Source organism: Xiphias gladius, chromosome 11, assembly GCF_016859285.1.
Source record: "Xiphias gladius isolate SHS-SW01 ecotype Sanya breed wild chromosome 11, ASM1685928v1, whole genome shotgun sequence".
NCBI lineage: Eukaryota > Metazoa > Chordata > Actinopteri > Istiophoriformes > Xiphiidae > Xiphias > Xiphias gladius.
Window position 1 is genome coordinate 6,224,382 of NC_053410.1, and position 72,089 is coordinate 6,296,470.

The 72,089-nt window shown below is 40.8% G+C and overlaps 2 long non-coding RNA genes across 2 annotated transcripts; one reads left to right on the forward strand and one right to left on the reverse strand.

Annotated features, from left to right (window-relative positions):
* Positions 1-19,716: 19,716 nt before the first annotated feature.
* Positions 19,717-31,371, reverse strand: LOC120796855. The gene is made up of 4 exons (XR_005708428.1): positions 31,190-31,371; positions 20,970-21,120; positions 20,248-20,353; positions 19,717-19,780 (listed from the first exon to the last, which is right to left on the reverse strand). It is a non-coding gene; the product is annotated as an uncharacterized LOC120796855 (long non-coding RNA).
* A 346-nt stretch (positions 31,372-31,717) lies between these two features.
* Positions 31,718-37,656, forward strand: LOC120796589. The gene is made up of 3 exons (XR_005708396.1): positions 31,718-31,860; positions 35,432-35,489; positions 35,683-37,656. It is a non-coding gene; the product is annotated as an uncharacterized LOC120796589 (long non-coding RNA).
* The last annotated feature ends 34,433 nt before the right edge of the window (positions 37,657-72,089 follow it).

A 72,089-nucleotide genomic window follows, 5' to 3' on the forward strand; every position in this document is an offset into this window, starting at 1 on the left:
TCTGTTAGTTCTTTATAGTGCCCGTTAACCAGTATGCCAACTCTGGTAAGTGAAGGATTTTATTTTAAGATTTACACATTTGTCAATAGGGGCAAATATCCACATTTCTGTAAGTACAGTATCTTGTCAAATCAGTTGCTGATCAGTTTTGGCTATTTCATAATGTTACCTCTGCATTATATGGTGGTGAAGGTCTCTGGTTGACTGATGAAACCCTTTTAAAATCACAATGGTTTTACATAAACACATCCTATTCTACATTTGATTATAAATCTCATTTTTAATTCTCTTTGAAATTAGTATCTACCTTCACTTACAATGCATACTTATGCATTTTGCTTTTTAATATGGAGCAATATAAATAAAGAAATAAATTTGGATTTAATAAAAAAAATGCAGCCTTTAAAGCTGTACATATTTCTCCCCTTCGAATTGAGTTGTCAAATCTCCACAACACACTGTTGACTAAGCTTTAAGCTTCGTGTCAGATTATGAATCACCCCCCTCCTCACTTTTTCTCTTGCCACCTCCACCAAAATAATCAGGATAATTTCTATTCATTATTACACCTCCATTTATCTGCGAGACGAGACACGGGGAGGACGGGGTATAACTCTGAGGAATAACAATACCATTAAAAAGCCTGTGCGGCAAATATCAATCATTGTTGCCGTTAATGTCCCTCCAGCCTATTCAGATGGCCTCTCTCTTTTCCTAATGTCCACCCATCTGTGTGTGTGTAAGTGTGTGTATAAGTGCGCAAGTGTGTGTGGCTGTTATATTCAAAGCCCTTTAATCAACAATCGCTGCATCTGGGCCAGATAATGAATGGCATTGTTTATAACCTCACTCCTGTATCGGGTGATAAATGCATACGCGCCTAATGCTATCATTTGAATAAGAAATGAGACTGTGCTTTATTTTAATATCGAGGAGAGATTGCGTTAATATAAATTTCTTGGTAAAGTTGTGATGATGATAGCGAGGATGATGATGATGTTCCATTTTGTCAACCAGCCAAAGGATTAAACCATGGCAATAAAAATGTGAAGATTGCAGAATGAAGTTATGAAGCAATTGTTTTTGATTCATGGCCTGTGACAATAAGATATAAACAGGATTGGTTAATGGCAAAGGGAATTGCATTCAAGTGAAAAGTGGATTTATTGAGTCAAAAATTTACACACACACACACAAAAAAAAAAACAACCAAAAAGGCTCTGTGAGCATTACTCAAACGGTGAAACAGGTTTCGCTAAATCCACTTCAAATAATTCCTCGATCACATGAGCACTGATGCATCGCCGTGTTTATTTTCCGTCCTGACACATTTAGCAAAACTGCCTTTCTAGCTAACACAGGATCCCTCTGTGCGCTTTATAGTTGTAAAGTGATGGAGGAAAAGCAAGTCTGGCTCCAACGCCATCACAGTTGCACGGGAGCTGTTATGAAAATAAAATCACGCTCCGATTAGATGAAATATTGTATGTGTTGATTGCTAAATGGGCTACAAAGGCTCAGTGTCACACACATCGAATTTGGAATTCAAGTGCCCACAAATCTTCATGAGAATTACCCACCGGACATAATAACTTGATATTCCAGTAGAGTTGAACCAGCAGCTGAAACCTGAAATATCATTTGTGTAATTCGTAACAAAACAACAGTGAAAACACCCAAAATGTGCTGATCGTCACACTGTGTCAGGTGTTTGACAAAAATGCAGTGCTATGCATTTTATCAAATTTTTACTTTCATGACTGGAGATATCAAACAGCGTGGACAGTAGATACAGTATATAGCTGAGGTAGAAACAGTGCAATATGTTTTTCACACCACAGCCGTGTACAGTACCCACAAACTTCTCAGTCACTTCATTCCATTTTGAAAAGGTGACAAAAAATATTTATGCATTTTCACTGATATTCTGCACAGTACATTTAAAAAGGAAAATAGGAACCAAAAATCCCCCAATCCTGCATAACAGACTCCATATCATGGAGAAGAAGAAGAAAAAAAAAGAAAAAAGGCTGGCATTATTTCCTCAGTGACATTATCCCACTGGAATAGCAGTGGCGCGATGTTACAACCCCGCGTGTTGCCACAGTGGAATACAGATAGAGAACAGCTCAGCGTTCGCTACCCGGGGACTTCAGCTGTCCAAATCTTTGACAGTTTCTTAGCAGCTCCCGGCCCTTAAACTGTGAGAGATTCCAGCGACAGATAGGAAAACCCAACCCCACAACACACACACCCCCCCCCCTCCATATCAGGCAGAATCATTGATAAAGACAGCCTTTCAGGGATGACACTGATAGCTGCTCCAAAACCATTCGAAAAGTGATTTGCCTGCCATTTTAGCTGCTGCTGCCCTCTTTATGATGCACACGTGTCTGGGAAGACAACGACACTGCTTCCACAGGGGGGGAGAATTAGGTGAGACCTTAAAAGGCCACAAATAGGAGCTCGACTTTTCCTCAGCTTATGCACATGAAATATTAAGTGCAATTAATCTTCACATTATTGAACTCTGAAAATGTTCGAGCGGATCAAATTAAAGCGACTGCATGTTCAAAAATCCACACATGGCGTGTCGATTTGTGATGCAAGTGAGCATCTCCAGAATGAGAGCCGTCCTTTTAGTTGGTCCTGCTTGCAGAAATGCGTCACTCAACATTTAGATCAGAGGAGCTGCTGCATACTGTTCGCCAATCGGGACTCGCTCTGCACGTTCATTCAGTAAATACCCTTTCACCGATATCAAATTCATTTGTAAAACACAAGGAAAACCACCATTCTCATCCTGTGAAAAACTGAATAATGTGGGACCTTTAAAATCTTAAGAGCGAGGATCTCGACGATACAGATACACACTCTATGGCTATGAAATACCTACAAGTGTCTGGTACCAACATCTTCAGATATTTACCACAGAAAGGTTTAAATGAGTAATTACTGAAAAGCTGATTGCTGAAGACAGAAGTCAGTGCATTTAAGGCTTATAAAAGAAGAGCTAAAGTAGGGGCCAGTCCGGATGATTTCCTTTTATAATACTGGAAACCTAACGGCAGTGGTTTGTGTGGACAGACATTTTGAAAGCTGAGATATTTTCTCCTCTAAACTGCAAATTCTTCCACGATGGCTTTAATTTACGGCATCTGAAGGCCAACTCAGACATGACATGGAGGCACTGTCTCTACTCCTCTGTCTCCCTCTGCTCCCGCATCCCTTCACCCCTATTCTCACCTCCATCCCCATCTTCGGTCCAAATGAATGACGCCAGCTGGGGTCGGCTGGCTGATGCTGGGCCCTGCTAGGTGGCATTGACAGCTGAATTATCCCACAGGCCGCGGCAGCTGATTATCAGCGGAGAAGTCATCAGGGTGTCCCATCCTCCCCTCCCACCCCCCAATCCCCAATCTCTCTACTCCCCCCACCGTCCTCTTCCCTGTCCCCCTGTCACCCCTTGTCAAGGGAGGGACGCCTTCTCCAAGCCCGCCGCCCGGGTCCTCTTGACAGGTAATCTCAACAATAACAATTACCACCATTACTGGTGTCATAAACAAGTGGCCGACCCCAAGCCAGGGCAATAACAAAGGCTTTATAATTCACCATGCAAGGCCATATAAATACATGTCAACAGGTAACAAGTAATCTAGCAGAGAGGATGAGGGCTGGTGCTCCCAAGCACTGGACTGAATCAGTGTGTGTGTGTGTGTGTGCGTGTGCGCGTCTGTGTGTGTGCGTGTGCGTGTGTGTGTGTCTGCTGCAAGGAGCTGTAAGGATGCAGGAACAGATTGAAGTGGAGGCGGCAGACCCACATTTGAATATAATCACATAAGGAAAAGGATTTGAGCGTGTGAATGTATTTGATTGGGCGCGAGTCACATTTGTTTGATGTTTAAATGCAGCTGTGCGCAGTGAAGCAATTTTGTCAGGCTATTGATGAGACCATTTTATCTGGGACCGCCATTGATTTTGAGCAGGTTATTCGGTTTAGCAATAGAGACAATTCTTCACAATACCTCACCGTAAATCTTTGATTATCAGAGAGAAAGATGAAGCTCAAATGCATCAAATAAATATTTTTCTGTCTTGAACAACAGAGGCTTTATGAATTGTTATTAATAAAACTAATTTGATTTAAGAAAGAACGGATGTGAAATTAAGTGAAACACTGATGTGTTTCACTTAATTTCACTGCATCATAAATATATAGTTTTAACACATTTCTTATTTTCAAAATTTGTATCATTATTTGTTTTATTAATTTCAATATATTTGAAATCCTGCTCGATTCTTTAACGCCTTCGCGTATTTATCCATTTGTGATGGTATTTTACGCGGAGTCATCGTGGCCAAACGCCTCGCCACTGGAAGTTTGGGCCAGATTGCATCCTCTCCTCAGCAGAGCAAACAAGGCGTTGTGGCCCGGAGCGCTAAAATAATTTGAGACTCCCTAATGAGGAGAGCTGAGCAGCAATTAACACGTGTCAAAGTCGACATCATCAGGTGCCACTCTCATTTTCTTCCCAAGACTCAATGGATTTTTTTTTTTTTCCCCTTCTCCTCTCGTTTCCTCTGGTTTATTCCCACCCGAAGGCGACGGTGGAGAAAGAGGTTTCCATTTCTGATGCGGCGGCCGGACCGAGGCGCGTTCAACAGTCACGAGTTAACGCCACCGAGGTTGTCGCGCGGATGTCTCGCCTCATCCTTTACTCGTTTTCTGCCTTTTCCTTTTTTTGTTTTGTTTGCGGAAGGCAGTCAGATCATACAGGGCCAGTCACATTGGTAAAAGTCCTGCAAGGAGCGATGCTCCGAGCAAAGGAACAGGCGATGGGGCGAGAGGGGAGCCGGGGAGCTGCGTCTACAGCCGCGGCTGATGTTGCTTGGTTGTTTTAAAAAATAATAAAATTCAAACAAAAAAATTCGGAGAGATTATATTAGCATTTGAGACCAGCAACAAGTGAACTGGATAATTTTAGATAAATTAAAATGAAAACGATTAATTTTTTTTCCAAATGTGTGCAACAGGAGAAATCTATAAAATTTTATTATCCCCTGTTTAAGAGCATCATTTTGTATAAACACTGTGATTGAAAACAGCACTTATGTCTCCTAAAATAAACCAAACCTAAAATAGAATTATTATAAAGTAAATATAAAATTGGGGGGAAAATTGCTGAGTATTTTAAAAGGATACATTTATTTCTACTTACTTTTAAAAGAAAACTAAACGGTTGTAATTCATTTTTTGAATTTAGAAAATAAGGATAGAGAAAATGAGAAGCATTTCACATACTTAAAAATATAACCATATATCAGACAATAATACAAGCACAGCTGAAAATACTAAAATAAATATAAGCCACATTTAGCATCAAATATGTAAATAACTGCCAATCACAGCTGTCTTTTGTAATCGTTATGCATTTTATCATGGAATTAAAAACAGGTCATTTCACTTACATCTTGGCCTATTACACGCACTACACTCTGATGACTAAATAGCCATGATTTGAGTTTAAATTACCAAATTAACTTTCAAAAGAAATTATTGTCAAATTTATCTGTCAACAAAAATGGCTTTCATAAGCACCATTAAAACGGCGCAATTTTATTTTTATTTTTGATGTCATAATTTATGACAATTAAAAGTGTGGAAAGTCTTGATGTAAAACACAGATGTGTTTAACCGCCATCTTGAAAAAAAAAAAAGAAAAAACATTTCTTGCAACTGGAGCCCAGAAACGAAAATGCATCAACACCATCATTATGTAGCAACACTGCGGCCTCGTCTTTCAGATCATGTGTTAACCACTCTGAATCTTCTCTGCACTCACAGATGCAGGATGAAAAAAGGAAAAAAAAAAAAAAAAAAAAGAAAGAGAGAAGAAGAAAAAGGAGCAGGGAGTGTTTTGTTGCCATTCTTCTGACCTGAGCCGCTCATCTTCCTCAGTGCTCAGCGGGAGCTCGGCCGGCGCTTGCCTCGCCTACCCAGGGTCCTTTTGGTGTGTGCATGTCATTTGCATACATTTCTCGCCGGCTGACGAGGCCTCTCTCTCTCTCTCTCTCACTCATTGAAGCCCAGTCTCGCAGATTCCCTCCCAGAATCCTGCTGGTCCTTGCTGCCATGAATCTGTACCTGTGGTGGCGGCGGCGGTGGCTGCTGATGTCGTCATGCTGTTGTCCAAAAGCAACCAGGCGAGGGTGAGAAGATGGGGGGGGGGGGGAGTGAAAGAGGGGAGATGTATAGGAAGAAAGGGCAAGTGTTTCTGTGCAGTGAAAACAAAAGAGAAAGCAAAGGAGAGGAAGAAAAAAAAAACTGCAGTCGAGAGAGAGAGAGAGAGAGAGGATAAATGAGTCATCTGTGTGCCTCTCTGTCCCTCTCTCCCTCTGTCTCTCTCTCTCTCTCTCTCTCTCTCTCTCCCCCCTGTTCTGTCTACGTTTCTCTCCCTTTCTGACTCCTGAACCAGGCTCCATTTTGTGTTAAGCAGCTCCCTCTCATGACAGATCTCTGGCGGAGTCAGGGGTCAAAGTTGAGAGTAGGGTCAGCTGTAACACAACATGCAAGGGAACTCTCTCCCACCCTCCCAAATCTCTCCTCTATCATCCTGTCCCTCTCGGCCAAAAAGCGCTTCACAAGCTCCAGGGTGATGAACTATTGCATCTTTAAAGTAGAAGGACAAAGATTATTGTCAACGATTCCCATGCAAAGACCAGAACCAACAATGCATTGCCGGGGATTCAGACTGAAAAGACGACTACGTTAAGAAAACAAAAAACAAAAAGAAACAAAAAGAAAAGGGGCTGTGTAGGTTAAGGCGTGTTGCTTCAGGTACGATCCAGGACGTCCAATTTGATTAATAGTTCCACAAGCGAGAAGGCTTATCAGACACCAAGGCACTGCGCAGCGGCGGGTAATACTACAAGTGTCAGAAGTTAACGGAGTGTCATCGCATTGATTGAAAGGTCAAAATACAACATTCGCTTCCCCAAAAGAATCTAGCAGAAATTTGTGTTTGGACACAGTCGACAGGAGTGGCACCTTGCCACATGGTGTTGCATTGTGTTGTGTAAAGAGCCTAACCAAGATGAATCTTTTTAATAGCAGACGATCCGGCATATTTTTTTTTTTTTGTTGGAGCCCTCTGCTTCGGCACCCCCACTGCATCGACACAGCGGTCTCACTGGAATAAATTAGAGGGCTGCATTTTTCACGACGTGCTTATGCAGGTCTGAACACGGTCTTCGTGTGTATCTCGATACTTTCCAACTTCCCTACCCAAGGCAGCCCCAGGCCCACGAGTTCCGCCTGAAGAGGTAAATCTAAGGTCACAGATATTGTGTTTTATTTTTACAAAGGGCTAATTGAACAGCTGGGCACTATAGTTTTTAGCAAGTATTACTCAAACAGAACTAAACAGTACAATGGTTAGGGACTATTTTCAACTGTGGATTAAATACACATTTGCTAGAAACATGTCATCCAGTGCAGGTGTGGCCCACTGATGTTATTTTAAATCGTTTTTGGACAACAATGGATGTTTAATATTTATCTAATATCACCAGCCCTTATCATTTAAAAGTTTGGTATGCACCCATCAGGGGGAAGAACTGATGGAGACATAAACCGGACACACCGAACGAATTTATGTATATAGCACCATTGTAGGCATGTACTCCCACACACACACACACACACACACACGCAAAATGAATCAACACGTATAGTACAAACATATGCACAAACCACATCACTCAAACCTCGACACCACTGAATGCAAGTGGATGGCAAAAAAAAAAAAAAAAAGAGCCAGAGAGGGAAAAAAATGATGAAGTCGGACTTGAACATCAAACAATAAACAGTCCATTAAGTCTGTGGGTGGAAGGGTTTTGGGGGTGGGGGGATGGAAAGGCAGATATTGGGGAGGAGGGGGGTAGAGGAATGATGGGAGTTTATTTAAAGCATGGTGACCCCGTGGCCGAAGGCTGCCTCAGTGCAGGGATGAATAAAACTTTAATGGCTCATAAAACACAGCGACTCCTTCTCCAAGCCGAGCTTCACAGCATTTATTCCTGCTGGACCAATCAGATTGCTTGAATCGCCAAACACAGAGAGGGAAAGAGAGCGGGGGAAACAAAGAGATGGAGAGAGTGAGAGAGGAAGAGGGGTGAGAAACAGAGGAGGGTTAAAGGAATAGTTCAGCATTTTGGAAAAACTGGTTTATTTCTTTTCTTTCCAACAGTGAGATCAGAAGATCGATATCAATCTCATGCCTGTGCGTTAAGTACGGAGCCGGAGTGATCAGGGCTAATCCACACACATCTCCTTTGTTAAACCTGTAAACTAACAGAAGATTAGAAAACCACATTTTGAGATTTGTAATTCCGCGCAGCATCTCGGCCCTGGGGGCTATAAACCATCAGTGATCACAACTTTTGGTTTCGGCGACTGCAGGGCCTCGATGGCAGCGAACCCGGTAAACCTCACTGTAAAGACAGGACTTCAGGAGTGCTGTCGCAAAGAAACAGTTGCAGCACTTAACTCCCACTAAAGCCACAAATTACTGTATCTGCATTTCTGTTTGTGTTGTGGCTAAACAAATAAGGTGCAACACGTAAATTAGTGAGCTGTGGAGGGGTTGGTGGGCGGCCTTTATGCTAAGCCAGGCTCACTACATCCGGACTCCAGCTAGGTCATTAACACACAGACATGAGATTGATAACGATCCTCTGATATTATCTTTCTTAACAAGAGCGATATTTCCAAAACTTTGAACTCCTCAGGGTTCAAGGGAAAAGGAGTAAGTACAACTCAGTTGCGGAGGCAGGAGATCTGAGAGAAGCAAAGAGAAGTGGAACAGACCTAAAGACAAGAGGAGAAAAGAAGAAGCCACCGATAAAAGAGGAGAATTAAAGTTGTGTCAGTTGGAAAAAGAGAAACAGAGAAAAAGGTAGAGGAGGATGAGAAATGATAGAGACAGTAGACCACAAAATGAGAACGTGCTATTTATCCTGGTAGAGTTTCACACAGATGTGTAAACACACACACACACACACACACACACACACACACACACACACACACACACACACACACACACAGCACCTCAATCTTTTTAGCCCAACACTGCGAAGGTACAAACTATCACCAGTGGTTTAATCAAACCCATGTGAACTGTACTTTCTGCCAAGCACCGTTTGCCTCTCTGGAAACGGGCCTGTGACAGCCTGAAGCTGAGGTGTCAATCCTCCGGCATCACCCCGGGACGCTGGGATCTGTAAACAAGCAGCTGTCACCTTATTCAACGCTCAGCCATTTTCTGAAACCACCACTTCGCGCAGTCTACGTTTCCGGAAAGAGGTTTAATGTAATCACGGTAAATAATTATCGCGATCACCTTATGTGCACATCACAACAATAGATGCATCACCATTTACCCCTAAAGCTTCATGTTGAAACTTTAACGAGACCATGTCTTAATAAAGTGCGTTAGAAACCTGTTTTTTTTTTTTTTTTTTCCCCTTGTTGTCCATGTGCGGAAAGTCAAATCATTCAGACATCCAGAACCGGATTACTGATGCAAAAGTGGTCGGAATCATATTTGTTGTCAAAGTAAATGCGTGTTCTGCTGTGTGACTGTACAAGGTGAAACATTTACCCTCCCTGCCCCTCTCCCCCCTCCTTGTTCAGCCCAGCGGGTGTCATTCTCAGGTCACGAGACTGTAAATATACACAGCTAGACCCCAGAGTCATAAATCAGAGCCAACAGGCTGAACTCCTACATGCGCAGATAACATGAGACAGACATGGCACGTCTGCTGGAATAAATAATAATAGCACATATTCAGCTTATAGTAAGAAAGTTATTATAATAATATTGACCTACCTAAGAGTACTGCTATTGTTACACACACACACACACACACACAACAGAAATATAAGAAGCAGTGTTACTCCCACTGTAACCTACTGTGCACTATTACTGTGACTACAACTGTAACATACATTTTTAATTGCCACTTTTCCCAGGAAAAGGCCTGATAAAACTAACTGCTATAAGTGCAGCAAACGTTGTAAATACCACTGTTATTGCTAGAACAATTGAGACAAACACTATTGTTTATTTAATCTCAGTTATCAAAAAAAATTTAAATACAATCAAATTTGCGTTATTCAAATGAAGTGTGTAAGAAAAAAAAAAAAAAAAAAGAACTAAATCAAGTTTCACTCATTTGCTTTGGTCAGAACTTTCAGCTGCATCTTCATTTGAAAATGGAATGATGAAGACCATAAAATGCAGCCGAAAGCCCCATAGAGGCCGGTTTATTGGACTTTGAGTTGAGATTATTTTGTCACACATGCTAATCCTAAACTCAGGAAGGGACTTTTTAAATGCTACCAAATCTTACATATAAAACTGATATATACTGACACCTTACTATTGTATTAGCTACCACTATTACTATAAGAAACACCATCACTACTACTATATACTCAGATATCATTACTACCACTACTTGTACAACTACTACTACATAAGCTTGCCAAAGGTCATACACATGTCAGTGTGATGGAGGAAAAAAAAAAGTTGAACTCTGGGATGAATCTGTTCAGGCAGCTCCACGGGCTGACCGCAGTTTTTGCTGATGTTTATCACTTCTTCGGTTATGTTATTGTTAGAAATATCCATAATACATGATGATTTTTGCCATGGCAATGTGTATAAAGTCTTGTTGTCTTTGTGCTAGCAATACTCACCAAGATGAGCTCAAATACTGTCTATCAGCTGTCTTTGGCATTTCTGAACGTATCCTTGTTATCTCAGTCGCTATATTTATTCAGACAGGGTGCGATTGAAAACACAGAACAAATAAATCGACAAGACATTTCAACTGAGGACATCAAAAACACCCGGAGGCTAAATATCGATGATGTTTATGGAGAGTCCTAAAGTAAATGTAACTTAGCTTGTCGAAGCTTGACTTTTTAAACGCCAGGTTTCAAGCAATATAACTGTGAAGTTTTAAACATAGCTTTATTAATTACGCATCTCTCGTTCGCTCACTTCTCAAAGATGTTTCACAATCCAGAAGGTGTCCCTGCTTTGCTTCACGGCAACCGACATCCTTAAAAAAACAAAAAAAACAAACAAAAAAACAAACAAACACCTTTATACCTATTCTTGTAAAAGCCAAAAGCTGCCACCTTTTTCTCCTGCATGTCTATCGGGTGCAAAATGTGAAAACACGAAGAGGTTAAGAATGCTTTGTAATAATCATCATCAATAAAGGTTCGGGTTTGGCAGTTTTCAGAGTAATGAAGAGCAACTTACACACATTGTGCGCAAAACCATTGTTTCTTAAGTCCTTTGTTGAGCTCTGTTCACAGAAGTAGACAAAATGGGGGGGGGGATGCTTCACTGTTCAACTATGAAGAAATGTTGGAAAGAAATAGTATCACAGAGTTTTTAAGTATCCAATTTAAATAACTATATCGGTAACACTATCTGTTATCTATTTTTTAAAAGATTTTGATTTTCAATTTGTACTCAGTCAGAATAATTAATAATTCCGATCTAGAGATATCCACATAAAACAAAACCTTGGTTAGAAATAGATGTATATTATTTTGAACAGGATCTACGAAAGACAACAGTACACCACACTTGGGATTCTTTTTGGGAGGTAAACATTTTTCTAGTTAATTCGGGTTTATATTCCTTTGTAATTTCTATTGCACATCCAGAGCTAACAGTCACGCATGAAGCCAGGATAAATAATTGAAAAGATCAACCAGTGCATTGAGGGTATAGTGGTCCAAAACCATTATTACTCTTGTAGAATCATCCTCCTTTCTTAGGTCAGTGTGAATATTATTATTTTTTTCACAAAGTTAACAGTCTAAAATGTAGCTTTGTGTCTTTTCAGGAGCGCAGACCTGTATGAGGCATGCACAAATGTACAGTACCGGCCAGCTGCCTGGTGTGAGAACACGTGCAACTGCTGGTAAAAAACAACACGTGTGCTCCAGCAACTTTCAACAATACAGAAAAAGTTCAATTCATTTCCATGGCTAAGGCACGGTCAATATAATCTGCCATTACTGTTACATTAACGTCAACTCCTGTCCACAAAAATCGGCTAAAGACCCTCTGTCACCCGGCATTAAATAATGACTGAGTTCTAGTGACCTCACCAGAATTAGTCACTATACGCCGGAGTTCCCATTACTAAATTACACAAAATAATATCATTGATTATGTCACTTTTAATGGCGACTCTGTGGATCAAAGGTGTTAAAGTGGATACGAATGTATTCACTATTCAACACCCTGGCAACAGCTGAGACGAAATATCTCAAGAACGAGCTGACCAACTAAACTTTACATCATCTCCTGATATCAGGGGGCAGTTAACTCGAACCGAATTACATTTACATCATTCCATCTGTGATCTCTGAGGCGGTAAATGTTTTTCCAGGCATTAACACGTCATCAAAGTGTCCGAAATCCTAGAGGGTTTGATCCTCTGGATCTCTGGAGGGTCCATGGACACAAAGTCTACAATTATCTCTCTGTTATGTCAAGTGTGCTTGAGCCAAAAATTGCTCGCCTTGGATTGTTCAGTGCTATCAGGTTCCCATGTGAAAACACAGGGAATATGACATCACTGTGTCACTTAGCTAGCTAGCTACCTCACACACACACACACACACACACACACACGCGCGCACACACGCACGCACAGAGTAATCCCTGGTTTTAAGCATGTGAGGCCTACACAGACTGTTTGTCTGCCCGCCTCTCCGCTGACTTCCATTACTGAGCCAACCAGGGGGGGTTTTGGGAAAATGCAGTGCCCTCGAAATGTGTCACCACAATCACAACCGAATAATCAAAAGGTGCCACAAGAATATACTTGGAGTTTTTAATGAGAAAAAGGTTTTGACATTCTTTAAAAGAAACCAGAAATTGATGAATGCAGCTTTTGTTTGACACTGATTTTTGACCTCTGTACAACTCTGGTCTCCTCTACTATACAGTACAGTAAACGCCTACAAAATACAGTATATGAAAAAGATACTTCGTAGAACGTTTGCTTTTGCCACACACCAAAAAGTCCATGTGTATCTGTACATGTATGTTAAATGTAGCAACACCGAATTTTCAGTGGGCAGCAAGCCTAACCTTTTACTGACCAATGTACAGTATTTGTGTTGAGGTTGCTGGTAACTGATGTTGCTGATGCTTATTTTAACCATTTTCAAGCCATTCTTCTTATAGTAACAGAGAGTAAACAAAAAATGTAAACGAAAAGGTCGATATAGCCGCTGCTCGTGTAAGGCCTTTGCATTAAATAAAATTACTTATTTTATTATTTTTTCAAATCAGATTTTCACCTGGATTTTAGTATCATAAAATTATTTATCGAGTTTTCACACAGAAAAATCAAACTTCTGGCTTTTCGAAATAAAAAACAAAACAAAAAATAAGGAGCCCTACATTAGTAGTGTACATTGATTCAAATAAGGGATTAATTTTCTTTATCATGCTATAATTATCCAATTACTATTAAAGCATAATATCAGCCTGGCACGTCAGTCTCGCCCAAAACTACGGAGCAGAGGACAAAATACCTGAAACAGCCTAGAAGGCCCACAGCAACTAAACCAAATGTTGTAAAATTTCCTTAATGTTTTAAAAAGGCAAAGTGAACTAAAGGAGGCGTATTTGAGCAAAGCAGCCCGAATTATTTTGACTCTTTTTTATGCTATCTTAAAAGAAACAATAATTTCCATCAGTCTTTAAATTATAATTGGGCTTTTTTTTTTGTTTCCCTCCCACAAAACTGCTCTCCCATTTCAGTGTAGGTCTCACCTACTGGTCTGCTGTTACAAGTGTCAGCTACATTCATGAGTTTCCATACTACTGATGCAATTAGCAAGGCTGCCACTTATGAACAGAACACAGGTGAAAACAGGAAACAGTTAGGAGAGGTGAGAATTAGACAGAAGGAGGGAGTTAAACACAGTCCTCATATCTGAGAGAAGCCTTGACTGTAAGTATAAAGGAGAAAGTAGAAGACAGTGTTGTTTTTGCTGCATTAACTGGAATCAAGAGACACTTTCTCAATAAAATCATAATTAATCATTTCATTTAAAATTTTCACATGCATTCTGTTACTCAAAGTGAAATAATAATAGTGTCGTGGTTAAAGTTATTGGGTTACAATGATCAAGGCATAATGTGTTTTTGGGTTTTTTTTTTTTTTTTTTTGCAACAGCAAATACAGACAGAAATCGATGTAAATACATATTAGACGAGGAGAAGATGATCGTGGATCCTGCTCACTTGTTTAGATGATCGCAATAAACTCAGCTTCTAAACATCTCAACTGCAACGGTCCATTTCTGGGATTGTCGTATGTTTGAAATAATACTAACATGACCTTGTGTAAAACTTAAGAGGAGGCTAAACCAATGTTGTATCAAACCATATATCATAATCTTAAAGAGGTCATTATTCATCCCTTCTTCATCTTAACAGTAAAAGTTTCGCTGCTCTTTAACTGCCACCATCAACTGCAGCGTAATAAAACACACACACACACACACACACACACACACACACACACACACACACACACACACACACACACACACACACACACACACACACACACACACACACACACACACACGTGAATGGCACAAACACGTAGTAATAAATTACTAAGCAAATGCAAATGACACAAACTATACTGCATGAGCTTTGCGGCTATCGTTGGAACTTTGTTCTGTCACTGCTGTAGAAACACGTACAGCAGTGAAGCGACAAGCCAGTGTTTGTATCCTGCTTTAAACCGTGACTCCAACCCCCTACCTGTCCGCTCATTGTCAGTCTCCTGAACAGAAACATTAATGTACAATTTCTTAAAAAACAACAAAAGTGCACTGAATACAAATTTGATGATTGGACTCAACCAAGCAGCAAGTCAAGCTAGGTCAAGTTTACCATCATGTGTATCCCTTCAGTTAAAACTTTCACATGTCTGATCTCATGATGAGCTTGTGAGGCAGCCAAGAGTCACTGTGACTGATCTAGATGGTGGTTTAAATGGAAGAGCTAAAGAGAAGAAACTGGAAAAGGTCACTTTTTTTATTCATTTATTTATTTATTTTTTTCTTACAACACACAACTTTCACTGTGTAGAAATCTGCCAACGTCAAGTGACTCCACTCTTTATATATTGTTTTATGATCCAACTTTATTTGGAGCGTAAAGATGGTGAGAAGAAGTAACCTGACTCTGAAAACAAAAAGCTGTGCTTATTCCAATCATGACCTCAGGACAGAAAGTAACTCCGTTTAGGTGTTTACCTTACTCTGGTTACGATAACATTATTAGAGAGCATGTAAACACACTTTACGGGACATGACACTGACCAGACATGTTTTTCAAATCAGTTCTTTTTTATTAAGGAAAAGGGTTTGAACTACAGTACTGATGTTTTTCATATTTCGATACAGCACTTGTGAGTACAATGGGACATGACTAAACGTGCCTTTGTTGATAAGATGCAAAAAGAGGACAAGCTCTTAAACCCTTGACTGATTAGGACAGGCACATGAATAAGCACAAAATTAGATTTTAGATTTTAATTCAGAAGTCAGCGCTTTATACTGTCCAATTTTAGAGTGACAGATCCTCTATTAGAAGTACTACAAATTGAGTTAAGTGTCTTTAAATAAACTAAGCAGACTAACTGAATGTTAGACATGGTTTATAATCACAGTGGAGACTCAGTAGAGGGCACTGGGCTGGTCATAGCTCTCTCACACCTTGTGGCTCAGCAACTCTAAACTCTGAATGTGATCTTTGACTAACTTACACTTGCTCACACACACACACACACACACACCTCGTCTTTGTATTGGCTTTGATAAAAGGGCTGGGAGGTAGGCAAGGGACTAGCGGAGTGTGTCAGCTCCTGGAGTAGGCTTACTGTGCTGGGAGATGCACTGGGCCATTACACAAGACCTCTGACCCCGGCAGGCACCCTGAGGTGAAATGACGCGGGCCTGGTCTCACTCAGCTGGAACAAGGGGAGAGGAGGGAGGCACAGGGTGACTTGTGTGTGTGTTTTTTTTAGTGGTTGTGTGTATGCATGTGTGTTCATACATCCACTGATGTGTGAGCAGTGGTTCATGCATCCCGGCACAAACACAGACACACCACCAGCTCGGTCCCAGACACAGAGCTGCAGGCCTGTCCTGTGGCTATGCAGATGTGATGGGGGGGGCGGATGTAAAATATAAATTTTAATCACAGCCACCTCCCTCCAATTACCAGCTAGCAACCCTACCGAGGGGTCTGTCTGCTGCTGGGATCGGGGAATGACAACGCACACATACCGAAAGCAAGACAACTTTCTTTTATGCATTTCATAGATGCAAACTCTGTAAAGGAATAAAGAAATCTGTTTAGGTTTGGTGGATTTTTTTTGTGCCCACTGTTTTGCAGTGTCACTAGTATAGTTATCACAGTCTCAGAAATGGAAAGACCGTCGCAGTTAAGCTCTTGGCAATGTAGTTGTCCATTTGTATTTCTGTAGAGGGGCTTTCCTATGTTCCCGTGGATAACTCGCGAAATGTGCTCATTTAATGTCATGTTGAAAGATTTCCAGAATCTACAAGGGAGTTTAATTGCAGCTATGTAAAACACCAACAGTAAGCATTAGCTTTTGCTGCAAGTCCATTAGAATCCTCCCAGAGTCATCATTCGGAGGCAAAGATCAATTACAAAGGATGAGAGGAGAGCACAGCTATGCCAGGATACTTTGCAACCACAATGCAAATGAGACTTTTACTGAATAACTCCGTTTTTATTAGCTGAAAAATTCTTGTTCTGCTGTTAATATTGTTCTTTCTACCGACATTAAATCCGAAAGAAACAAGTTAACAGCTGTTCTCCGGAGGCTGTTAAAGTAAAGGGAATTTTTTGCCCTGAATTTAGCCTTTGAATTATACAGTAAAATGGTTGGGATTAGGATCATGCTAAGCATTAAACCAGGAGCTCACCAGACCACAGGCTGCACAAGGGAGGTTCACAGGATCTACACGTCAGGACCTGACCGTACTTTGAATGTCCTGTTTGTTTTCATAGATGCTTGATATTTTTGTGAGCAGTCATGGTGTGAGAAAAAGAAAGAAAAAGTAGGACTGGATAATGTGATATGTCCTCTGATGAAACCACTCCAGTGGCTGCCAAAAGGAAGTGGGATTTACATGTGCAGTAAGAGAAGGACCGCTTCTGAGACTCATGGCAAAAAAAAAAAAAGTGCCTTGGGTATCATTAAAGGTTGCACAATGCAGTTCAGAACAAAAAAAAACAAACAATGAAAAAACACCACTCCCAGAGAGAACTGAACATCACTGGTAATATTTCGCAGATTAAGAAGATGTGAGGATGAGCTCTCACATGACGTGCAAACCCACCAACAAACCGTCAAGCTCACTGCTTACCCCTCTGCAGTTGCACACACAATAGATACACAGACATATTTACATAAACTCACACACAGACACTTAATATAAAGGATTCATAATTAGCGAGGAGAGTCTCTGTCCTCTGGGTCCACATCCCAGTCACCCGGGGTTGTGACGAGTCCGTCTGCATTAGGATAACTGCCCCCCCCCTTTCCTCAATTCATTACCATACACTGGTCTGTTCTTAGCAGCAATTAAGAACAAAGGACTAAAAAGCATTAACCGTTATTTAATTATCTGTTTATTTTTATTCATAAACTAGATATACTTTGAAATCAACAATTCAGATTTTTTATTGGTCTTTATTGATCAAATAATTCGTTTTCTTAATCATTTTTACCTATATATGCCTGTGTTTGTATTAGTTTTTTTCTTTGTATTTCTTATGTGTGAACAGAATTGTATTGTATATGAAATACTGTTTGGACATAATCTTTTCATTTGATCATGTTACTTTATTTTAAGGTGTATTCACATTATGCGTTTGTAGAGTTATATTTAACTAATTAAATTAACTAACTAAGTAGTCGGGTCAATAGTAGGTAATACTTCCATAACTCTTAATTTAAAACAGTGCTTAATCAGTCATTAAACCCTACTGATTACTGTAATCAGCAACATGATACAGCAGAAATCTGTCAGTTTCTGGGCAATTTGTGCTGCAAAAAGGTCATAGACTTATCGCCTTGTTTACTGCAGAAGCCATGTATATATTCCCCTTCAAAAGCATCAGTTGGGTTCACAAAACAGAGAGAAAATACAGTTAATGAGTAAAAGATTTGGCATCTTAATCACCAATAATTTGAATTCACTGATGCCAGTTTTTACAAAAACATATTCATCAGAGGAAGTATTGGCTCAAAAACACATTTGAAGCATTTCCTTGTAAATGAAAGAGGCTGAAAAGTTCAGTCGCCAACTCTCATTACCCACACAGACACACACACACACCCACCCACCCACACGCGCGCGCGCAAATGCACACATTTATAAAGCTACACACTCATCATATCACTGTTGAAAGCGTTTACATAGGAGACAAGTTACAAAATAGGTGCTGACGTTCATATGTAAATACAAACCAGGGCAAGCCTTTGTCTGCAAGCGCCCACACACTCCTTTGTTCGACTCCAGTCAGATACACTCACTCAGAAACAATGACGGGGGGGGGGGTCTAACCGTTGTGGCTCTAACCATTGTTTCCCACCAGTGTGTGTGTATTTGTGTGCATCTCATGTCCCAGTGCTTACATCACTTAATAAGAGATCCCATTAGTACTGTGTTAACCAAGATGCCAGTAAAATTGCCACCAATCACAACTAATTTAACTAGTTATGCCCCAATTTCACTCTTAAATTTGTGTACTGAGGGAGTTATACACTCAGGAAAATCTAAGGGGAAACGGCGAGAGGATCAAGCTATGGATTTGAAACTAAATGCAACTTACAATGGCTTTTCTGTCTCATTCAATCGATATAAGGGCGGGTTTAAGTGGGTAGGAATTTTCTCACATGGTGTAAATGGCCACGTTTCTGTACGATTATTAAAGTCATTTGGAGAGGCTCTAAACATCACCGAGCAATTTAAAAAATACTCAAGGACACATGAGGTAATTGCTTCAGGGTGCCGACTGGCTTCGACGTGACAGTTGCGACTTTAAAAGATTTCCCACATACCACCCGTCCATGCGCACACACAGAAAATATACACTTCCTGCACACGTATACGTATAGATCCATGCAAATAAACACATATGCACATGTGACACATATATACATATACATATATACACACACACTTATACACACACACGCGCACACACAACTTCCAACTTCTCTCACGTCACAGATCTGTTTTGACCTCGCTCCACTGCACACACACACACACACACACACACACACACACACACACACACACACACACACACACACACACAAACACTCGAGCAGACTCCCCTCACACACCCACACAGCCATTATAACCAGCATAAACAAGAATGACAAGTTGAGATTAATGAAGGGCCCAGCAGTGACAAACCAATTTAATTGTCAACCATGATGGCTGTTGAACTCCACCAGTGTATTTATACAAGGTTACCGTAGTGCCTTAAAATGCTGCTAATTGATCATGACCAATAAGTAATTAGAAAAACTGATAGTGTGTCCTTGCTCCGCGCGTGTCAAAGGCACACACTGTCACAGGGGCACTGAGGAGGGGCAGGCAAGCCTGAGAATAATGAACAAGAAGAGAGAGATTTGAGGTAATGTGTGACATTTTATTGCTAGAGTCATGTCAGTGGTGAGGCTCTATATTGCACTTGCATAGGCAGCAGATAACGCAGTGGTGGCCAATTTGCTTGTTTTTTAAATTTTGTTTCCACTCAGTTTTATTCCTGTCACAATGGAAGACAAGTGATGTGATTACGTACATATTTGAAAGGCTGAAATTTCTCTTGGATTTCTGAAAAGAATGTGTAAAAATACAGTACACAATTCTCTATAGGGTTCATCCGTGCGCATACTGTATCTATGTGGACGTACTGTGGTATTTGTGCAAATTCTGAGCAGAAACTGAATTTAATATTGAAAACTGAGGAAATACTGTAAGCAGTAAGCCGTGTGCAAAATGGTTGCGTAGAGTGGCGCAGTATATAACTTTGAAGGTGTGGTGATTTTACAGTACTTGTCCCATACCTTTCAAAACAGCTGTACCGATCACAGTGGCACGTGACACAAAATGGCTCACCAAATGGAGGGGGAAAGTCCAGCCCGGCTGTCCGTAGGAATATAACATTGTTGTCTGGGAGGTTGAAAAGTGGCAACATGTGGCATGCGGCATTAGTATACCATAGGCGTACCAAATAAAATAATGCAAATCCAGCTGCTGAGTTTGACTGACTTCTTCAGCATAACCGTGGCCTGATGGACAGCGGATTAATGCAACATAATGTGAAAATGCCACAGGATTATTACTTGATTTGTATTCACATTTAACAACAAACTGCAAGCAATTTTATTAAGTAAAAGGACTAATAAAGGTTTCAAGAATTTAAAGTTTAATAAGTTAGAAGTCACCAAAAACAGTAAAACAAATCAGCTCAATACTGAAACCAAGAAAATGAAATACAAACTGCAGGGATGTTAACAAAGAGAAGAAAATGGCTGACTGAGCATGTGGACTTTGAATCTTACATATTACACACCTGAAGTACAAGGATGAATCTCGTTCTGAACTTTCAGTTTCGCACATCAACAATCATGAAGAGAGTGTGATATCTGAATTTGAAGAGATTCCAGACCCCTATAGATCTGATTGTCATGGTTCCTTTTTAACTTCACATATTCAACCTAGGTTCAGCTACTCCTTCTACTACTTCTTTGGAAAAAAAAAAAAAAGGAATCTCCTACCATCTTACCTCTCGTTCTTTCTCCTTGCCAGCGCCGGTCCGACCCCAGCCTGGTTCCCAGGAGGTTTTACTGGGTTATTCTAAACACTGAGAGCTGACAGTGGCCTTGGCTCCCTTGCTTGACTTCACGTCCTCCGCTGGCAGCCCAAGGCCTGGCTCACTGGGAAGGAATGTGTGAGAGAAAGACAGTGTAAATAAATACTGTAGGGTTGAACAGTGACACCGCAACCAGAGGAGACCCCAGTGTTGGAAAGGGAATTTGAAGAAAAAAAAAAAAAAAAAAAAGAAAAAAATCTTACAGCTGGAGAGCAGGCTGAAAACCATTTGAGCCACCTGTTGTATTTGTAAAATGGATATTACGCACCATTTGTTTCTGATATAAATATTTAAAATCAAATCACTCTTTTTGTTTCTCACACACACACACACACACACACACACACACACACCATCTAGTCTTGTCAGATCAGTGGACAAATATAAATTAAATGTAAAGTTAAATGTTGAATATACACCTGCATGTGTGTACAGGTGTATATTCACGGAAAAATAATATTGACACATGCTGGTGATCAGTCTTCCTTCTGTCAAACTGATTTGTCAAACTAAGATCGCTAATTTTTCTGATAAGAAATCTAACTGATACTGTACGCAGACACACACACTGATGTATGGTCCTTATTATGGGGACTAGGAAATCCCAGAAACTAAACTCTGCGACCAAACCAAAAGGTTTGCATTTCCAGTGCATCTCAAGAACTGTGAAAGCTAGATAAGCCATTGCTTTTTAAGTAATGAGAGATTAAGAAGTGGTTGGAAGGTTTGCGTTGTAATTTCTGCATCAAACAGGACAACAAGCTGTTGTGTGAATTTGATGTTTGAATGTTGGAAAGGACATGTGCAGAGGTGGAAAGGGACACCGACAACGCCAGAATGCCAAGACAGTTTCCTGCAGTCTAAAATGAATGTTGTTAACAAGTTGCAGCAGTCTGAGGCTTTTGCTTGACCACTTAGCGAAAAATCAGCACTGCGTGCAAACCAAGGCACAGTTTGCAAAATGGTTCAAATCCACTCAAATAGAAAGCTAACTCGCACTGGCAAAACGTTTGGTGTCCAGTGTAATCACCAAAATATTTACTAACCCAGTTCAAGTTGACACAAGTAAACTTCGTAAGTTCAACAGAATAATCTATTTAAAGAGGTACTAGAGTAGGTCATGTATGGGGAAATTGTAGAAAAACTCCCAGCATTTCCACAATCAAGATTGGCTCAACTCGCTTGCAAATAGAGCCAACACAATCTAATACAGATCAAACCAAATAAAAATGTGAATTAAGAGGTAATAAATGACAAACATAAGTCATACTGTTGTGATATTTGCTTCCTTTTTGAAGCAGAGATTATTGCTTTACAACATACAGGGTTTCGGTCCTGTGGGCCAAGCACTGAAGTATTAATGACAAGAAACGACTGAGTACAAGAATATTTTTGGAAGTTTGGACATGAGAAGGAAGTGTGTTTGGAATGCACACCATCCTCTTCAGTCTTTGAGAAGGTCAAATAAAGGACAGCATTTGCTTTCCAAAACTGCATGTTATAAGCTGTAAAATATCAATTCGATGCCTACAATTGGGCATTCAGTTATCAACAATTATAGGTAGAATCTGATGTCAACAAAAAACATGACAGTCGCTGCTGGGATAATCATTCCCTTCGTTGTAGTAAATCTTTGTACATTACATGTAGCTATTGCTAAGTCAGGAATAAAGAAGCAAACTAATGCTGCAAACTTTATTGCTGGAGAACCACTCTGTCTGCAGTGTGGCTGCTAAGTGGCTTATTCATGGCACTGTGGTTACTCAGTCACTGGGTATCAGCGGTGTGTGTATAAAAGCTTAAACTGAATGAGACCTAAATCAGGATATGGATATTTGAACTAACAGTTTGCAATGCCAGCACCTTATGCCCATATTAGGTCACGAATGATCCAGCAGCCACGTGCACGGACTTCAATGGGAACTTCAAAAAGACCCTTCATCTCTCTCCGACTGTTTATAATGTAAATGACAACTTTTAGTGTAAATCATATGTCATACTCTGCATGGAGCATGATTTCTGTGCCACACTTTAAATTTTATTGCCAAATTCAATGTTTTGTTTGGGTTTTACACATATCGCTGCTCAGTGAAGCTACCTCTGAGTTTATATTAAGAAAAGCGAGAAGGTGTTACACCTGGAATGTGTGTAAGAGTAGATCACAACTGATGAGTAAAAAAGAGAAAAAAATTCCTCGGTATTACTGTAGCACCTTTTTGGGATGTTAGGAAAGAAAACCGGGTCAAATATGAGAGAACCAGACATTGAGATGTTAATGTTAAGCATGGGCTCACATCAAGTATCCTGAGAGTTGTTGGAGCAGGAGTGAATAATGTGATTTAAGCCATAAAACTGCACCAAAATACATAATGATGTATAGTTGCTCTCTTCCAAGTGATCTGTAGCGAGGGCCTCACAGGGCTTTGCAGTTGTATTGATGTGGATTCTACCATTTCCCAGCCAGCAGCTCCTCATACCTGGAAAGGAGAGCAACAGTCTCAACTGGTATTCGCATTTCTTCATGTTTTCTGAACTGCTGAAAAGGCCTGACTGGTTCACACCGAAGACCACAGACTAAAACTACCTTGGATTTTTCTTTCTTGGTTGCATTTGTTGTGGCCCTTGATGCCAAAGAGCTTTATTCATTGAAAAAGATTTTTTCTTTTTTCTTTTTAAGCTGACACTCCAGTTTTCCTCTTTTTTTTTTTTTTTAAATTATCGAAATCACTCAACTTTGAAGAATGACAAAACTTTGTACCATAAAAATACTTCTGAGTTCACATTACTTTTGCTGTTTGCAAGATTTGTTCTGCTATAACTACGGGATGAAACAGAATGAAACTTTTCCGCTACATAGTAGCTCAGACCCAAAAAGGTGTGACTGCATCCTTAGATGTTATGAATGCTGATGAACCAAAGTGGCAACGCTTTCATTTCTAAGCAGGTGACACACGTCACCTAAATGCCTCACTCACTGTTAACATCTTTGCCAATAGGTGTCAGATGTTGGCATTTAAACCTCAGTGAAATTAATGATATCCCAACAGCAAATGCACAGCATTTACATGCGCATGCATTGCTAAAAAAAAAATATGCTCAAGAATTGCTTTCGACCCTCCCCATTTTCCCAAGTTGTCTTGGGGCCTGTTGTTTGTGTAAAGGCTAAATGATATCTGGGGGGCTGGGTGTGTGCGTGCCTTTTGGTACGGGTGGGTGTGGAGGGGTAAAAGGTGTTCACCCTATCACTTGCTGAGTTGATACGAACCTCTGCAGACACCTAGGCTGAGGAGGGAGGGTGTGACCTCGCCCCTGACATAGGAGTTGGCACCTGTCACACTCGTTAACACTCGCACACACAAACACACAAAGATATGCATGTATAAATGAGTATTGCACAAAGGCACCGTCCAAAATGCTTACATCTACAGACTTGCACAAAACACAGACAAACACATCCTCCCCAACACTGTCTGCCACCTCCAGCTCTCCTGTTGGCAGCCGGCTGGCGAGCACAGTGGGCAGTGTCAGATAAGGGGATATACACAGGCTACGTTTCAAGGTAAGCTGTGTAACAACAGAGGAAAGCAGGGAGCTGATTAAAGTCTTGTCAGATAAATAAAACATTAGGACATCCGTTACGAGAAACCCAAGTAATTAGTGAATGTCTTAGGTTTAAGTAGAGGAATGTACGGTAACAACAGCTGCAGAGGAATCCTTTAAAGACAAAACTGACACCGGAGGAAATTCAAAGTAATGGAGAGGGTCCAAAATTACCACAAAGAAAAAAAAAAAGATTAACAATCAAACCTCGGCAGGTTTTGGTCATCCAAAGTACACACTTCGAAAAATACAGAATCTTACAAATCCTTCATCAAGACTGAACGCTGAGGACCAGCTACGTTAGTATGCGTCTAAGATTTGCACAATTGAACATGACTTAAACAGAAAAAAATGTCCACAGAGTGTATCCAGACAGGAGGAAGTTGCCCAGAATTCCATATTTAATGACATAGTAACATCTTGTACTGAGAACACATCTTAATACATATGTTTTTTAATAATCTGTTTCAAATTGCTGCTAGTAACTATTAGTGTTTCCTTCCTATGTTGCCAATAAAAATGGGTTGTATCAGAAGCCTCATACAACTGAGGAAAAGTAACAGAAAATGAGAGGTGAAAAGTGAAAAAGATAGATGAGCCAAAACCAATTCAGTCTCTGTAGCTCTCTTGACGATCCAAAATAAGCACTTGACCAAAGCTAACATCACAGACTGGAGCTATATTTATGGTGCAGATAAAATATTTATATAGTTAGTCATAAAGTCTGGTCCTGGAAAACAGCTGCAAGGGTATTAGACACTGAAAGATTTTGGGAATTAAAATATCTCATTTTGTCTAACAGGAAACGCTAGTTCACGTGGTTTGTTATTCAGGTATACAGCATGAATAAAGTTTTAAGCAACATCAATGCAAACATCTCTCCCATTAAGTTTTCTAGGGCAGTTTTTGTCAATACTAATCAGCGACAGTTCCCGCCTAACATATCATTTGACTTGGTTTATTTGTGTTTCTTTAGTTTTTAGGTGATCAATTATTTATCAAGGTGATACGACAGAAAAAAAAAAAAAAATGCAGATTTGTAAACCAGCAGAGGAACAAATGTCAGAAAATAAATGAGTGAATAAGGATAAGAATTCAACATCACACACAAACAAAGCCAAGAGCAAATATAAATACCAACAGTGCAAAAAGCATGATGAAAAACATATTTTTTGTATATGTGTGGGAAAAAAATGATTTTACAGGCAGATATTTGAGCCAGAAACAAGAACGAGAGCAGTTCATACTCTAAATAAATATGATAGCGGCCCTTAATAAGTGACGGAGGAGCAAAACATCATGTCACATTGCGAGCCAATTCCAATGAATGATACAACACAGTAATTTTTTATTCCCTGGGGGTAATTTTCTCACATGAGAACTTGTCAGATATAATCTTTGCTGCCAGATTTCAGGGGGTTGGACAAGCAGCCAATGCACGAGTTTTAAGTGTTGGGCAGAATTTAAGATGGCAGGCCTAAGATCCAGGAGAAGAGTACGACTTCTTCATCACTAACATTGAAATCCCTCTGCAGACAACTATTGAAATTTGAAAGGGATAGAATAAGAAATAGTAAACCAAATAGCAATGTAAGAAATGTAAAGTACAAGCAGTAGTTACGTACAATTCATTTGCAACACCAAATATGTTTTGGAAAAAACATAATTGCGATCTTGCAGTACAATATCAATTTGTAGTGACTACGACATTGTTAAACTTATTTTTATGGTTTTATGTTTAGGCACTAATGGTTAAAGTTAGGGAAAGACCATGGTCTGATTTAAAACAGAAAAAGTTCACACTGACTTCAGACAAAACTTATTTATTTACATTTCGCCATCTTTTCCTAACCTGAACCAAAGCCTAAACCTTAACCACAGACCGGACTCTGGATGTGCTTCTTGCCTCTGGACATAATCCAGCCAGTGATTATGTTGTCACTATAATGTAACTGGGAATATAAATGCACTTTTTCTAAGCGACAGGGTTGTTTTGTTTTGTATGGTAAATAATGTTAAAAATTCATGATTTCACAGTTTTTGTCTCACGGCTGGAAAAGATAAAGCACACTGCACAGAGCACCATGCTATATCTGAGCGTTCAACCTGCGATTACTCAATTTGTGCTAGGAAAACCAAAAAAATGTGGTGCCCACCTAACAAATGAGAACAATTGATTCTGAGATGCCAAGATCAAACACCTTTAAAAATATTTGTCAGAGTGGTTGAAAAAAAGAAAAAAAAATTAAAAAAAATTCTCTCCTTGAAAAATCTTCGTCTCCCCTGACTCACTAAAACTGCACAACCGCCCTGCTTTAAAAACTTGATCTTTGGTAAATAATGGATTGTGGCACCATCGAATACAGAGAAGTGGATCAGCCTCGTTATCCCAGACTAAACATTGGCGCCTAGATGCAGGGATAAGTTATGTCTATTCTGGGCTACAGTTTCATGATTTTGAATGAAAAGCAGTGAATTAGAGATAAATAAATCATAGTGTGCTATCGGTGGGTGGTGTCAGTTTTTGGTGTCAGATGGATGGATCCAAGGCACAGCAATTTCCAGATTAAAGTTAATAATTGATCATAATTTAAAAAGCACTGGTTCAAGTGGTCACAGTACACACAGTAGATATCCATCTACATTGCTAACCACATGTCTAGTCTTTGTTCATGCTTGCTAGCATGACAATGTTACAGGACTCTATTCAAGACCAAAAGAACACTACGTGTTGACACCCTCTACAGTCTTTTTCCAACTTTGTGACAACAGTTTGAGGTACACCCTTTCCAGTTTCAACATGTTTAGGCCACTGTTCACGAAGCTAGGTCCACAAAGAAGAACTTGTCTGGCCTGCAAAGCGTCCTGACCTCAATGCCACACAACACCTTTTGGATGAAGTAGGATGCCAGGTCTGTGAACCAGACCTTATCACCCAACATGAGCGGCAAACCTCACTAACACTCTCGTGGCTATATGGGAGCAAATCCCTGCAGCCAGCTTCCAAAATTATGGGTCCATATACGTTTGGCCATGTAGTGTATTCAGACAAGCAGTGCAAAAGGTGGCCTGGGTAACATTATGCTTATAAACATCACAGGGTAGGAAAAAAGACATTTAGACTGGGTTTGCCAAACATTAAAAGAAAAAAAAAAAAGGGTTTTGGATAGAAATAAACACGTTTAAGCTGTGGACAACATCTAAAATGTATTTAAATTACTTACACTTTCTAAAAGTTGCAGACTTATGAAGTCTGCGTTAAAAGCATCTTTGAAGGACATCTCTTCATTGTAGACCCAGTTTTCTGTTGCAGTGGTTCATAGGGAGATCTCATTTAACAATGCCCTCTGCTTTCAAATGCAGCACAAAATGAGACAAAATACCACCAAGATCCAGAGGGGCGTTATGGAAATGGAGGAGGAATCAGGTCATGTTTGATTTTATGCACAATATGTACAGAGGGAGGGGGGATAAAAAAAAAAAAAAAAGAGCATTAATGCAACTATTAAGACACTCTTATCCCCAGTCTTATTCATTAAACATACAAAGTTCTCGCACTCATGGTGGCTCCCATCCTCAAGATGAAATTCTAATGTGATATTAAGAGAACTGGGACAACGGCATCCTATTACCATGAAGCCGAGGCAGGCAGGCGGCCATGTCCTCTGTATGTAAACACGAACAGAGCAGAACACATTACAAGATGCAAACTCTGACGCTGTCTCACAACTACCATGGAGAGTACAGCTCTCAGGAGTGCAGCAATTCTCTGGATCTGTGTTAACACAGCTTGTAAGTTTGTTTGTACAAGTGGAGGCTGAAGTTGCAGCTTTTGTCTTGAGTGAGGATCAGCTCTCAAGAAGCACTCGTGTTACATTAAGCTGATACAGAGAGATGAGGGCATCCAGACACCATATTTTGTTTTTTACGAAGGTCTGAAGGTGTTCAATCAGCAAATACTGTGGCAAAGTAGTTCTATTTTTCAAATATTTCTCATTTCTGTCTAGTATGATTTACTCTGTGTGTCTAAATGTGGAGATGAACGTACACAAAGTGTGAGCCAATGTAACAGTTTCCCAACCTCTCGTCACCTTCAGAGTGAAAAGTTTATCACCTTGGAAACACATCCACAAGCAACACGATCTCACATTCTTACCCCCCCCCCCAAAAAAAAGAAGCCAGTTAGATGAAAAACAAACATGTTTTTCAAAATTCTAAACAGAATACAAATCTCACAAAGTATCACCTGTGTCAAGCCCATCCAGTTGACTTGATTTACCAAACATCTGTTATCATGGTATTTCTCGAGAGGAGCAATAGAGTGCAAACAGACTCTAGCAAAGGTAAGCAGATTTTTTTGTGCAGGTGAATATAAAACTTAAAACTACACTGATCAATATTATCATATAAAAAACTGTTTAAGTGTAACGTGAAAGGTGTCGTTCGTAGTGAGAAACCCGCAGATAGTTGTCACCAGACTCAGCAGTTCACTTCGGCTCTGCGGACAATTTTAGATTCTTTCAGCTCATCGCTTCGTTTTACAACCCACAGCTTCAAGCTTTGGTTCATTCTCGCCACTCTTATCAACCTACTGTAGCACTTAGTAGCAAAAGAGCCAGATGCTTACCTCAAGAGTTAGTGGAGACCGAAACAGAGGTACAAGGAGTTTGAATATTTGACTTACATCCAGGTGGCTAGAGGCAAGGCCTGAAATGTTGCTCCCTGTTCGCCATATCAATTGTATAAGGCGATAATGTGCCAATGTTGTATATGTAACATAACATTTATTTCTGCATTTACAAATACAAGCTCCATTTGTGACTTGGTCTCATCCAGCCCCGATTCGAATCTTTGCTTGCCAAATGCCCTGCCACTCCTGCTCCCTTATGAGTGCTGCTGTTAAACCATGTCAGAGCACCACCACATATCCAATTGCACATTAACTGAATTCTTTTTGGTGTTGCACTGTGGTTTCTTATCTGAATAGCCCAACGTCACCCCTCCAAGCAGACGAAACACTGGCCCAGATACAGAAATCAGGAAAAGACCACCTTCAGCTTCACCTTCAGATCACCCTCTCTCCTGGTTCCCTGTCTACTAGTCTGCATCTTGGAGACCTGTAGTGGAATCAATGACCATATCCAAGTGTCATAGTGACGGCCAAATGTCGGCCTGCTCTACTGCAAGCCATTCTTCCACTTCTTAATTTATTATGTTTAGATTAAATCTGGTGAAATTCAATATTTTAATTGAATGTTTAGAGCCTGAGTGTTCAGTGATAAATTTCCATTGACGCCATGCACTCCACTATCGTGTTTCTTGGCCTAATTACATTTGCATAAATGATGTTCGTCATTATTATCACGGCTTGGGTAGCCACTGGAGGGGTGAAAGGAGGAGCTGTGCAGTGTGAAGGGCTAGGGCCTGCTGTAGGGACACTGGCATCGGTGACTTTTTTTCTTGTGATGACCCACAAAAAAGTGCTGAGAATACATATTTCTCCGATGTGGAGGGAATGAGTGAGCTAGGTTTTCATCTAAAAGAGGTTTCCAAGAAGCGAGCATTGGTAAATCAAGTCTCAGTCCCAGAGCAACCACTGAGGTGAATGACTAAATGGCAACAGCTCACCTCAGACAGAACAGAGCCTGTTGAGGCAAACTATCAAGTCTGTGACCTATTGTCTGAGATCAATGAAAAATAAATTTCTCTCATCTTGATAATGTCTGGCAAACCCAATTTAAAGAGAGTACAGTTTATTATGTGTTGACCTTTACTTGTTATTCATTTATCATAGTTACAGACAGGAGAGCTCAAGGGAAGCTACACACTATTTCTTGAAGGGTAAGGTGCAAAGTTTCAAAGCCTAAACCTGCATTAATCAGTATTTTTGTTATTGACTCTAGAATGAAAGGCAGTGCCGAGTTAACAAAGAATAACCACACATCTCTGCAGCTCTATGAAAATTCTTTTTTTTTTGTGCCTCTGTTAGCTTATTGTTTTGTTTTTACATGCTGCAGTTTAACGGTGTGGTTTTATCTCAGTCTTAAAAATCCCTATGGCACTGGGTCCAGCACTGTGATGACCCCTTCCTGCTTCCTTGGCCTGGTTTGCCTCGCCTCTTTTCGCCTCCCCTTTCAGGACGAAGCCCAGCAGAGTAGAGGTTCACCTGGGCCGTTGAGCTGGGAAGCCTTTAAAGCTGGCCTGTTCAGTCCCACACTCTCTTAAGCTTTCCACACAGTCCCCTTTATTTGGTTGGTTTGCTTTGTTAGTTTTGTAGCACACGACAATTCTTCACTCATTCATGAACCCACATACACTACTTTGCCAGATTTTAAACACAACCTTGATTTATTTATGTAAATAGTAATTAAATGAGCCAGCTCATGACACGTGCCAAACAACAGAGAGCAAAAAGCTACAGGGAGAATGGTGAACATAGTGGAGCATTTAGCCGCTTAAGAGCCAGATATTTCCCTCAATTGTTGGTGGAGACAACAAGACAGAGTTAAAAGGAGAATAAATATGGAACTTACATTTGTCAGGTGGGCAGAAACACGACTCCAAGTGAATGCTAACATTGTGCTCCATGTCTGCTGGATGTTTGCTAACGCACTGTCATGGTGGCCAATGGTTAAGGATATGGGGGGAGGGGGGGGCTCAGGTAAAAATTAGTTGAGTCCTCATGTTGGCCTGTATTATATCACTGTGGGTGGCAACAGAGCAGAAGAGCAGCAACGACCCACACCTCACATAACCAACCCTTATATACCCTCCCAGTAGAAAATTGAATCACCTGGACTAAACCACCAGTGGGGGAGCTCACTATATACATACATATAGACTTGTCCAAATACTTATTAAATAGATATTTAAAAGTGCAAAGTCCATCACAAATCAGCAAACAATTGTTGAACCAAACATTCATGTAACCACCAGCTTCAGGAAAGCAAATGTCATCAAAACCACAGACATGCCCCTGCCTCCCCTCTCCTCAAATGTGGTACAACCAGGAAGCATAAACAGACATGAACTCCTCAGCAAACCCTGCAATCAAACTGATTTCCTGTGACCGCCACAAACAGCAGACGGACTGGAGAAAGAATCTCCACAACGTAACCTAAAACTACTTTATAAGCTGCTGATTTGGTGTATCTGTCACCTTTTTTGGATGTTTTTCTGCACCTTACTAGCCAAGACAATTGAGGTAAAGAATGGGAATTTCTTTTGGCCACCTACAAAAATGTAAGTACATTGGCTTCCAGGACACAGCCTGTTTCAACTGTGCAGCAGAAATCCTATATCAAGTTGGGGCAGACAATTTTAAGGACAATGTATGTACCACAGCAACCTCCCATTGACCCACACCGGGCCTCTGTCTGACTTGACTAAGTGATGGCAGTCAGTAAGGTGATCCCTGGTAACAGTAACACCACTTGTGGTCATATGTACACAGTGCTTCAGAGCTCTCAAGTGGGTGTCTACCACTGATGTAGGCAGGGTGTGGGAACAATGTGTTCCTAAGGAGGAGACTGGGATGACAAGAAATGAGCAGAGCGATGAGAGACTTGGGTGATGGCAAGGGCGGCAGCTATTCCAGCTTTTAAACAGGCTGAGGTTACTTGAGGCCTTTAAACATACGAGTGATTGGTTGGCCACAGCAGGCCTGAAGTAGGGGCTCGGGCTGACTCGTTATTATTTTTAACTGATTACTGCAATCTACTGCTCCACTCTTGCTAACTTATTTTATTCATAAACAAAACTTTTTCCCAACATGAACCATGTTATAGTGGTGGATGACTTTGGCAGAAAGCTGAAGAAAACAAATGACTGATGACACACCTTGGAGGGCACAACCGAGTTTCCTAGAAATTATGTTTACATCTAATTTGCTAGAACATATAAATTTTACACAAACACATAATTTTTTTTTTTTTTTTTTTTTTTTTTTAAACAACATAATGAAGGATTTACTGAATACATCTGCGGAGTCGCAAAAACACTGACACTGAAAAACAAACATTGACAACAGATTTCATCTGGTGAATGTTTAAATAGATAACTGTTTGCTAACACATTAACAGTTTAGCATCAAAGCTGTATCAGCTTGGTTTAGTGGCTCTCTGGATTCAACAGATACTTTTTTTTTTTTTCTGTCCAGGTTGGGACAACCCTTTGAGTGGCACAGATGGGTGAATTCAGATTTGTAAGCCAGGCTTTGTGTGCGATTTATGATCTGCAGTTTATCCAAGTACCAAGTGCAAGAAAAAAAGAACTGAATGTAAATAATGGAGTAGAAGTCTGAGTTTTAAAGGGACAAATTTTTCAGCATGACCTCAGCACAGGCTCTTGTTTGTATAATGTTCGCTGCCTCCTGATTAAAAGCCTGCTCAGATTTTCACCCAGAGGACTTCTCAAGAGGAGTAGCCCTGCTTCAGCTTCGTTGACCAGATCCTATTAAGAACTGCCTTGTAAGAGGTTTTCTCCTCTTCACTGCGGAAATAACTGCTGTAATGTCTCCCCTTCTTCACCACTTTGGAATGCTCTTCTCTGCCTCCTCCCAGCCCCTCTCAGTTTCCCTCTCTTTCTTTCTCTTTGCCCCCATGCTGAGAAAAGTAAGTGAGAAAAATGATTAAATCATATTTTGTGGGGATGGGGGATGGGCAGAACAGACGGGGGCTCTTAAAACAACACTAGGTACATCGTCAAAAGGCAATTTTGGCACTTAGGTTACAGCCACTGACGGGCCGTTACACAGCGCCCCATGGTGTGGGGCTGGTGGTTAAAATATGAGTGAAGCTGAGAGGACCTCCTTATAGTGATTGAGGAGCTTTCCCCACAGTTTGAGGCAAGCTTCAGATGGGAGCTCAGAAAGATTCAGCGCACACTGCTCTGCTGGACAGGATAAACCTGTCTCCCAGATTCCTCCAAAAACTAGGCCTTTGGTAGATTATTATGCGCTTGGATTAAAAACTGACTATCTTCCATTAAACACGATGGATCATGGTTAATTTAAATACTCATGAGAGAACAAGTGTGCTCGCAAATTCAGGTCAACTTTGATAGACTCCAAACACATTTCCAGATGGAGAACTTTTCTTCCAGTTCAAGGGAAGCCAGGCGTTCTCATTCCCCAACAAGAGCAGGGAAACTGATAGCATAATTTGTCCGCTTAGGGAAACTCCTGTCGCCACTAAACCTTTTTTGGAATTAAAGCCCATAGAGGGTGGAGATGCCCAGGGGACGCTGGTGTTGTCTGAAAAGTCGGGAGTAGAGTTACTAGAAAACCCCATCCCTTGAGTCCGACCCCCACTGTGACCCCCTTCCCACCCCAGGGATGGTCTGGTGTAGGCCCATTCAAGTAAGGAATGAACACAGTGCTTCATGGCAGTGAGAGGGCAAGTGTTGCCATTGTCAAAAGGGCCATCCAGCAGGATATCAGGAGGTTAAGTGTCCTGCGAAAAGGTCCTATTCTTCCAATTCTATCTAAACTGCCATCCCACCGCTCAATAGATTTGCAGGCCTCCTTCCCTCTTAAGATACACTACACACACACACAAACTATACCACTTTCTCAAAGTCTCTAAGGCACTGCTTTGACATGACCTAATAATTTGATTGGATTATGGTGTTCTTTCTTTATGTTTTTCCTTTTCATCACTGCCAACTTCAAAGCAGGGGCTTGTGACAGGCGATTACAGTGAGAAGCTGTCGCTGGCCGACTTCAAACGCTGCCATATAATGCCACATTGTCATAACTAGCTACCTGGGCCCCCTGTTATGATGTGAAGATGATATGCCCCCACTGACCTCGAAGTGCCCCATTATAACAGGCATTCCTTTTTTTTTTTTTTTTTGTGTTCCAGGCTTTTGACATGGGTTGAATGTTTGAATTAACTTGGACGTCTGTGCTGTAGGCATATTCTACAACAGCTATATGTGCGTAATGGCCCCTTCAGACACAACGCGAATTGAGTTGCGCTCACTGCTGTTCACAGCACGTGCGCTTTGCTTGATGCAGTGACAAACTGCCGTGGTGCGGCGCAAGCCATTTGTAAATAATGGGTTTCAGAGCGCAGTTGTCGCATTGTCTCTGAAAGCCCCATAAGTCTATATGGTGAGGGGGGGAAAAAAAACATATGACACAACTTACTGAGTTTTTGAACTGACAAATTTAGAAAGTTAACACAGTTAATGAAATTGTTTTATCTTTTCTGTTAGCTTTCAGCACAGCATCCATTACTGCAGTAGTCAGTTTTAATGTGTTTTAAATTTATTGATTTAATGTTGCATAAAGCTCATAAAGTATGAATGCAAACATATGATTTCCTTAAAGGGTTTGCAAAGAAAAAAAGAATGAGAACCAAATGCCACAGCTGTGTGGTATTTCATCAACATCAAAATTTAAATGCAATACTCTTCTCCAGTACACCACACTTTATTCACAGAACATTTTCAGCTACAGTACCTTGCCTTCAAGCTGGTGCCATCTGAGTCTTTCTATTGATCAGTCATGACGGATAAATTACCACAGATACTACTTACAGTATTTCATCCTTATTTCTAAAAAAAACTTCATCGATATGACACATTTTATTTTATTTTGGGGATTCAAAATTGTGCATGTATATTGGTCAAACTATAATTATCTGTTCATCTGGGCAAAATTTTAACAAGCTTTGTGGTTTCTTTTAGCTTGCTCAGATATCCTTTTGTTTTCACTGCCTTTTAAGTAGGTGAAATAATACTCTCTCTAATTACTCTTTCTGTTATTGTAGCTGTCAGTCATTTGACTTTTTCTGAATAACTCTGATGCAGCAAACTCAAGTGCTCCAGGTAGGTGCTTGAAAAGTTGCAATTTAAAATGTATATTGAAGTTATAAGTATTATGTTATTTGGTTAAAGCAGCTCCTCTACTAATCAAATCAAAGCTTTTTTTATTTTATTTTTTTGGAATGCACTAGCTCTCTTTTCTTTCAAGAATGAGAAATATATATGACTGCCTATCTCTGATCATTGTATTTTTCAGGTCATTCGTATTCATCCAGGAAGTCACTCAAGGCCCAATGAAGATGCACATGTAGACATTTCTCACAACTATTCCTTCCATATTTGTCACCATCCTGTCTTTCCCTCACTCTCTCTCTCTCCCTCCCTCCTTCCGCTTCAACTCAACTTTCCCCTGTCACAGCATATTAAAAGTGGTTTACATGTGCATGTCCAATGCGATGAATATGGATGTGACCTCTTTCTTTGGCGCCTGGCCGCCCGCCTGCCCTCTCGCCAGCACCCCCCCCCAGGCACAAGACACCACTTCTCAATGAGCACAGCATGCATGGGAGACAGAGTTTTGCCCCCACTGGAACACACATGCGCTCACACACACACACACACACACACTAAGGAATTAAACTCATAATCATAGCGGCACATGCACGCATATATATACATACATGCATGTACGCATACGCAGGAACACACACCCGACTCTCATGCTCTCACTTTTTCTCTGCTGCTTCTCCACTGACCTTTCACAATGTGTTTTACATAAAAATAAAAGAAGAAGGGGGTGGTAAAAGGCTGAAGACTGAGTTGAGGGAGGATGCTGATTTATAATTCATGTTTGTGACACCTCTAATGAAACACTGAAATGGCCTCTGGTCCATGTCTTTATATGTGGGAGTTCAGAGCTTCCAGGCATGTAGATACATGCATTTTCGCACATGTTAGGAGGTATCTCTGCCCTGGTCTGTGAAAGTGTGTTTTCTCATGTCTTATGTCATAAGTCTCTTATGAAATACATACTCATATTTCACATTAGGAGTATGATTTCAAAAATGAAAACTGTAACTATTTAAATGCAACATACAATGAAGGAAAATTTGCTATTTGGCAAATGTAATTTTTGTTAATGACACTGCACCATGTACATTATTTTTATTTTTTTTCAGGGATTCAGTGTGCCTAAGGATCCAAAAATAGTATCTTTACATCTTTAAACATAAACTTGGAGTGTTCAATTTTCCTTTTTTTTTAATTTCTGTTTTTCTCTTTAGATATGTTTTAATGTCTTCATCAATTCTATTTTTTTAATTTCCCTTTTTAATTTTTATTCACATTTTATTTACATTTTCACATTACTAATATGTTGCATGTGCTAGTCCCTCCATGTCTTACTGTTTATATTTCTGTTTTTTAATTATCGGGTTGTAAGTGACACTTGAACGATTGATTGACTGATCTTCTTCACACCACAGTTTCCATGTACATTATCCACTGACTTCAAACAAAGAAACACATTCTAAGAACAAAGGAATCAACAATATTCTTATTATTTTACATCACGTTGTGCTGGAGTAAAAGTCAAACCTGTTCATCGGTGACAGCACCAAAAAAATTAGCGCTTTGGTATTTTAACAACAAAACATAGAACAATTTTTGCACATGTTTTTCATTCAAAGCCCTGATTCAGTCACTTTAATTGGTGTTCGGTTATCTTGTTAAGACTAATTAGACAATAGCGAAGGTGATGCTGGGTTTGGCAATTAGCGCACAGGAGACAAGCTCGGGCTAATCATCTCAGGCTTCTTAGTGGCACGTGAGATGTGATGCTGGCACATAGTGGCACACCCACCACACTGAAGGGGGGAGGGAGGTTAAACATTTGTTTTATGATCAGAGACAAACCTGGTGTGTTAAATTGAGACCAGAGGGGGTGTATATATTTAGAAGGGAATATGCGTTAGTATAGGTCTTGCTCCTCTGCAGCTTAGGATATAAAGGAGAAGCTATTATCTCTCTTCTTTATTACTTCAACTCACATGAAACATACAGAGATTGGAGAGCTTGCTTGGGAAATGAACAACTACCATCTGTTTCCTCTGTGGCACACAAAGAGAAGGAGACATTACAGTCACCAGAAAGCTTAACAAACCCAGAATGTGGAGGTTAAAGGTTTGCCAAAATGAAACATTTCATATGAAGGTTAAAAAAAAAGTGTTTATTTAAGCTTAGTTTTGATTTTGTCAGTCTGGATTTATTATTCGGTAAACTGTGCACATGTTACTGTAAATTGTTTCAAATAAAAACATGCAAAATATGGTAGCAATTTTTAGAGCAATCAAGTTAAATTCATCAAAACAAAAAGTGTTTTCTTTAATTTTTTTTAAAGCCTATTCATTTCACATTTAATTTATGGGCTTTCAAGGGCTGAAGTTGCAGAAATATTGTACAAACCTCATCACTTTAATGATTTAGTAGTTAACGGTTGCTTTTCAGCAGTACAGTCAAGTTTTGTCAATGGTACTTTCCCAGATGAAATATACCCATTTCCAAAACCCAAATTTCCTAAAAGCTGAATGAGTAGGATGTGGAACAGGAGGGGGGAGGGGGAAACTACACATTGTAGCTATTAATGTCCTTGAACTCTGGTCTTTCCCAAGCCTGATGAACAATATACCCTCTATGTGGGTTCGTGACACCGCAGGGACAGAGGGAGGACGCTCCGAGTGCTGTGGCACCACTAGACCAACACAGTGTCATTGGCGAGCATCTGGGGTTGAGTCATGAGTCAAGCACGTCTTGCCAATCTATGAATGTGTGTATACATAACGGAGGGGGTGTACTACTGTACAGTTGCTCATGTGAGGATGGAAGGGTGATTTCGGGGCAGGATGTGGTTCAAATGGACAAGGGCAAACGAGGCCCTTTTAACTATTGCTTATTCTCTCTCTCTGAGACACAAATGTGCATACACACACTATATATGTATGCAGAAATAGACATGCCTCAGTATCTGGTGGGGATGCAGAAGAATAACTATGCAACCTGACAGATTGACGCAGAAAATGCACACACGTTACATACTGTACATACGCTATACACACGGAAAAGTACAAATCTACTGCATGCTCACGTGTGTATGAATGGATGTGTGTACACGTGCACGTGCACGTGCGCACACACACACACACACACACACACACACACACAACCATCTATATTGACTATCATTTGTCAAAGGCTGGTTTTGAGTGGGGAAAGTTCAAAACCCAAATTCCTTTGGCCACGATTTGTTTTCTTTCCCATTGATCACCAAGCAGCCGCTGACTGATTCTCAGCATAGCCAACATAGCCACAATGTTTTCTTAGCATTTCAGACATGCAGACAGACAGGGTGAGAAAGGAGAGGAGGTGAGAAGTGGGAAGGAGAAGGCAAAATGGAAAGGCAGGGAAAGAGTTTGTGGGAGGGGGAGAATTGCTCTCTGTAGTTTGCTATCCAGAAACACGGCACAGCTGGAGTTTGATAGTTTGTGGGGCAGATATTTGATCAAAGGTCCCTGAACCAAATATGATAATCAGGGCAGCGTTATGCTGCTTCCACCTTTAGCCAGAAAAGACACTGCACGACTGCAAAGGGTTGCTTGTTAGGAAAGTAAAGATTTTTTTTAAGCTTTTGAGGAAATTACCAATGATTAATGGCTAATAACAGTTTTGTTTTACTGGCAAATGTAACTGAAAAAATGTGTTGGTTTTTTTTTTCTAGGTCAATATATTAAGTAAAAGGGAGTATGCTTTCCTACAACTGTGTGAATCAGGGATACTGGAAGCTACCATGTCTCATCTTTTGTCCTCTGGTCCTCTTCCCTTCCTCAATCAGCTCAGTAAACCTCCAAACTTCTGTCTGGCTAAATAGCCAGGAGGCTAATTTAACAAAACCTCCATTGTTGATGTTGACGTGGGACCGCTTACAGCTTCTAGTTCTATTAATTGGTTCTACTTGATCTGTTAGCTTCTGTGCTAATCAGATGTGCTTATAACAAGACACTGATGGATAGGTGTTAGCTAACAAGCTAAAATGATCTAAACTCAAAATCAATCAGATGTATCGGGAGGGAAATGAGCTGGTCCTCAACAACAACAACAACAACAGCACAGAAATCGACCACATCTTTTTAGATCTTTTAGAAACACACCACCACCAAAACCCAGAGGCAGATGACCTAAATAAGGTGCCATATCTCTATGCTAAAAGAGCTAAAATATACATTAGGGGAAGGACATTTCCAATGAATTTGATGGAATAAATGCAGAATTTCCTGCATTTGTTCCCTCTGTCATTTCCTCCACCAATTCATCCTCTGTTCCCTTGGCACCAGAGCCACTATCCTCCTTCCTCCATCTCTCCAACCCCTCTTTAATAAACGAGCGCTGGTGGTAATTGCCCAGTCTGGGACAACGTCATTACTCATTCAGATGTCCAATAACGCTGCAGCACCCCCAACACACACATGCAAACACACACACACACACACACATAGGATGGAGGCTTAGTCTGCACATGTAGATCTATATCATTGATCTCTCACCCTCTCCCTCCCATACTTCATTTTTCATATTCAATGAGTGACTTGTAGATTTGGCTGCTCGATACAGATATGTCTCAATTAAGAGGAGCCAAGGGTCTGTATTGACATGTATGTGGACTGGTCGAGCAGCCGAGTAGCACTGAGGGCAGCGATCAAAAAGCCCAACCTGACAGAAAGTAGCTCTAGCACTTACTTTTGATTCAGACAGCAGAGTTTTATAAGATTTGGTAACTTGCAAATGATGCCCGAATCTTCAAAACTAACTAATAGCTCAAAAAACTCACTTCTGAAATACTATGCACTTAATTCTGACACAAAAATTCCCACTTTTTTCTTAGTTTAAGAAAGAACATTCAGAAAGTATATTATACGGTATCCCATTTTTCCCCTCGCTCTCATCCTCAACCCTCTGCCTTCTGATTTCATGCTCATGTGAAGAGTAGCGCTGGCCTCATTCATGTGACTATTTAATGCACCTTTGTCCCCCTCCAAGTACAGTAATAGAATGAGAATCTATTTCCTTCATCAATATCAACACATCTGAGGAATAGAGGCTCAGGCAATACCATCCTGACAAAACTCAATATGTGTCCCAATTTAAACTGGACTTGGGGATTTGTGGTTGTGTTCAAACATAATAATTTAATGCGTTTTCTCCTGAAGCTGCTTTAGAGACAATCTTGAGGGACAAGTCATAGATCACAAGAACCCAGTGGTGGGGAGTTCAAGGGTCAAAGCCACAACTTCCAGACAAAAACAGACTTGCTAAACCTGAATATGGATTCTGAAGGGGGGCAAAGCTAGAAGTGCACCCCAGTGCAGCCCACTGGGTCCAAGTAGCTGATGAGATGTGGTTTCCATAGTCTTTGTTGTCAAACTTCCCACAGCACCTGAGGGAAAACAGAGCAGCCTGGGAAAAGAGAAAGTGGACCCGTAATTGTGTGTCCGATGGAAGGGTACACTGTACGGTGAGTGTGAATGTTCAGTGTTTATGTAAGTTTGTTTTTAAGACATTATTAGGCAATCAGTGTTTCAAAATTTAATGCTAGATTTTTACTCTGTTTCAAAAGAATAATACAAATTAAATTTCATTTATGTATTCTTTATTCAAATTTTCATTATTGTCAATGAAAATTCAAAAAGAACCTAAGTATTTGCCATGATAAGAGGCTCCTACCCCTGCAGTTTTTTAAAATTCGCTGAAATGCGCTCAGACAGACATACTGCTGTCTTGATTAACATTACCTCTGCATAAAGTCATGAAAGTGTTGTATCATATCAACTCAAAAAGTCATAAAAACCTGAGCACACTCAAAAATGAATAACAAGAGGTTGGTAGTTTAGGAAACACTGGAGTGGGTTTGTTATAGTGAGTTTCAGCGCAACACAAACAAGACAGAACAAACATCAGTGCAGCATATTAACTATGTCTTCTGTGCATCTACCCAGCACTTCTGGCAGCTGGAGTTTGATTGTTTGTGAGGCAGATAATTCACCAAGAGGTCTTGAATCAAACAGGAAACCAGGGCAATGAAAATGAGTTAGGCTTTGCGTCACAAATCTCACACGCCATACTCACGGACAAAGTGCTCGTTTTTTTGTTTGTTACTTGAACACAGAATTCAGAACGGATTGGGAGAGGAACAAAGAAAAGAAGAGTCCGTCTTCAGAAAAACCCTTGAGCCACAACATAAAGGGACCGATGGTTGTGTAAAGTGTAGGAATGTGCCATCTTTTGGAGGGGGAATGGAGAGAGTAAAAGCACTCTGCTTCATAAAAAGAATGTATATACATATATTGGATAACTGTACATCTTGCTGCTGTAACTCATAAATCTCCAAGCTGGGAGTGTAAAAGGGTCAGGATGAAAGACTTGATTGGCTTATTTTGACTGATCTTCAGGGGAAGAGTTATTTTTGCCTGTGGATAGACGTTTCTGGCAGACGCTGGGGAATTCAGGTTCAGCCGAGTGTTAATATTAACCGTCCATAACAAAAGAGTGTTAGTCTGAGGAGAAAGGTGGTGTTGCTTGACACTGTGCAGACACCTGCATGATATTACAGCTGAAGAAGTGTACATTGTGTATGTCTGTGGTTAAATATGTGTTATGTCTTTCACTTAGACTATATAGACCCTTTGCAGGACTTGTTTAGTTCATTTACACTCATATATGGTCTGCCCGGGGTTTTTGGCTCTGATGCGATTGTACAAAATCAAACTTCCTACCACTGTGCACCTCAGTGTCTCTGTACTGTGTTATAACGATGAAACAGAGCCAGCATATGTTTTGTTTAAACAGCAACATTATTAAATCACTGATTGCATTTCATGCAACATGACAAAGTAGAACAACCAAGCCTCCTTATCTTTTTATCTACTGACCAGAAGGTCTCAAGGCCTCGGTTTCTCACTGGGTTCAGTCCAGTGTTAATAAAAGTAATAGAAGAATCGAGAAAGGCTTCATACACACAGGAAACACAACGTAGAAGCCTTCTGGCTCTGAAACCATCAACAAACAATTTTTTGAACTTTCCCAAAAATATTCATCATCATAGTTTAGAATACGAAACAAAGAGACTTGATGTTGACTGCAGCTCCTCATTCTGACCACGCTTCACTCTTCACACATATTTGCTTCAATTCCCCTTTCCCGTTCTTCCTCTCTCTCTCTCTCTCTCTCTCTGTTTTACAGGCTTCAGGAATGTGAGGTCTCCTTAGTGATTTATAAACATACACATAATAAATGGGAGGCTGTAGTTTAAGCAGTGATGAAGCATTCTCTCTCTGGGACATAGCGCTGGCCTGTGTGTGATTTAAAGGGCTGACATTTATGGCTTGCAGGCCTATTATTCAGAGTGACTGTCTGTGTACAGACCAGCATTTTACAGCGGCTACACAGAGGTGAGCCCAAAACTAAGCTAGGATCTGACAAAGGCTAAATATCCAGTAAGAATACTACAGTAACATATCACGTGGTGCTAAAGTGGTGAATGTCTGACAAGAATATGTGGTCATAGCCTCAATTAATCTTTCAACAGCCTAATCTCATGGCACTAGACATGGATTTACACCGATCAGCCACAACACTAAAACCAGTTACCGGTTTTAATGTTTTGACTGAATGGTATATACACCATTCAGCCAAAACATTAAAACCGGTGACTGGTTTCAATGCTGTGGCTGATCGGTGTATATGTCAGATTTTATACAGTTCTGAATTCTGTTTTCTGCTCCTTCAAAATAATGCAAAATGATCCCTGCCAAAATGACGTCCGCGCTTGCCATTACCGAGAATACGGTTTAATTTACAGTATGCTTACAGCAGTTCAACATCAGCGGGTTATTTAATCATGAATTGAATGCTCTGTTGTGCTGTTCTTGTGTATTGTCTTGCGTCCTGCATTAATTATGAATGTTTCGTGTTTGATTGCGGTGCAAAGTAGGCCCAAATTATCCCTTTCACAGTTAACTGTGCTACTTCGTTTTCACATAACCCATAACCTGTCTGCCTGCCACCAGCGTGCAGTGGATTGCAATCGACGACTCAGTTGCCGACATCACTATCTGTCCAAGATAATAGATGACAATAATGGGAAACTGTCCCTAAGCACTCGTTTGGAGTCTTCCTGCCCATTTACTGATACCCTTCATATTTAATTCCCCCCCTATAGCCAGGAAAACAGACACTTTAAGTCCATCTAGAGGGAGCACATTTACAATAAAAGGCTAGCTGAATCCTCGGCTCACGTTTCCTTCTAACTGTGGCAGGACATAAACCTTCGAGCCAGACCTCATTTTCTCGGCGCCATCTCCCGGACACTGCTACAAAAAATCAATAAGGCTGCACACAATCATCTTAACTTTGGAAGCCATTGTGAAAATGTCTTTGTCGAAAGAATATGGAGAATATTTCTCTTCTCCTTGCTTAGATTTTTTAGCCACTATGATTTCCCTCTAATACTCAGAGGGAGTGTAGGCCCTCACTTGTTGCTAAATTACCATCTAGCTAAGTGTTCTGCCCGTATTTTCTTTACACAGGTCTATGACACGAGCAGTCTGTTGTTGTGCATTATGGTCACTGTAACTCAATTCCTCCAGCTGAGCAAGGAGAAATAATTCAATCGTGTTGCAAAGATAAAGATCCCTGGAGCAGGGTGGAGAGATCTGCTCTGCCTGTATCAAGTTACACTCTGGAGATTAGCGCATAGTATGTAGCGTTTAGCTGGTAGCTACACTGAATCAATGTTGACTGTGATTCACATAGTCAATAAAGCAGGTTGGCTTATTGCATCACGCTGTTCACATAGGTTAAACTGTCACAACATAAGACAAGTGCTTTCATGAAGACTGCCTTCCAGACTGGGATGGCTAACTGTGTCTCTGTGATATGAAGTCTGACACATCCACAGGGCAAGATAAGATAAGATAAGATAAGATAAGATAAGATAAGATAAGATAAGATAAGATAAGATAAGATAAGATAGGCTAAATTAAGTTAAGTTAAGCTAAGTGAGTTTAAGATAATTACAATAAAACTGGTACCAATTTAACCAAATTCAAAAAGGTCAGGTGTTACATCTCCACACTGACGGCAAAAAAGCAACGTGATAGACCTTCTTCCCAGCAGACATTGGGATATGTCATAGTAGTGAAACCACAGGTGTGATTAATAACATAATGACTGGCTGCATTTCTGTCAGTGTCACGGCTTACTGACGCACCTAATTGAAACGGAGGCATCATCAATGTTTTTTGTGCATTTATTGTTATTAGAGGTTAAAGTGTGTCTACTCCAAATATTACTTTTTAAAAAAATGATATATTACTACTCACCAGCAGGATAATTGACATCAGGACATTTAAAATTGCACTCTGTTGATCCGCATCATTAAATCCTATTTCTTAGATTTTGCAAGTGATGAAAAAGGTAATTAAAATCAAGTTCAGTGCAAAAACTGCTAAAACTGACTTATCTAGTGGCTTATATAAAGAATATATTTTAAAGAGCCAGTGGCATTTTGAAAATAACCTTATAAACCTTGTGTGGAATGTTTAAGATCTTGAAGGGGAGCATTAGCTATATATGTATGTTTGATCATGTGCATCTTTGTGTGTGTGTGTGTGTGTGTGTGTGTGTGTGTGTGTGTGTGCGTGTGTGTGTGTGTGTGTGTGTGTGTGTGTGTGTGTGTGTGTGTGTGTGTGTGTGTGTGTGTGAGTGCACATTTTTTTCCCCCAACAGACTCCCTCCAATCTCTTTCACTAGCATCTATTGCCTTCTGCTGTATATCACTCTGACAGCAGGGACTTGGGCAGAGGCTCCAGGTGGAAGAGGTCTTCTGGGCTGCCTTATGTGATGGACAGGAATAGTCTGGAATCCCCAAACGGAAGTAACCTCACATTGACCTCATCCAGTTATGACTTGCATGACCGCTCAACTTGTAACCCTTGACCTCTGATGCCTGATTCTGCAACACATAAACAGAAGAGGGTCAAAATTCTTATGAAACGGCTGCATTTGTCCTCATGTAGCTTTCATCTGGATTTAGGCGTTTATTTCCAGAATAAACAACCTACATTTAGTACCACATATTTTTGCTTGAACTACAGTCATTTAAAGTACACTTAATGAAAGTTATTAGTTTTTGTAAGTCTCTACATACTAGATGCTTTTGTTTTTATTTGAAGCAACTCGGATTTTTGTTTTTTGAATTTGTTTTTTTGAATAAACTACTTAATTTTGACATTGGCCTTTGACATTAATTAATAAACCCGTGCAACGTTTTGTAAGCATGTCTACAGAATATATGGCTTCACTTTTCAGCCACAGTGCATCTCTCTTAGCCCATAAAGGGTTAAAAAACAATATGTGGCCTGCAAACAGCAGCCATTTCTCCCCAGAGCTGTGCAACAGTGACATTCGTCCCCAAAAATAAATGACAATGCAACCAGAAGCGGCACATAATTTAAAGTGGCAGAGTGACTGATGACTTAGAGAACAGCAAGAATGGGGTTTGAATCGCTTTCTGGTAGAACCTGGGAATATGCATGTACCAAACACACATATATACATTATCTTGCACATGTATAAACACAAAGTGACACAGATGATACAAAAACAATTTTGTACACAAACACGCACAAACAAACACACACACACACACACACGAGCTAAGACACCATTTGCCATTCGTAACAACATCAATCCAAAACCACACCCTTGAAAGCTGGAGAGAGGGAACATTACAAAGGAAAAGGTGTGTTTGCATAGTTGTATGTGTGTCCATGTATGTGTACTGTAGCCCAATCCCACAATTCCTAAATGAGCTCCATGCAATATTAAAAGGATACAGACCTAGTCTGCGAGTGAGGATGCACTGGAAAAACCATTGGTGACTGACCCACCAAGGGCACCATGGGAAATAAGCAGAGTGGTCATGCTATTGCAACACGGACCACTGGATATTGTTTCCCCTTTTTGACCTATCCATATCTTATTCCACAACATGGTAATTCTCCTCTAGACCATGAGCCACCCACAGGGTTTGCCTATACCAGAGGAGACTTATTGACCATGCTGACCGTTTACAACTTACGGCAAACTCTTGGTGTGTTTTAAATGGTCACTGCTTCAGTGTGGCAAATAGACCTACACAGGGATTTGTACTTTGGGTACTGAGAAGAAATACAACAAACGCTGAATGCCTGAAGTACAACACAATTCTGAGGCATAAAATCAGCAAAACTGCAGGATGTCTGCAAGAACCTTGAGTCAGCATTTGTTCTGATTAACCTTCCTTTCACATTTATTTCCTACCTCAAATGTAATACACATTCAAAAGCCAACCATGGGGATAATTTCCTGAATAAAGCTCCAAGTATTCTGGTACAATGATCTCAGTAATCGCGTTGCAATAGTAGGAGGATCATGAAAAGCTCTCATGAACGAGTGCTTGTAATGGCACTGACATGAAACCAATTAGCTATCAGAGCTGGCTTTAGGGGCAATTCTGAGTGGAAGTAAACTCTCCAATCTGTGAGAGCCGTTTTCACGAGCAAGTCCAAGTCAAGACAAGAATCTCCATAAGCAAATTTAAAGTCTAGCTGCAAGTCTTTTAAGTCTCTGAATGCTGACTATTACAGTAGAGGACTTGGCATTTGAGCATTTTTTCAACGCTGAATTTCTTCCAGCGCAAAGGAAATACAATTAAATATCCAAGGTTAATCATTATGCAAGGCTGTATTATTCCAGGGATCAAGTCTTAAATAAGTCAAATCCCAGCAATCAAATCTCATTTCTGTGACCTCAGTCCGACTTTAGACCAAGTCTTAAGTCTCCCCTCTACAGCTCTGGTGGTGACTGAAATGAGAATAATCACTTGGCTGACTTTCCCTTGATAAATTTATACTACAACAAATACAGCAAAGAGCTAGAAAAGACTAGACTGAGAAGGCATTAATACCAGTAAACTATTGGAAGTCTGTAATCGGGACCAGAGAGGTTGGTGGCGGTTGGGTATTACAGCCTGAGGTCGGAGGAGTACTTAACACTGCAGGACAATGTTCCATGTTGTGGGGGTGTGAAGTGTTAATGAAGGGGGCAAGTCAGTATGAGATCAGCCCGTACCTTGGAACATGACGGGGTCTGGTTTTGCTGCAGCTCTTACTGCCATTGAAGTGGTGGTGGATGGATAGATAGCTAGCTAGCTGGATAGATAGATAGATAAACAGATAGATAGAATACTCATGAGACTGTGTACATGTGAGAATGGCAGGAAGAATGAGCAGTGAGAAAGAGTGGGGAAGAAGAGGAAAGAGGTGGAGGGTGCGCGTACAGCCCAGCGCTGTCTTTTATAGCCCCATTCCAGCAGATGAGCAGCATCAATCTTTACCTCGCCACTGGGATCAGGCCTGGCTGCTGCAATCAGCAGACTGTCACACACAGGTTCTGTCTCCCTCTTCAACCCTCTCTCCTAAAAAATTATGAACATGTATTACTAATTTGTTTTGTTTTGGGGAAATGTATTTCTTGCCAGGATTGGGTTCAGTTGTAATGTTTTTCAGGTCAAGGCAGTGTATTGTTCTTGTACCACACGCAAGCACGTGTCACTGTTCAAGTCACTGTTGACTTTGTCGATATTAAACCAAGACAATGATCTTAACCAAGCACTGGAAGTGACTAAAGAGAGAAAAACTAAATTAGTTAAAATGTATTAATTATAGTTTTCTTTCCTGATACAGTTATTAAACATGTTTTCTAATCATGTTGATATAAAATTAAATTCAGGTGGCATTACATTTTTTTCTACATTTATTTGCTGTTGAAAATTGTAGCATATTAACATGATTTTCAGGAGATAGTTGCTATGCCCCTCCCACACACACACACACACACACACACACACACACACACACACACACACACACGCATACATACATGGTCTCTGCAAAGGGACATGCAAGACAAGACGACGACAGATGTACATGAATGCTGCTCAGTCACACAATCACATGTAGAGGAAACATTAGAGTAACAGACAAATGAACTTCAAACATACAATGACTCAGACACTTGGCTACAGACACTTTTCTTGTACATGTAGAAAATTAATAAAGCAAGAGGGTTGTTGGTGTGTGTGGAGATGGTGGTGGTGGTGTGGTGTTAGAATGTGGGGGGAGGGAGGGGAACCGACACGCAGCAAAATAGAAAATGTTTTGAATTATACATTCCTGCCATCAGTGACAAATTGGGAGAGGGATTTGTCATAAATCATAAGCACGCTGCGCTGCCTACCAAGAGAATTGCTTGGTGGGCAGCAGCCTGAGATTTAGGAGTGTGTTGTTGCCTGGTCTGTAGCTCCAGCCCGCAGCCACACCTATTCCAGCTACTCTCCCGTGAGGTGTATGTCATTTTCAACACACTTTCAGCTCACAGTGTAAAGAGAAAAGTCCTCATTCTTACATGTTTTTTTCTGTAGTGCTCTTTTGTCACCACAGCAGTTAATGTACAGATTATTATTATTCATTTAATGCATTTATCATTATACCTTTACAACACTGTGGTTTGTTTACAACTCATTTGGCAACCAGTTATATACTGTAGACTTATTTTTGAAATGCATATTTCATTTTCACACTATTTTACTTTGAAAAAGCACTTTTTCACACATACTGTACATTTAGCCTACAGGGCAAAACAACATCAGTCACAAATCCTAGAAGCTTTATCTGCGTGTACACCAAAGAAGCCCTGTCATTCGTTTCATTATAGGTTTATGCACAGACGTGTCTTTTTCCCAGCGGTGTTCCCGGCGCTCGTGTTTTGGCAACACCAGAGCAACCCTGGACAGCACCTCGTGTCTGGAGCATGTTACGTAGGCCAGACACACCTTTAGACAAAAAGTGGGTAACGCTCACAAAGAGGTGGCCAAGACCATAAACAGAGAAGAAGACAGACTTCATCCATCATGGCAGCTAAACAAACAGCAGTGAGCAGGGATGACCACTGCGTTGTAAGGAGAGTGTGTGGTGCCCACATCTGCAGGGAGTGTGAATATTATGGTGAGATGACCACCAAGTTATACTGTATGTTTTAATGCATGTATTTTTGTGTGTGAGGTCATCGGCTGAGAATATAGATGCTACTGTAAGGGGTGTGTGTATGATGGGAATGTAATGTTAAAAGGGGGATCTGATTGGGTTCCAAAAGGGTAAAAAAAAATATTAAAAAAAATACAACAACCAGGTTTCACAAAATGATGTCAAATGAACCCAGTGTCCTAAAATGCAAATAACATACAGTCCCTTAATTTATGCCCACAAGTCCTTGCATAAGAGGGAAGTTTCCCATTTAATATTAGAAAAACCTGACACAAATCCAAAAAAGTGAGTCTGTGCACTGCTGCACGATGCATAAAATGCATCACCACAAACAACTGAGTGACACAACATGCAGCATACGCTTCATAAACTTTAAAATCTATTACTGAACACTAGCTTCACAAGATATGTAAACTCTATTCTGTGGATAAAAAGGTAGATAAACTAAGCTGAGGTGAGTTTACCCCCCGCTGTATCCATGGTAAATCCAAAACAAGGCGTCCACCATGAAACACACTCAAATTTGAGTTTTAGAGAGGCTGAGAATTTCTGGTTCCCAGCACCCAGCGGTCCATACTGAACGTCTGTTGTCAATAAATAAATCACCGATGAAGTCAGACTCCCGTATTTGCGCAGTGATTAAAACTCACGAGCCGAAGCGCTTAAACGAACCTAAACAAAACAAATGAGTGCAAAAGGTTTCCCACACACACCTACTGGCAATGTACACACAAGTATGTGGACAAACGCTGAGCTAATCTCAGAAAAAACACACATGCATAGGAGAGAGGCGACAGAGAGAAACAACCTAAATATGTCCCCTGAAAACCTTTCTCCCTTTTTCTCCTAACTACAGGCACTGAACCACACCGTATAAAGTTATCAGAGTCAGAGTCAGAATCAGAATCGCCCGTATTCGCCAAATGTGGTAGTGTACACAGGAATTTCCCTTGGTGATCCAGCGCAGTGAAACAAGGAAATAGCGGAATAAGCACACTAAGATTAAGTAAAAGAGAGTAGAAGGAGAAACATAATAGAATAAAATAACCATACACAATAGCATAAATAAGATACATAAATAAGATTGTACTGTATATAGAAGCATATTAGAGCAAAAATAAGCCAACATTAGGTGCTCACAAGACACTTTTTTAGTTTTAGTGAGCTAAGTAAATGATCTCACGATCTCTCAAAGCGATTAAATAGATACAATAAATAAAGAAACACAATAAATAAAACTTGTTATTGTTATTGTTGTTATTTATATATGCCAAAGACCAGGAGAAGCCACCTGGTTTGATGCAGGTGTGATGGCTTTACACAGGCCATCATAAATCTTAGTAATAAAATAAGTGTCTTCCAACACCATAGTACAGATTAGCAGTGTGCACACCAGGGTTGGCGGACAGTGGGAGAACCCTGGTCTCCTACAATTAAATGGGCCTTTTTCAAATAGAAAATCAGAGCGTTTCTTTTTCTTAAACAGTGATAAATCATCTATTATTATTCAGAATAAAGTGTGATACCAGTTTAGTCAAACAAGACATTTAGAACCGATTTTTGCAGTTTTGTGCCACCCCGGCCTCAGCCCTGCTCTGGTCCTCTGGGCCACTGGTGCGCCGGTGCCAACAACAGTCTCTGGCCCTCTTCTATCAGCTTAAATGTTGTTTCGGCTTAGGAATGTGCATTTCCTGTCTCCTGCCCCCGAATGTGCACAAGACCGTTAATATGATCGTGTTTTTATCTGAAGTCATAGCAGCCCCAAGCTTTACCATTCATCAAAATTAGCGACCTGTGTAGATGTTGTCTTGATTTATCCAGGCAAAGCCAAATCTCAAGCAGCTGCGACAGTGGCAGTATAAAACTGCAAACCCCATAAATCCTGTAACATAACAGGATACCAGTTGTCTCCCTGTTGTTGAGGAGACCGTTTTTTTTTTCTCTCTTTGGTTCTGATTTATGCGAAATTCCAACACCTGTGTATAGGGTTACATTTCAGTTTGGGGAGATGGTACACTCTTCCCTGTGGCAGCTCTACCGTACCCCACCAGCTTGGGCTGGGGGTTTGATTTCCTCCAAGGCTAGCACATGCACTCATAAGGCTCTTTGGAAGTGTTCAGAAAAATGTCCTTTGTCATATGACACTTCATAATATTACTTAAAGTAAAGAACTTCAACAGATCAATGGAGAAGGTGAAAATATCGAGGCACCGCACTTCAAACTAGGTTTTATCCAAGACTTTTTCTAAGCTAATTTAACACATCGCCCAAGAATTTAAAAACATTTATATTGAAGAACTGTTGCTAAAAGTCTACACAACTTCCAACCAGACTGCCTCCCGAGACGGAATTTGATGAGAAACGCGTCGAATGGCAGATGGGAATATCGCACAGAGATTCGAAAAAACATTCCTGGGTAAATAACTGATTGCAAGACATACCACACCTTCAAACCGCCCCAACCCTGAATCCCGCTGACTTAATCTCCCCTCGAAGCCTCATCCAAGAGAACCATCTCGCTAACTATCAGAGGGAAAATCAAATATTTTGTTTTGAGCTTCACTAATATCAGCGTTTTTTACTCTACCCCTAATGGCATTTTTATTGATCGGCTTCTAAATGGTTGGCCCCATATATTTGACGGCACTCATTTAAAGTAGAAGTGAGTAATGGCTGTCTGAAGGAAGGCCGTAAAGCTGCGTGTGTGTGTGTGTGTGTGTGTGTGTGTGTGTGTGTGTGTGTGTGCGCGTGTGTTTTATTGTACTCTGTCATTGGGGTATGGAAGGAAGGGAAGAGAGAAAGAGAGGAAGGAGGACAGGGGAGATATGGAGTTTTTAATTTACTGAGCGAAGGAGAGCAAGGGGAAAAAGGAGAGGAGGTGCGAGTGAGGTCGAGTAAGAAAAACGGAGACTTTAGGAAAGGTGGGTGAAGGATAAGCAGTAAAAACACATTTTCCATACGTAACAAAATTTGTACCAAAGCATTTCTGCAAACGCAACCCATTTCACCTACACAGACTCATACATCACCTTTCCGCTTTTGCAAACAAACCTCACAACCCCCTTTCTGTCCCCTCCTTCATTTCCCTCTCTCTCCATCCCTTCATCCCTCTCAGGTCATCAGCGAGCGAAACCACAACAAAGGGGGGCCGTTGCCGCGGTGACCTTGGCTGTGACATCATGTGGCGTCAGAAAGAAATGAAGCCATTAGGCCGAGGCAGCGCTTGCCCATAAATCAGACTGTTTCCAATAAGCTGCCTTAATGGTCATCCATCACCCCGCCAGCCAGCGCCCTCCGCACCCAACCGCCTGGGGAACAGCCACAGGGACGCAGGAGTATGTGTGTGTGGGGGGGTAATAACGGGGGAGAGAGAGAAGAAACAGCCCGAATAAAATTGGGCTGGGGGGATACAGGAGGAAAGAGAAAGGAGTGGAGTGGTAGTGATATGGGAGAGAAGGGATGGGGAGGAACTTAGCAGAGATCAGGGAGAGAGTGAGAGTAGAGAAATAAGGGGATGAAGATGAGGCCTAGATATTGGAGAAGAGACAAGAGAGATGGGGTAAAATGGCAGAAAGGGGGGTCAAAATAGGGTAATGACAGGCTAAAGAGGGCAGTTGAAGAAAAGAGATGGAGAGGAGAGACAAAGGGAGTGGGGGGAAGAATAAAGGAAGAGAGAAGAGGACAGATGTAAATGGAAGGAGGGAGAGTTTTAAGGAGAGGAAAGAGAAATGGGGGAGATTTGGAGAAGAGATACAAACTGGGGGAGTGAAGGAGGGAGACAGAAGCACCCCATATCAACTGAGGTTAACAGGGAGAGGAGGAGACGGGAGAGAAAGTAAAGGGATAGAAGGTAGTGGTTTGGGGGGCTGGGCAAAGACAAGGGGAGAGAGGACGAAAAAGGCAAACATCAGAAGAACAGGGGGACGCAGACGGCTGAGGGGAGAAGGATAGGTCAGGAAGAGATAAAACAGGAGAGCAGGACGATGCAAGGGAAAAAGGGAAGATTAAAGTTGATCAGCAAGAGCAGGCAAAACAAGATGAGGGTGGGACAGCAGAGGAGAATTCAAGAGTCTAAAGCCAGCGGAAAAAGGAGATGGTCCGAAGGAGAACGCAAAGAGAAGCTTTTGCTAATGAAGGGAGTGGGTAAGAAGAGAGGGGCGAAAGCAGAGAAAGACATTTGCTCTGTTTCCATCTAGGTGTGTCGTACAAAATTTGATGTATTAGATATCCAGATGTTTCATAGTCCCATGTTATGTAAATTAAAAGAGATCAACTCTGTGCATTTTCTGCTGTAAATTTCCAGCCCTATCACCAGACATGAATGTCAATATTGGATGATTCTGTGGATTTAATCAGTCAAATATCTGCTATGTAAAACTGCTTTTCTGGTTTAGTCTTGATGTAACTAAGATACCAGCCAAAAACAATGTGGAAGTCAGGAGCCTAATTCAAATCAGTCAGGCATTAAACTCTTAAATTAGAATAACATTCTCTTCAATTTCCAACCACATTGATTTTTTTCTATTTTCTTTTTGCAATTTCGCGTCAGTCGTAAAATTAAACCAACCCTTCATACACAGGCAATTTTTCTGTTGCATAGTGTAAAATGCGTCCAATACTAACTGGCACAAATGAGCAGTAACAACTTTCCCTGCACAAACTGATAATTGAAAGTTTTTCCACTTTCCCTTTCATTTAGTTTCTGTCTTACTTGACCTAATTTGCTACTTATAACCATTTCTTTCCTCTGGGTGTAGTTTTTATTCATGTACTGCAGCTACATATTCCGATCCTTAAGATATTTATTTGCTCCGACCCAGCATTTCATAAATGGCGGCGTTTAAAATCTTAGCTAATATTCACTTGACAATCAGATGGAAAATTACACAGGTTAGACCAAATACATACATCGTAACTCACAGAGTGAACAGAAGTGTATCAGATGAAAACATCCTTGTGCTGTGGAAACGTGCATGTGTGCCAAACCCCAAACCCCTGGTAGCTAACCATGGCTGCAGGAATTACTCCACACACTCCCACTAGTCATGTCATCAGGAACTTGGTGTAACAGGCCTTGTCTGTAGCCCACACCACACCAGCCTCTTGCTGAAAGGTTCAATCTAACTTATGACGCCTGGAGTCTGCAATTGTGGTTCAGCATCCTTACTTTCTCTCACTGCGTTGCTGGTTTGTTTTTCTCGCCTTTCTTTTAGAATCTTTGCAAAAGGTTCGTTCCTGATCCTGATTGTATTTTCTCAGTGTTGTGACTCTCTCTTGTTCTCTCCTCACTTCATATCTTATCATTTTATTTCCCTTCTACACTGCTCTCTCCACTCCATCTTCCTCTCTTCTCCCTCTCTCCATGAGAGAGGGAGAGAGAGAGACAGAGAGAGAGAGAGAGAGAGAGAGAGAGAGTGTGTGTGTGTGTGTGTGTGTGTGTGTGTGTGTGTGTGTGTGTGTGTGTGTGTGTGTGTGTGTGTGTGTGTGTGTATGTGTGTGTCGACCATATTCCCAAGGAAAGCGAGAGCCCATTTTGGCCAAAATCAACTCACCCAGAAGTCACTTTACAACCCGTGCTCTTATGAGCCCTGTAAATGTAAGTTGAAAAATGATGTGTGTGGTGCGGCTCTCCTCTTAGGTTTCCCCAAGTACAGCAGCCAAATTGTTTTTGCTAGGCACTACGAGAGGCATTATCCATCATTTTGAATGAGCTCTGTAATTGGGATTATAGGAGCAAAAGTGCAAAAATTGACTTTGAGAGTGATAGCATTACAAGTGGGCCTTTCAGATGAAATAAGAGGGTGAGTGTGTACTGTTTGCTAGTGTTTTGGCACAGGTTTGGTTAACACCGTGTGCATGCGTGTTTATGTGTGTGTGTGTGTGTGTGTGTGTGTGTGTGTGTGTGTGTGTGTGTGTGTGTGTGTGTGTGTGTGTGTGTGTGTGTGTGTGTGTGTGTGCACGCACGCGCACTTTGAGCACCATGTCTTTGTATATACATATATTAATGTGTATGTGTCTGAAACCTTATGAATTTATGCCTGTATGTTTTTATATTGAGCCAGTATATACAGCCCTTGGGTGTTTGTGTGTTTATGCATATGCTGTATATTTACTGAGCTTAAGTGTGTGTATTTATATTTGTAGCATACTTAAGGTTTAATAGCCCGTGAACACCACCTGCCAAAACACTGTACATCTATAAATAAAAATTTTGATCTTGCATTTTTATTATAACTGTGCGCATATGCCACGTTGATACAGAGAAAAAGGATCGCCTTTGCCTGTTCGGAAGCATTCACACAACAGTGCTAGATGGATACCCCAGATGCTAGACCCCGCAGTCACACCAGATAAAGGGAAATAAATCCCAAATCAGCCATTTTTATCATATTACATATTCATATTGTAAGTTAACATGTGAAACCAGTTGCATATGAAACGTTAATACTGGATTTCATTTAGACGGAACTGCCAGTGGAGGTGGCTTTGCAGCTGTTTTTTCCACCAGTTTGTTGAAAATTCAGCCGTTATCTCGCCAGTTAGTTTTCAGAAATGAACGATAACTCCAACTACAATTACAACTAGGATTACAACAAGGAGGTTACACAAGAGCTTTTTCCCGCTCTCCTGCGTGTAATTAGTCCCTAGGATATGACAGGGCATAAACATAGTTCCTGTATCGTAGACTTCCTGCTTGTGTTAGTAGGCAACACGCAGCCCGGCTAAATACCAAATAAGCCGACGGCTCGAGAGGGTTTCACCAGCACGGCTGGGGTTAACTAATGTACAAGAGTTATAAAATCCTGACCGATTTTGAAATCGGGCTTCACCGCAAACGAAAAGAGAAATTTGAGAATTTGTTCTCAAATTGTGAACACACTCAACCCACAAGAACAGAGAACAGCGCTGCATCCTGCTACACGCTATTACTAATTGTTAATTAATTTACCAGCAGATGCACACGCTAGCTCTATGGCTCTCACTAGCACGTTAATTAAGAATGACAAACACCTTCATCGATGGCATCCGGTTATGTTCTCCATTGCAAGAAATTCAAAGACATTTGACTGTCAGGGGAGAAAATTTTCAATGGCCATTGGTATAAATACATGAGTACATGTTTTGATCTCTGTGTGCAATTTTTGATCTGCGAATGCTTAAGTGGGAACCCTGGTGTGAACCTCGGTGTTTGTGCGTGTTTTACTATGAGCGGTCCGCTGTGGAGTGTGTGTACATAGCAGGAGGGGGGACAAACACCGGCCCAGCAGGTACTATTTTATTCATGGTGGGTAATCCCTGCTCTGCACCTCCTTAATCTGCTGTCATGGAGTTTCGCCCAGAGTTCAGCCCCACTCCACCCCCTCTCCCACCATCACACTTCCTCTGCCTTTCAGTTCGTCCCTCAGGCCGTGTTCAATTCAGATTTAATTTTCTTTTTCATGTGACAGAGAGCTGATGGCTTCTAATGGGACTCAACTATTCAACGGACTACTTGGGCACTAGTTTTTAGTCAGCGTCAGCATAAATAAGAATGAATCACAAGGAGGAGGAGAAAGACAAATATCCAGTGTGATGCCTGAATTCAGTTAAATCTGGAAGGAACAAACTTTTACTGAAATGTGTTCAGAATAAGCAAAGAACTCAAGGAACTAAAACAGATGTGATGTCTTTAGTTAATGTGCATACACGTCTCTTCCACATTGGTGTCGATTTATATTAGTACTGGATGTGGCTTCTGTGCTAAACTAAAAATACATTTGAACAGTTATCCAAAACTATCAGATGTGGAGAGCACCTTAGAAAGGAGCACTAAAGCTTGAGCCCTGCAATGTTGGCTTTTCTCCTCCCGCTTTCTCTCAACCACACTTTTTCCTTTCTCTCATCTCTCCAGGCACCAGCCTTCAGTTATTATCCCCCTCACGCAAACACACACACACACACACACACACACACACACACACATACACACACACATACACTGGGGACCTTGGTGGCCCTTCTCAGCTGGTACAGAGCCCCATATGCTCCAACTCCTGTTGTTATTGTTGTTGTTTGGCTCCCCAGCTCATTTGACGTGTGGACCCATGACAGTGTCCAGGACCCCTTCCAAGTCCTGCCTGGTGCCCCTTTGTGCGTGTGTGTGTGTGTGTGTGTGTGTGTGTGTGTGTGTGTGTGTGTGTGTGTGTGTTTGGGTGTGTCTTTGTGTGCGTTTATGTGTGTCTATCAGTGAGCCTGTTTGCCTGGATAATACAGTAAAATGATAATACATGGTCACTATTGAATGTTGTTGTACTTGTGTTTGCATATGTGTTTTTAGGCTCTGTGTAAAGGTGTGTGTGTTTGTATATATTTTAAAAATGTATGACGAGCCAGTTTTATTGTCAGTAGTGCTGTAAATGTAGTTATTTGTGAGTGTGTGTGTGTGTGTGTGTGTGTGTGTGTGTGTGTGTGTGTGTGTGTGTGTGTGTGTGTGTGTGTGTGTGTGTGTGAGGGTATATTGGTCCTCACCTCTTCAAAGGGCTGCTGGAGGGTTAAGACTTGGTTGTAGGGTTCAGGTTGGACTTAAGTCCAAGTCAAGGTCAGCATTAGAGAATGCAATGTGTCACTGAGTATGGGTCTATGTAGGAAATCCACTATGATGAAAAGTATTCACACAACCCACTGTGGATGGGAAGCCACCCATGTTGCCACCACTCTTTCTGTCTCTCATGCACACACACAAACACAGTGTGTATACAGGCACATAGAGTACATAATATTAAAAGCAATATTTTAAATAATCTGTAATTTCCCATTTTTTCAGGCACCAATGATAACTTTACTGCCACATTGATATTTTACATAACTCTCATGGATTTGATTAATGGCAAATGGGTAAACGCCATAGGCTCGTTACAATAGCCTGGATAAAAAACAAATGTGTAATGGATTTTTTATAGGAATGCAAAAGCTTATCTTACTTACCTTTTGTTCAGTTTCCATGGCAATAACCAGAAAATTTTCTTTATGACGCTGCTGTACACAGGAATGTAGTATGAAGAGGCCTAAATAGGCCAACGGGTTGTCACAAAAATATGACCTTTCAAGTCATTTGTGCTACTGTTTTGAATTCTCCTACATGTAAACACAGGGAGGTGGGTCTGTACCGTGTTACATGTCATTTTTGGCCATCTGTCCACTGAGCATGCCGCCCACATTGCCTCTCCACATTCTGATGAGCTACAAGGACACATTATCTCCACTTAGCCCTTCGCCACTTGGCAACTGCAAGAACCATAACAACCAGTCTTTATGAAAACCCACTTTAAGCCACAGCTCTTATTGCCTTTGGAACATGAGGCAACACACTCAGGGCTTTCCAGACCTTCCTCCCTTCCAGGTTTTTACCGAGCTGCGCCTTTTCCAAGACCTCCTCCTCTCAAAAAGTCTTTGGTTTTCATCGCTGTAGAAATGTATTCAGGGGGACATTTATCAGTGAGCTGCCCGCCACTTGAGACCGCATTGGTGGCCATTTTACCGGCATAGTCAGGGAAAACAGGAAAAGGGAACTTCACAATAAGAGATTGACATTTACATGTATATTTACATTTAGTCGCAGCTGGAAGCAACCCCTTGCGACGGAGTTGGAAGACTAGAAAGGTCACAGCCTGATAAATGCACTAAGGGTTTATTAGATTAGCTTTAGTGTTAGCATCATGTATGGTCAGACGGGATTTAGCTTTTAACTTTTGTTTTGGAAATGGGAAAATGGTTCGCTGGCTCTGATAACCTGCTTCTTTAAGTGTAATCTTTCTGTAACTCTCAAAATCACTCGTAGAGCAGTGACATTCCATTAGTACACACAATTTAAACGTATCTATTTGCATATGTTTGAAAAAAAATTAGTGTGAGTACAGAGTGTTTGAAAAGCAGTTATTTGAGAGCCATGCCTAGTGAACTGCTTAATAATTTCCTGAATTTGGGCTGACTTCTTTGACACAAATCCAGAGTCTTTTACCAAAAGGAAACAAAGAAAGGGTATTTCTGGGGCAAGCTGCAGGTGCAAAAAAACAAGATGAAGAAGAAAATTCAACTTGTTTTTGTAAAATATTAAAATTATTAAGAAGCAGAATCTTTGGAGCAGTCGGGTTATTACTCTCTGGATACACTGACTTGTTTTAACACTAAACCAGCAAACCTTCATATTCAGGACCGTCATATTTGTGTATCTTATCTTTAACATGCTATTAAATATTGACTATAACTATAGTATATGTAGGAAGATAGGGCATAGGTGGAGAGACCCGTTTTGGTCTATTGTTTTTGTAATGGTTGTAGTTTTTTCTCATTTTGCTGCTTCTCTCCACACATTCAATAACGTCTTTGTGAAAGACACAAACATTCAGCAGCAACCTTAAAGAGACTAAAGTGACATTTCATAGTTTTTTTCTCCATATACAAGCAATAAAAACTGTTGAGTGAAATGAATGCAAAACGCCTGCTGTGTTTAAGTCTCAGATGTGATGCTCATTTCCATCATTTAAAGTGTTAGATTACATAATTACTTCTTTCCTACGAAGAACTGCAGCTGTGATAATTCCCTGTTAATTATATTAGCTAACAATTTTTTTTATATTTAAATAATTCCCCCAAATAACATATCTCATCTCCAGAGATGCGCAGTGATTCAATTACGGAGTAGAGATGAGGAATTAAAAAGGAAAAATTTGTGCTAGATAATTCAGTTGGCAAACTATTGCTGTACCTTCTATATTCAAAATGTATACTCTCCAGTTTTCTATATGTTTATTTTTCTTATTGTATATCGTTGTCTCCGGTCACTGGAAGCTGAAGATACACTTTTATTCGCTCTAATCCTGAGCTTTCAATGTTGATACGCCTGCACACCGATGCCAACAACAGACACTGTCAATATCTGTGCAGAAAAACTCTTGACAAAATGATAAATGATGACTTCCTATTCACACACCCACATATCCATGCACATAAATCCTGTACACACAAACACACGTCAGCTTTTATACCCACACATGAATATAAAGCCCACCTCCACCAGGTTCCCTTCAAAATTGTGTTTGGCCGAGTGCAGACGCTGGCCTTGGAAACCACAGCCTCCACCCCCCCCCCCCCTTCATGTCCCTCTCAGGAGCCAAAATGGCGTCCATAAATCAAGGAGCTAGATGTAATCTGCAGTGTCCAGAATGCAAGGGGCGAGGCTGCGGAGCATAATGCGACTGGTTCTCCATTGTCATTCAGACGCAGGCAGCAGCACAGAGAGCCTTGCCTGCACCTGATAAGAGTCCGCTCCGAGTGAGCCATAAATCACAGACAGTGCCAACGGTTACTCCACTGATTTCACACACACAGGAGGAGAGACGGAGTGTGTGAGGGGCAGAGAGAGGGGACGAATCAAGCACAAAGAGCAAGGAGAAGGTGGTTTAGAATATGAGCAGTAGATGGCCAAAGATGAGGATGAAAATGTGAGCATAAAGAAGAAAGAGAACACTTTAGAGAGGACGAGGAAAAGAGAATCCCAAGAATGAAGGAGATGACTGTGAAAAGGGAGGGAATATGAGGGTAGAGAGAAGGAGGGAGGGGAGGAGGGAGGGAGGGGATGATAGATCTGCAATTTACTCCCCTATCTCATCTGGCAAGAAGTTTCTCCACACAAAAGACCTGACCTTCAGGATATAAACACTTCGCTCTCCCAGAGAGCTCTGCTGATGTCTGGGCTGCATGACAATTCCATCACTGGGTCTCAGGACAGAACTAAAACGAATACACAGAGTTTTCAGAAAATAAACTCTCTTTTAGCCAAAATGGTCCATGAAAAATACAACAATTCCATGGTTTTAGTGAGTTGCCACGCACCTCTTGTAAAACTTGTCGGCTGTTTTGACCAGGTTCGGACTAATGTTCTGGTTTGGTGGTATGTCAGGTTATTGAAAATCAGGTGGTCATTGTCACACCTACAATCTGCTGAAGGTTTCCCCCTGACCGCAAACCAACAAGTCCTCCGAATTCAATGTCAAAATACACCCCTATATGCGGCCTAGTCCAGTTGTAAATAATTGATAAGGGTAAAACATGTTTGTACTTTTACTCATTCTGTAAAAAAAAAAAAAAAAAAAAAAAAATCCTGATAGGCCCTGTGGCAATCTGTGTAGGTTGAATAAAGTGCTGACCTTTCCAGTAAATCAGCTGCCAAGTAGTCTTTCACATTTGTTTTTGTTTTTTTCACTTGAACACCCAGATGAATGATGAAATAGTGGCCCAGGCAACATACAGTATGTATTTGTTATTCAAAGCTTTTGAGTGAAGATATCGTAAATAAAGTTAGTTAATTCTTCACTTTCCATTGTATAGATGCGTTCTTTTACAAGAGTCCTCCTTAATGAATTTTATTAGGTGAAGTTTCATGAGGGAGTTCTAGCGTTCCATCATAATCAAGCACCTTCCCTACAGAAAGTCAGAGAAAATCACTCAGCTGAGAGCGATCTTTCCTCCAGCTCCTCCGTCTCAACAAGAGATTTAGGTCTTTGTGTCTCATCCTAATCACTCAACCCCCATCGCTCCACCTCGAGTGGCAGCTCTCACTCTCACCATAGCCTCTATTCAATCATCCCCCTATTCCTTATTCATATGCTAAACCCCTATAGCAGAGCCCCTTTGGCCAAGCGCACTGTGAGATAGATGTTAACATGTGTAATCCCCCATTAACTCATACGAGACAACGTATCCTCCGCGGACGCCCACTCTCCCCCTGGGATTAGCCCTCTGAGACTGGAGGGGTTGATGGGTAACGGTTCAGAGAAGCTCCTCTCAGTTTCAAAAGGCATCCGCCCTCCCGCCTCCTTTCCCTCCACCCCTGGAGTTTGAGTTGAGATCACCGAGGGTAAGTGTGTTTGCCTGAAGGATTTAGCCGATTGCCGGGAGTGTTGGTATTTACTGTATAAGACGTGCATTCATTTCTATCCAGAGCCCTACAGGAGCTGTTTTTGTACCGTAACAACAAAAACAGCCGAGTGATTGAAACAGGTGAAAAAAAAACAAAACGGTTGAGGTAGCTAACTTTGCGGGTAGCAAATGTGACTCTGCTGCTGTTGAACCTACACAGAGTATTTGAAACGTATGTGTTAGGTTTGTGTCATCTACTTGATGATTGACTGTGCGAGCTAAATAATTATGTGAAAAGTGCAAAAGTTTACAACCCCATTGCACAATATTATCATATCTTTGTGGGAATTGCATGGTTACTGATTAATGACTATTTTTCCCACTATGGAGTCTATTTTGGAAGTAACGTCGCAATACATTCATTCCTCAAGTCAAGAAAAACACTGATAGAGGATTATAAGTATTTTGGATCATCACCATCAGCTCCCTATTATGGACTCAACCCTCTGTCCTAGAAATTAAGTTAAAATACAGCTAAAGTGAAACAGCAAATTCATTTTGTAGGAAACGTAAATGCGACCAGGTTAAGATTGCTTCTGTCTTAATGAGGATATTTTGTAAATCTGCATATTTGGCAAGTTGCAAATACGCAGATGTAGAACGTATCAGTAAAACGTTCACGGACGAATGTTTTCAGCCTAAATAAAGGATCTTGCAGGACAATATCCACTTGTAGTGACTACAGCATTATTAAACTTTTTTATAATGATGTTTAGACTCTCAAAGCACTTAGGGAAAGAGTTCACAGTGACATCAGTTGCAACATGTTCATTTATATTTAAACAAAATCTAAATCTTTCCCTAATCCTAACCAAAGTGCTTTGGTTGCTTAAATCTAACCATGGACAGGGCTCTGGTTGCAAACCCTCTACTTTGGTGTGGCAGTCGTGTGTTTTGCACGCCTGCTATCCACCCCAACCACCTACGGCTCCACACTGCGGCTACTAATAAATGTGCGGTTTTAACTATTTTTAAAAAATGCATATAATCCAGCCAGCTATTAAGTTTCCTACAAAACGTGCCGTATGAGCTGTTGCAGTTTAGTTGTATTTTAACGTACTTTCTAGGAGAAAGCGTTGATGGACTGCACGCACGACGTCTTCTTACAGCTGACACTATAGCAATGTCAAGCGTGTACGATTGCTGTAAACCCAACCAAAGACATTATTGTGAAACACCACTTTGATCTGGAAAAACCTCAGCACTAAGTGTCACTGTATATACTCTCAGTTGCCAGTTTATTAGGTACACCAGGCTAAAGCTAGTGCAGTGTGATACAACAGTCCTGCAAAAAATTACACTTCATTATGTTCACTTTTTTTTTTTTTCAGAGGTAGTCATTCACAACTGTATGATCATTTAGGAGGCAGCAGATTGTGGTGCTGTTGAACTGCGTCCCGTTATACTGAGAGGTGTTTCTGTTATTTTGTCCATGCCATTTATATCAATCAGGCTAAGCTAAATAACAAGTTTAATCAACTAAATTCAATTATATTTATGACATTTTTAACACAAACCAAACATTATAACCTTCATGAAGTTAGGATTTATTGCAGGATTGTTTATTAGACTACATTATTAGACTACAAATTTTTGCAGAATTGTTTACTGTAGACTTTATTGTCTGGCGATAGATCCTAGAAATTAAGCAGTTTTATCTCAATTGCTTCCTGGATTGCACGTCCAGGCTACCTTGACTGTTTCTTCTGTCTGTATGGTGTGTCTGTGTGTGCTATCAGCTTCAGATCTTTATTATGAGACAACAAGGCTTTTTTTTTTCATCATGACGATACCTGTTACATCTAGAAAAACTAATAAGGATCCTAATAAACTAAACCCTGTTTGAGTAAACAGATCCCCTGATGCATTTACCTGCATCAGGAGAGCAGGTGTCTTTGGCCACACAAAATTTTGTAACGTATTAGGGATGCCATTACATGGCATCATCAAAGTAGCGGTGTCGGAAAAAAAAAACCTTTATTTGCAGTTGCCCTTTGACTGCGAGCCAAGTTCTTCACACATGAAAGACTGCACATCATCTACACTGAGGAAGAGTTGAACTCAAACGGCGGTTACATCATGTCTGTAGAGTGAGACGCAGTTTTAGGCTGGCCTGTCTGCGCATGGGACCTGCAAGCACGCCTCATTGGGTTTCACATTAGGTACCCTAATCCGGCCAGAAACCATCAAAGGAAACATTAGATGGAAGACCTTGAATAGTTTTGCGACATTGTTGTGCGCGGCTCCTCTTGGATTGCTTTCAAAGCACAAGCGGGCCAGTTTCTGAGAGGAGGTGCTGATTTTCTGGCTGTTGGGTCACTTTTATCCTGCCGGAAGGAACCGTCTGGATTGTCGTGGAAAATTTCTCATGCTGGAGAAAGTTTTCATAACTTTTCTTATGATTTGTGTGAATTCTGTAAATTCCTTTAAAAGTCTGGGGTATTTTATGTTTATTCATGACATTTTTAAAGACTGGAATGACAGTGACTGAATATGGAGCAGAATAAAAAAATGATACGCTGAAGAAAAAGTTAAAGATGACCGTATTCATTTGACATTATAGAGTAGTTTTGGTTTGGATAAGTTAAGTTGAGGAATTACCCATTAAAATCCAACAACACTAAAAAGACTTTTAAAAAGTGGCAGTAAAGTGTCTGAAACCTCAAAGGTTTTGTGGTGGAACCGCCCCAAAATGCTCCCAAATCCAGTCAAAATGACATAAAAAAAATATATGACACTCTGAGGGTGTTACTGCCTCAAACTGCCAAATTCCTTTCTTCCCTCCTCCTCTCTCTGGAAATGTGAAATTAGCTGAAACATGAGGACAATTACAAGAAGGCCTAGCATAAAGACTGGGGGACTGGGAAAATATACTGATCACAGACCCCTGAACAAATCTGGTTTACTTTACAAAGCCTCCTCTGAACTCCTGCCAACATTTCCCCGGTCTAGATTATTCCTCCCTGAGCAGTTTCATGTTTACACCTTGAGAATCATCGGATGATCAAGAGGGAAGAGACTCCGATGCATTCCTTTCCTTTGTTCCGCCAGAGGATGCTCGGCTGAGCATCACACCTCGAAAGTAACATTAGAAATATCTAATTGGGTAAAAGTATGCAGGTCATCCTTTTGAAGTTTTTTCCCCCTCTTTGTGGTTTTTACACTCCCTCCCATTTACAGTAAATCTGTGGGAAAAAAAACATCCAGTACGCTATCTTCTACGGTGTCTCTCATTTAAGAATGGGTCCAGGATTTTTTTTTTTTTTTTTTTGGGAAATTTTATTTTCAGCAGCAAGGACCATTGAGGCGTTTCATAGCTTTTCTCATTACTGCATTTTCCAAACAGTGTGCGAGGGGCAGTGGTGCATGGTTGACTCATTCAGGGCTACCGGGGATAACGGCACTGGGCTGATGTGTTATACTGCACTGCTCTAAGGGGTCCTACGAGGGACATCAGAGGACTGCCATGCCAGAATGTAAACCAGGTTTTATAACATACTGAGAGATGGAAAAGAAATAATAAAGAGCTCCAGATGAAAGCTTTATTTAGTAAAACAGAAGCTAGAGAAAGCAACTGTGGTCTCCTAATCTGTTCAAACCAGGTCTCAGTAAAGACCCAATCTGCGCCACCTGACTGAATTTACAAAGCACTAGATTCAAATAATGTGTCTTACTGAGCTTTTCACGACACAGATGAAAGTAACATGTATTTACGAGCTCTGTATGAGTTTTGAGACAGGCAACGGTTTACGTAAAAGATCAATGAATGTCTGGAGTCCAACATCACCACCTTTCCTCCTGTTTAGCACCAGCAATAGACCAGAATTTCCACGTGTTCACAAACAAAAACAATCAAAATCTAACTCACAAATTGCAATGAAATTCAGTAGACACATTTATGCTCCCAAGAGGACAAATCCTTTCCATTTTGTAAACAACATGAGCTCTCTTCTCTTCCGACCTCAAGCCAAATTGTCACTGTTGCACACAAGATATCTCAAAACTGAGAATCACATTCATGCTCCCGAGGCAGCCCTGAAAAGGAAATGCTTAGAGTTTATATACATTTGAAATCCCTGGAAACAAATTAACAAAACAAAAGTTACAAAAAGCACATTTTCTTTCTGAACATCCAAATGTAGAAATTCCCAAATTATAGCTGAAAGCAAAAACAAAACAAAACAACAACAAAAAAACAGGAACACAGTCCCGCCCTTGTGATGCTGCCCTTTGTTTAGTCATAGAATATTATCTGAAAAAGAGCAAAAAGAATAATTTGATTGGCACATTTTTGGGCTAGAAATCATTCATTTTTATAATCTCGTTGTCTTTCAAGCAAAGTGTTGTGAGGTCAAGATGTTGTCTTTGGCGTGTCCCACAAGCTTGGTAATGGAACATGAATGGCCTGTGGACACATGGTGCCTTGAGGTGTGTGAGTTGGGGTGGCAGCATATGGCTTCAGTACATGGCCGTCCTGCACAAAACCTTCAGTGTATGCCATATGTGAGTGTATTTTGTATGCTCAGTATATACAGCCTCAGAGCTTAATGGCTATAACAATTATACATACCTCCTCTGATCTTGTATCACAGAAGATTGGTTTCACTCCAGCATGATTCAATCAGCTGCAACGTGCCTGCCGTCTCTGGAAAGATAAATTATGCCATTACTGCTCTGAGCTGGAGCACTGTGCGCTTAGAAAACAATAAAGCTACACTGGGCTTTAAAGGAAATGTCACTAATTACCCCCTTTTTGTTTAGGATAATATTGTTAAGTCATTCATCATTGCATGAGGTGCCACTGCAGCTGAAGAATTATGAATAGCCATATTTTTTTTTTTTGCTTCATGGCACTATATATCCAGTATATTTTTGCCCCTTTTTAATTTCTTTGAACTGCACTTTTATTCTAGAGTTAGATTTGCACCATCTGCAAAATTCAACAGTTGCAGTGACGAAACGCTGAAATAGAAAGTCTAATCCACTATAAAATATTGAGTGTTGAGTGAAACCTACATTTACTCTCAACATATTAACATTTTACAAGCAGTTGTTCAAGCACTCATTCCTTTAAAATAAGGTACAGTATCAACTGCACATAACATGTTGTTTTCTCATGGCTGTGTGGGATCATATAATGACTATTAGAAAACTATTGCAACTTAACAGTGCAGCTCCACTGAACTCATTCATAAATAGTTAACCCGATTTTGCGACATTTACCTCCCCTCGTGGCTATAGAAATCTCCCCTGACCAGGTCTATTTTTTTTTTCACACTCCTACTCATTTCATTTTGATGCTAGCGTGTGATGGCGGCACAGCATGGCGGCGCTCACATTTCCAATAAGGTTGGCACAATGTGGCTCTGGACTATTAATATCCCCGAATGCCATGACCACAGTGGTGGCATCTGTCTTCTCGGGCCTCCCCCTCTCCTCCACCTCTCCCCCACCGCCGCCTGTCTCATCCTCCTCACCTCTTCTAATCCCCCATTCCTCTCCTCTCTCTTCCTACTTCTCCAACCCACTCAGATGGACTGTGCAGTCCTGCAGTACGACACACAGCTTGGTGAAAGGCAGTTGAACTGTTGCCAGCAGCCACATGCTGCTCTGGCTATTTCCATCTCTGAAGAGTAAATGAACAGAAATTGCAGAATATGTGTTAACTTCCGTCAGAGTCAGGGCAGCTGGGAATCTTTAAACTTAGAACTCTAAAATTTTTAACTGAAGGAACAAAGGCAAAATGTCACTTTTTGTCAAAAATGGATATTCATGTCAGCTAAATATATTAATCTAAGGGTCATCAATCTGCAACCTACTTGTTTTTGTTTTGTGTATGTGTGGGTCAAGGCACACTTTTCTGTCTTTTTAGCCATTGCTATTATTTCTCTTCCTATCCACCCAATTTTCTATCTTTATTTTGGAGAGGAGCGAAATGGACATTTATTTATGAGTGAATGTTGCAAATTAAACTGTAATATGAATCTGGAATACACTGGCTTTCACATCAAACAAATATTCCTTTACAAAGGCCATCAACACCAGTGTTTTTATGTTCAAGCCAGCACTTCATAGTAATGCTATCTTAGGACTCAGTTTGCATTTATTATGAGAAACATTTTGGACAACTGTCCGGCTGCTCATGGCGCTCGCGTTTCATTAGTTTCACTTGCACTTTAATTGATCTTTATTTCCCTTGATTATGATCATAATTAAACACCAGAAATCTGTTCAAGCTACCAGCCATCTGCCAGGTTGGATGATGGGCACCATCAGTGTGGGTATATGGGTACAAGGCCACCATGGTGCACTCTGCCAAGACCTACGCCTCAAAATGCCCCCGCGAATGTGTTTTCATAAGGTCAGCTGGATTTGTACTCTTTATGCTAACAGCAGTGCGCTATGTCCTTCCAAAAGATTATTGATTAACCTTTAAGAAATCTCATTCCGAGCGTTGGAATATGTATATTTCTGTGTGGCGCACAGGAAACGACAGATGAAGGCAGGACATAGTTGTAATGAGACTGACGCCACGTGGCATGTGTCTCTGACAGAAATACTTCACAGGATTACTGCTGTGAGTATAGTGCCACTTATCGATGAATGATTATGTGGGCCTTCAAAATGCTCAATAATTACCATCATTTTCAAAAACAATCAAATCTTTTTTTAAACCTAACTGTTATTTTCTTTTAATGCCAACCACCATCTTTCACAGAAAACCAGCCTTTCTGCCTCTAAGTGGATGGCTGCTTATCTGCTTACTCCAGTTACGTTTAAAGGCCTTGCTACATGGACTTATGGAAGACTTCACTACTGCGGAGAATTAGCACCATCAACTCTTGACCTTCTTAACTGAATAAGTCAAGGTAGTCGGAGCCCAAGGTTAGGTGAGCCTAATTTTTAGAATGGGGCCGGACTACCAACATATGGCTTGGATGGAGTGGAAGTGGTTGACATTACCCCCCTAAAAGCATAAACAACTTATCCTAGCTGATAACGTTACTAGATTTCTCTGCAATGTAGATGAATACGGAAAAGGTTTGATAAGAGCGCGTGATAAGCTGAGGTCACGTGACCTGCACAAACGGGACGTAAAACTGTACCACCAGTTGAAACTCCTGGCTTCAACCATCCAGTGCAACTGATGAAAAAGGCTTGGTTGTGGATCAAAGATATCAATAGTCATCCAGTCAAAAGGCCACATTCTCATGATGAAAAAAGATGCCATTAAAAACATCTACTTTACATTTTGATTTTCTTCGGATTATGTCCTCGCATTAGATTTATACTCATTCCAATTTTTATTGTCCGGGGTCCACGCAGCTCAAATCGAGTTATGAACTTAATCAATCCGTGCTCTCCTGCATTGACCGTTTTATGATTGGCTGAGGTCACCAGGTTTTATTGACCCAATAACCTTAGATGAAAATGGCTGTGTGTATTTGACCAGGAGTGGGAGAAATGGGCATGACAGAAATATAGAGCTGCACGAATCCGTCTCCTCTCGGTAGCGCCTACTAGTTAAACGCATCATAAATGAGAGTTGACGTGAACTAATTTCTTCCGGTGCGTTCTCTGATCCCTTTACTAGAGCCTGCTGATGGTGAAGAGCAGTCCATAAAGACAATCATATAGGGTAGCTGGTGTGTAAATCTGGGCTGGGGCAAGGAGGCAGACCCTGGATGAAGAGTGATGGATGAGGTGGGAATCCTGGGCTTTCTATCTTTCTTACTCCCAATCTCTGCGGCCCATTCCATCTACTTCCACTGGGATACGGGGAGACATGCGAGCATTCCTGACCTCCATAAGGAAACAAGGCGCTGTTGCTACAGCTGCATGCTGAGCGGGCCCTCACCCTTAGGGAGCAGGCATGGCCCTGTAGCAGGTTTAGGGAGTTTCTGTCTCAGTCAACAGCTCATTGAGCAGCCAGCTCATTTAGTGAAATGTAGAGGCGCAGAGCTCGCGGACAGGAAAGGTTAAAGCATCTGCAAGATACAAATTAGCAAATGGCGAGAAACAGAGAGTAATTTATCAAGGAGTAGAATTTTGATAAAGTTCACTCAAACGGATTGAAAGACTGGCACATACTAAACGACTTTAAACATCTTAAATGACTGAAGAGACAAAGCTTCAGTTATATAATCGCACCTCAAAAAACAGATCAAATTCAACTTTGTCCTGATTTGAGCCATAAAATTTAAACATGCATGAACTAATGAGGGCTCCGGAGTCTAGTTTGAGGTTCATTTGGCAGGAGAGAGACTTGAATCGTAAATTCTCCCACACTACATTATAATATGTACCAACTATCTATGCTGAAAAGCAACATTGTGGTCATAATCAGGCTTTAAAATTCCAGCTAAATGTAAATGTTCAGCTGCTAGGCGCATTTTAGATGTCCTTGCTGTCTAATCACTCTGTGAATGAGGATGTTAGATTGTTTTTTTAATTTGTACCATTGTTTCTTTCTCTACTCTCAATATCAGGGGCACTTCATTGATCTTACACAAAAATTCCCATTTCCACAGACGACAGCCTGCGTTAGAAAATGGAGGTGTGGGGTTTGAAAGACATTGGAGTTTAGGAGCCAGCGGGTCTAATGAAAGACGTGACTGAGTTGGAAAGGAAATGTAGAATGCAATGTTTTCTGAACTTGAACCATAATGGGGGGGGGTCGGGGGTCTTGGTCTCTGCTGCATGAACTTTGAACAGTAATATATTCATTTGTCTCTCAAAAGCCCCCAAGTTTTATGGAAGTGCAACTCTAAATCGCTGGAGTCCCCCTTTAAAATGTATTCCTCTAAAATTATATAATGGATTGCTATAATTAAGAGAGTGAACAGTAAGCTCTTGCATTAAATTAAATAAAATAGCTCAATCTTATGCTCCACAACGTGACTTTTTGCTGCACTATAAGGACGCGATGAAATTTGAACTTGCTGGAACTTGCTGGAAAACAATGCATCCTCAGTCATGATGTCTTGCTACATTAGTAGGTGTAACTACAAAGTTCAACCAATAACGTTATTAAAATTTCTGACCAATCCCACCTTTCTGTCTGTCCTATCAAATCCAACTGCCTTTCTGTACACGGCCTAAGTGAGACATTGGCTTCAATTTAAGATTTATCCCTCACAGTGAGGGATTACCACATTATCACATTTAAGAAAAAATGATGGAGCCTTTAAGCTGTTTAAACAAACTGCCAATGCTGTAGTTTTTTGGTGTACAGACTAAAGTGAAATATCTAGATTTTGGCCACCATGTTGTATAAGGACATCATGGTGAACCCATCACACAGTGCTCTGCTACGCCGCTGCCACCGCCGTGGCCCCGTCAGCATTAGCACATATGGCTTTCCTTAGATCATTACTTCCATTAAGTAATTAAGCCTCAGCCTAAGCGAAGCCTGTTAGTTAGTCACATTAAAGAGTTAACACTTTCCGTCTCCACAACCCAGTGGGCTGACACGTCTGCCGTGGCAACTGACACATCGCTCCATCCCCATAAT